Source organism: Ziziphus jujuba, chromosome 2, assembly GCF_031755915.1.
Source record: "Ziziphus jujuba cultivar Dongzao chromosome 2, ASM3175591v1".
Classification (NCBI taxonomy): domain Eukaryota; kingdom Viridiplantae; phylum Streptophyta; class Magnoliopsida; order Rosales; family Rhamnaceae; genus Ziziphus; species Ziziphus jujuba.
Genome location: NC_083380.1, coordinates 32,329,803 through 32,390,129, shown reverse-complemented (window position 1 = coordinate 32,390,129; position 60,327 = coordinate 32,329,803). Strand labels below are relative to the sequence as shown.

The window sequence follows — 60,327 nt, the reverse complement described above, 5'->3', positions numbered from 1 at the left end:
AAAACTTTTTTCAAATAATGCTACATGAATTGTATATGGTTAATTTCATCAATTTCTCTATCTAAAATGCTTTTTTTTTTTTTGGGGGGTAAATTTCTCTATCTAAAATGCTTGATTGGAGTAAAGTAATATAAAAACAATTGTTAGGTGGCAATATATTTTGAGAGATAAAATGATATAAACCTTGAGGATATATTTGATATGTAGAATAAATGTAGGAATAAAATTAAGCCTAGGAAAATATCACACGACATAATAATATGATATGAATCCGCATGATAATTTATATGTTTAATTGATGATATTATGTCGAATCCATATCAATATTATTCAATAAGATCTAATAAATTAATAACTCTTAATCGATGAAACACAATAAATTCATTAAGGAAGGGTATTTTTATAATTATGCAAGCTTTTATACTATTAAAAAAACAAACTTATTATTTTAAAAATGCATCAATATGTTATTTTTTAATTTAATTTTTTGAAAATCTAAAAACAAACAAATATATTTTTAAGATTTAAAAAATATATATATTTGATTATTGAAACCTAAATCAACTATGAATTTTTAAATCTAGATAACAGATAATATGATAATTTAATGAATGGGTTCAACTTATCTATGTCCATATGAAAGCTTAATAGGTCATATTCGGATTGACTAAATTTTATACAAACATAATACAACATGATATCAACACAATTCAACACAATATGTTTCTAGGTTCAAATAAAATAGCTATTCTATAAAATTTAATATTGCCATGCTTGGTAGATATTAAATTTTAGAAATATTTATTTGTGACGACCCGTCCTAGAATTAAAAATTATAATTTGAATTTTATTTAATTTGACCGATTAGATTGTGAATGGACACTAAGTTTTAATTTTTTATTAGTCAATAATATAATTTTGGTTTGCTCGATACAACATATTATAAAGTTCGTCAATATGAGTTCGTAAACTAACGGCACGTTTAATTCTAAGTTACGATTATAAAGTTATAATTTTGATTTGTGTCTAAATCAGTTTTGGATTTTGTCATTTAGTTGATCTTAGGCCTATATATATTCATGGGGATGTGTATCATCATTAAATAATTAAAAAAATACACATTTTGTCTCCAAAACATTTGAAAGGCTGCATGAACACACACCCAGACTTGTGAAACCCAGTTGGATCCACAACCCATTTCCACGGCCAATCTAGACAACATTTTAAGTCTTATCCAGCCAAACAATTGAACACGCACCATACCACTAGAATGCCCATCATCTAGCCTGCAAAATCTTAAATTTTCATGGCCTAACTCCATCGAACATGCCTGGATTGGGTTGACGAAGGTGAAGTGACACTGTCGTGGGTCTCCAACGGATTGGCCAAGTTTTTGCCCATTCCATGCTGACTCATACATCCTCCCCTCTATTTGAGATTGTTTAAGCTCAAATTCGATCTTCATTTGTCAAAATTCTTCACGGTTTGAGAGATCCATCAACATTAAATTTGACTGAGACTTAGAGGAGCTTTTTCGACTACTGATGAGATTTTTAGACCAAGAAAAGTATACCATCGTATTCCTCATCTTTTTGACATTTCGTTGATATAAAAAATTGTAAATTTTGGATATCATTTGATAACTTTTTCATTTTGCGGTAAATTATTTTAATAAGAAATAAATTTGGACTGTGTTTGAATACAATTGGACAAACTGGATAAAATTAAAATTGGATTAGTATATTTAGATGTTAATGAGATCCAATAGGAAGTTTAATTTCAATAAATTGACCTCCAAGTGAAAAATTTCAATTTTGAGTATCGGATATTTAGGACTTACAGTATAATTGGACTATTTGGTGTCCAATTTTAAAACTTTTAAAATTATTAAAGTTATTTTGGGAAACATCCATCGTTTTTTGATTTAATTTTTGGAGTATAGAAAATATTTTGTTATTATTTTAAGTATCGGGATTGATATTGAAGGCGATTTGGTAGAGTAGCTAGTTTGAATTATGTTCTATTAGTAAATTTTATTTTTTGAAATGGTTTTAAAAATTATGTGTTAGATTATATGTGTATATAAATTACCTTATTATTATTATTATTATTATTATTATCATTATTATTATTTCTGAAATTATTTGAATTATATGCTTCATCATATGCTATGAAATAATCATATAATTTATCATATTATGGTATATAAAAGAAATGATTTGACATAAATAGATTTTGGTTTATAATTATATAAGTATATGTATACATGTTTATTATGGTATATATGGAGATATTTTAACATGATGATTATGGATTATTTAAATAGTTATATAAATATATTAAGTTATAAGTTGATTATTATGTACTATATTGTACCATAGACATGAATTTTTTGAATAATAATTACGCTAACTTATTTGATCATTCTTTATTTGATAACATGATTCTTGATGTTGGATTGGAGTTCCCAGTCTGTGATGCCTCTAGGATGATGAGGGTTGCATTGACAGTTTCTCCCTTTCCCGGTAGTCGATAACACATTGGAATGCTAGTGTGTTATTCGACAAGTTATAGTAATAAATATGATACATTGAGTTATTGTTGTTACACTACAAATACAGTATGTAGTTATATATATATATATATTTTATTATCTATATTTATAAATTATAACTTGTAAAAATATTATTTTTATTATAATGTGATGGATATTATCTGGTCATAATTTTTTTATTTTATGATTTATGAAATTTTTATATTATGAATAATTATGAGTTTTGTGAAAATTGCTTGTTAAAATAGAAGAATTTTTAAAAAGTGACAGTAAATGATTTTTAGGGATAATCTTTATTTTTGAAATATTTTACTTGTTCATTTACTTAATGTGTCTCATTATTTTATATTATTAAATTATTCTCTTAGGTATTGGCTAACAGTTGATGCATACTATGTCTGGCATCATATCATCATCATCTTCATATATTTTGTTATTATCACATTTTTACCTTCACCCCATTTTTGTTGCTAATGTATTCTCTCTTTTCTATTCCTTATGAGATTACTATTTATTTTATTTTATTTATCTTTAAACTCATTTACTTCTTTTAGTATGCTCTAATAGTTTAACTTGATATGTACACTTATTTTTATTTTTCTTTTTTGTTTTTTGAGTTGATGTACGTCTAAGCACCATCTCATCATCATATTCATGTATTTCATCATTACTGATTGTCTCTTTTCTGTTCCTTATCGGACTACTATTTATTTTATTTTATTTATTTTTAAACTCATTTACTTCTTTTAGTATGCTCTAATGGATTAACTTGATATGTACACTTATTTTTATTTTTTTTCTTTTAAGTTGTAACCTTTGATGGTATGACTATGATTTCAAACTTTTTTTTATAATGTGTTTATTATTCTCTTCTGTGTTATTAGGCTGTATATAATTTATGAAAAAATCTCACTGAACTTTCGGTACCTGTTCAATGGGGTTTTCCTTTGTTGGGCCATTTTAGATGTCTGAAAAAGACCCTAAGGACAGTTTTGTTACTATTCCATAGCAGTACTTATTCTTTCATTTCAATGAATAACTATTCTTTCTAAAAAGTTCAGAATTGTTATTTTTTAATTTGAGTGATAAATGTTCTTATAATATTTAAAATATATTCAAATCAATATTAATTATTCTAAACTAAAAATACATAAATAACTATAAAATTTGATTTTTAATTAATTTTTTCAGAATTTGATATTTTTGAAAAAAAAAATATTCATAAAAATTAAACATTGAATCTAAAACAAAATAATAACCAAACATATTAATAAAAACATCTATTGTTTTTTTTCCTTTTTTAATTTCTCTAAATAGACATTTTTATTTTATTAAAAATAACCTTTATATATTATCAAATGTGACCTAAATTATTTATTTCAAAATAAAAATTGAAGTTAGTATTTATGCATCATATACTTTTGTAAAAATATTGTCAAATCAAACTAGTTATTGGGAATGAGGATCCATTTGGAATACTAAATTGGATTGTACATGTAAATTTTTCATTTCATCGAAGTAAAATAATTCAATCTAATTCAATATAAAAATAATATATCAAACCATTCATGAGAGTATAGGAATATGATTAGAATAATTTCCTTTTTTTTTTTTCCTCTGGTAACTTGTTTAGGATATATCATACCCTTTATTTTTTTTATTTTTTTTTATTTTTGGCAATAGGATAAATCACAGAAGTTTTTTTAAATTTCATAATAGATCCTCCATGTGACAAGACACATATACACATATGTATCACGAGCACTCTTACTAGTTTCAATTTAAAAGATTAAAAGCTAAAGGTCTGTTATAAAATATGAGCAAAATATAAGTCCCACAAAGTACAGTTAGTCTAATATTATTTACACATTTTCATTCCTCATGAATTTATTCAATTACTATACCAAACTTTGAAACATTTTCACTTCATGAGAGCTCTAGGTCACAATTATATTTGTAGTTCATGTTTTATTAATAGTCAACCGTAATTAAATGAATTGGTTAACTTGTAATATATTTTTCAACAGTAATTAAATGAATTGGTTAAATTGTAATTAAATGAATTGGTTAACTTGTTATATATTTTTCAATTTTATAAACTTTTAGTTAGTATCTTTCTGTCCCAGATAATAATGATTATTAGTGTACGCCGAGGTTTTTAAGATGGATCAGCCTTAGGAGAAAGATCTATAATCCTCCACCTAATAACAAAAAATAAAATAGAGTAAATGGATTTATTTATTAATATATAATAAATTAAAGAAAAGAAAAGGAAATAAAATACTATTTTTTTGGGTAGTTTGATATAAACTTTTAAAAAATATATGACTAATATTTTCTATTAATAATTGTATAATGTCAGAAATAAAATAAAATAGAGTAAATGGGTTTATTTATTAATATATAATAAATTGAAGAAAAGAAAAGAAAATAAATTACTATTTTTGGTAGTTTGGTATAAACTTTTAAAAGATATAAATTAATATATTCAATTAATAATTGTATAATTATTCCATGTTTCTTTCAAAACAAAAAATAAAAATAAAAATAAAAAAAAGGCACATAGTATAATTTATCTAATTTGTTTCCCTAAAATATTATTACAAAAAACTAAATAAGCACTAAAAAAAATAAGGGACTGTTTGGTATAAGTAATAAAAACAAAACTTTCCTTGTAAAGCCTTTTTAATATGTGTTTAAATTTTAAATAAAAATAATTGTATTAAATAATTATTAGATTTTCACAAAAGTTAAAAAAAAAACCTATTTTTTTTAGAACAATCCAAAATTTAAACTTCTTAAGAGAGCTTAAAGGAATTTTTTTTAACAAGTATATATAAATTTGTAACTAAATATCTATTTTTAAGTAAAAAAAAAATTATAACAATCAAATAAAGTTTTTTGTTTTTTTTTTTTTAAAAAAAATATGCAAAGGAGGCTAAATTATAATTGAAATATAATTAGTTTTTCAATGCTGTCAGGTGGACAGAAATTTGGAGGGAGAGAGAGAGAGAGAGAGAGACAGACAGAAACAGAGATAAGACAGACTGGGCCATTCCTTTGTTTGTGAGAATTGGGAGAAGATAGTGGCTGCTGCTTTCACGACCTTGACCCGATAAACCTACTCATAACATGAACGGTTCAGATTCAATCTTTGCTAAATGACGGTCGATGATATTAGACAGCCGTGCCCACTTTTCGGCCTGCAACCAAACAACTCCTAAATCCATTGAACAACTCCTAAATCTATTGAACATTGAAAATCTGGAAGGATCATTTACGACGGCTATGTTTGTGTGGACTTCTATTTTTTGAACATGTACATTTCATTTTTTTTTTTCTTTCTTAAATTTAGATCCTTCAGAAATAATTAAATTCTTATGATTAATATATTCAATTCAATTATTATAATCAATTTTCAATCAATTCAAATGAAACATGTAAACATAAAATTTAGTTTTTCCCTAAGTAAAAAAAAAAAAAAAAAAAAGAGAGAAAAGGTATATGTTGGTCTGTTTTTCCTTGTCCTTTTAACATATGATTTTTAATAAAAAGGAGATATAAAACTATCCTTCATTATGTAATCCAAAATATGCATAATTTTGTTGAAAATAGATGTTACATGTGAACTTAATTACATGGTAAGGTGGTCACATGACAACACATGTAGATGTAATCATTGTTTTCTATATCCAATTTTATTTAGATTCATTTTAAAGTATATTTAGAATATAATGTATTTATTTAAAGGCCTAAAGTGTAGCTAAGGTTTTGAATGAAAAAACATATGTATATATATTCTTTTAAACCTTAAAGAATTGCCCAATTTCTTAATTTTTTTAATCTTCTATTATTTATCTTTATTTTATTTCCTTTAAAAACATTGTTAACATACCAAATTTATTTTATAACCTTATAGGAAATTAGTAAGGAAGGTAACTGTTTATATATATATATATATATATATAGGAGGTAATCTGATCTTGATTGTAATATGAAAAAATAATAACTTTTACCATTAAACTATTCGTACACGCATAAAAAAAAAAATAGTTATAAGCCAAAACAAAAACAATATCATTAAAATTTGCTAAATCTAAGTCCTCAAATTTCTTTAAAACAACAAAATCCTTAGGTTCAATTCCTATACCTACTAGTTTTTGGAAATATTACTTCCACTTTGGCGGGCTAAAACCTTGTTTTTGCATCACTATGTGATTCAAAGTAAGTGGTATATGAACAAATAGTATGGACACGTCTTACAAATCAAGACCTAGACCTACAAATGAGGGAAGAATATTAAAGTATATAAAACTCCAACTTGTAAAAGCTTTCTAAATTTGATATTTTGACAAAATTGATCTATATATGAAGGTATTGCTCTTTAAAAATACATATTACAAATTATATAAAAGCTTAAAATTTAAATGAATAGTTTTTTGAAAATCTAATAATGACATAGACAATTGTCAAGGCAGCAACATATAATTCCATACTAAAAAGTTCTTTTTATGGAATGAGATTCATGAATTTTCATAAACTATTATAATTTTAAATTAAATAAATATAAAAAATAAACAAATGAAAGCAATATTACCGCCCAAGAATCCAGGATCACAAATTCCTGAAACAAGCAAGTACCATATAGCCACGTCAGATTCCAAGACCCGAAAACCACAAGTCCATGTGATTGGGTGTAAGAGTTTCTATGGCAACAGATAGGATTAATGAACATTACTAAAACCCACATAAAAGAAACAAACAAACTCACAACCAAACAACAACAACAACCCCAAAAAAAATAAAAATTAATTAATTAAAAAATTAATAAAAAGATAATGATCAACTCTCATGGGCCACGCTGAGCCTCAAACGCGAATATCTTAGAGACATAAAGATGCGCATCTCGTTTTTATTATAATTTTTCTTTGGACTTATTTGATTGGAAGGACACGTGTCGTTAGTATATCTTCCCAAGTTCAGTTCAACCCAACTAGCAAACAATCAAAGTTTCCCGAACTCTGTATAACTTGTGGTCACAAAATTTTCTTCTTTTTTATTTTCTTTTCGAAAAATTTTAATTACAAAAAAAAAAAAATAATAATAATATTTTTTTTGGGCAAAACCAGATCAAGTGGGCTCCACCATTTTTGATTTCGGTTCCGCTTTGGTGCCAGCCCGTGGTACCTACCTAACTTGATCTACGCCGTTCAATTCCATCATAATGGGACCCACTGGATTATATTAATCTGGTTTTAAGTGGTTAAAGCGTGGCGTTTAAGGTGAAAAGAGAGAAAGAAGGGGGAAGCTGAGGTGTCAAAAAGTGCAGAGAAAGTGGTGGTGGGGACCACCTAAGGAGAAGGTAAGCGGTGATGATCGATGTGATTAAGATCACGTAAAAGATATAACACCACTTGGCTAGCCGTCTTTGTCTATGTCCTTTGTTTTTAGTGGCTTAGATTTTTTTCCAAATAAATACTGTGCCCTCTTTTTTATTTTTTATTTTAGTTATTTATTTATTTATTATTATTGGTCCTTACGGCTGTATTCTTGGTCTTGTTTATCCAAAAAATAATAAAAAATAAATCTCACCCTCAACGCTTTTTCTTTCAACCCAAATCACCATCACATTTATTATTATTCAATTAATTTTTTTTTTGTGTTGAAATACAAAATTAAAACAAAATAAAATTAGTTGTGTTCACATTTATCTATCATTATTGGTCCTTACGGCTTTATTTTATTACTGTGACATTATTTGCTTAATAAATTGGTGCCTCTATCATTATTGGATAAAGTCTCATATATTTAAAGAAAAATATTGAAGTGTTAAAGATGATAAATTGATAGATCAATAACAAATCATGGTCGTTTCCATAATAATACAATACATATATATTTTAATATTCACAATACTGTAATACAATATTTATCCATCATAATCACCTTGTTTGGTATTGTCCGTATACTTTGTTGCTATATTCGGTCAAAAAAATATAATACTAATTTAAAGTTTATTTGTTGAAGATATTACTTAACAAATTAGAAGCTATTAAGGAGAAAAAAAAAAAAACATAGTATGGTATTATTTTAATACTTTTACTTTATTTTATAAAAAATAGATAACTAAAATTAGATATAAGTGGAACAGTAAGTACATAAACGAAGATATTTATTTTGTAATATTTATTAGTCAAAATTAAAAAAAAAATAAATTGAGAGGAAAAAGTACATAAAAAATATTCTAAAATAATAATTATCTAGATTATCCAAACTCTTTTTGAGTGCTCAGAAGATTTGTGGCCAAAGAAAGATTTGAAAGCACGTGGAGACCGAAACTTAGAAGATAAATAAAGAGATAAATAACACAAAAAGAAAATAAAAATATCAAAACCCAAAAAAAAAAGTTGATTAAAATAATGATTTATCTCCAAACACCTCATATCTTCCACAAGAATATTCCACGTCAGAAAAACAAAAAATATTTTTAAGTGAAATTGAAAAAAAAGAGGGGAGTGGGAGACAGGCACAGCACAGGAACATGACGCGTGTCATGGGCCTCGCGGCGTTCTCAGCCACAAAATTTTAGTGCCCCTTCTCGAATTTTCCTTGACAATTTATTTTTTTAAAATTAAAATTCTTATTTTCTGACGTGGCGGACCCTGCTTTTTTACTCTCCTCTTTTCTCTTCTTTCTTGTATCTTCTTCTTGTTCTTCTTCTTCCTCTTCCTCTCTTTCTCTCTCTCCTCTGCTCTTCGCATATTTTTGATTCTTTGTTTTCGTTTTTTTTTTTTTCTTTCTTTTTTCCAACAGATAAACTATAACCCCTTTTTTTCTTTTTATCTGTTTTTGTGTTTCCCGGGAATCTGTTTTCTCGGGAAAAAAAAATCTGTTGAATTTGTTCTTGTTCCCTTTACCATAGTCTACCTGCCTTCTACAGCTATTTTGTCTCTTAAGTTTTTTTGGAAATCATTGAGGTGAGTTCATGATTGATCTGGTATCTAAACAAGAAAAGGAAAAAGTTTCAGCTTCTGGATTTTTTTTTTTACTTATTTTTTATAATTTCAACGTCTGTTTTGTAGAAAAAGAGAAACAGTGCTTTTTTTTTTTTTACCCTTTTTCTTTTTCAATGAGAAATTGGCAATATGATTTTTATTTTTAAATTGTTGGAAATGAAATTTTCAGGTCTCTTTGGTGAGCTTAGAGTAAGATTCAAGGATTGTTCTGTTTTAAGCAGCCATGGTTGTTGAGGTATGTTATTTGCCTTATTATATTCATTTTTTGAACCAAAAGGAAAATTTATTTATTTATTTTAGTCAGCTTTGTTGGAAGGATTAGATTTTTTGATTTAGGAAATGGTGGAAAACTGCTATCTTTCTGTTACTTTGCTTTGTTTTATACTACTCCTTATAATGATTTCCGTGGAAAAATCCCTGCAAGTATGTGATATGCTCTTGTTTTGGTCGTCTGACGGCAAAAATAACTCTGGCTAAAAGTGTAATAACTTTATGCTTTAGCAAGTACTAGATCAATGATACTCACTGCTATGATTTCCAAAATCTTAGTTTTGGAAGCTAGTACTTGGGATATTGGTCATTGGGCAAATGCTATTGTTTGATAGTGCATGGAAAGTTACCTTGTGAAGCTAAGAGGAGGATTGGATGGGTTAAGAATCTGTTTGGGTCGTAGGTAGCCATATGTATGCTGTGGCAAGTAGCAAGTGGCAACCCATGCCAAAGGCTAAGGTTGCACAGTGGATGTGGTATTACCAAGTCCTGCCAGTGAAATCTTCAAATTTAATTTTCTGCATTTAAGCTCACTGCGTTCTTATTTACAGGTTTTTGTCCATAATATAGTAGACGAACACACGTTTGTTAAAAATATATTAACCGGGACAATCAATCTTCGGCAATCAATAATTCATATGGCCACTGGAATCATTCTCCATGCCAAATGCACAAAGCCGAGCATTGGTTGTAAAGTGTACACTAATGGTGTGAAAAACTGGAGCATTTATTGGGTGGGTTCATTTCGGTCCATAAGGTTAATCCTTACATGGATCCCATTTTGGATTCCAGATGGACCTTAGGTACGTAATTGTCTCAAATTCTGCAAGTGATGTGCTTTCAGAGTAAAGCCAAATTGAAAAAGTTTTACAGGGTTAAATAGATTGTAGTTGGAATGGATTTTTGAGCAACTGAATCATGCCTTGTTGAATTACAGTACTTTGCTCGAATGCATATTGTTGAGAGAAAGGTTATCTTAACCACAATCTCTGTGATGTTTTGGATACAGGACCAGAGTGAAGGCATGGGGTCAAACACTACTGATGTGGCTGGTAATTTCAATTCGATGGGTGATGCAAATTCTGGATCGGAGATCCTGGTGAAGGAGATGTATTCAATTGGGAATGACCAAGCACCCAAGGTATCATTAAACTCGCAATTTTTCTTTCGTAGAATATTTCAGTTTAGTCAAAAAGCTTTATGTATTTGATTCGAATGATGGATTTAGTCGTCTTTGATTTTGATTCGAATGATGTTCTTTCCTTCTCAGGCCAGGAAGCCTTACACAATAAAAAAACAAAGAGAGAAATGGACAGAGGAAGAGCATCAGAAGTTCCTTGAAGCTTTGAAGTTGTATGGTCGTGGTTGGCGTCAAATAGAAGGTATGCTTAGTGTATTTTAATTTATTTAGAATATTTCCTCTTTTCTTGTCTAGTCATATGAAGTTGCTTTATTTTCATGCAGAACATGTAGGAACCAAAACTGCAGTTCAGATTCGAAGCCATGCTCAAAAGTTCTTTTCTAAGGTCGAATGCTTTGTTTCAGAGCCTTATTCCTCTTATACTTGCATGTTTATTAGAACATTTGAAGTTGATACGTTGGTATTTATATGGAATTAGAACTTAATTTTGGTGGCTGCGTTGTTGTCTACATAGCATGTCTTCCATACTCATGTGGTTTATCTTCATGGTTTTAGGTAGTTCGAGGGTCAACTGGAAGCAGTGAAGACTCCATGAAACCAATTGAGATTCCTCCACCAAGGCCAAAGAGGAAGCCTATGCATCCTTATCCACGGAAATCAGTTGATTTTTTTAAAGGAACATCAGTATCAAATCAAACTGAAAGGTCTTCATCTCCTGAGGAAGGCACAAAATCTCCCACTTCAGTTTTATATACTCCTGGTTCAGAAGCTATGGACTCTCCAGCTTCAGATCAGCTTAGCAAAAGCTCTCCTTCATCAACTTTATGTACTACTGATATGCACTCTGGCAGTTTATCTCCTCTTGAAAAGGAGAATGATTACACTACATCAAACTCTTGTGCAGAAGAAGGGAAAGGATCTTTGCCTATCTTGGAGAATGTATCATGCACGGTATACTGATAATATCCACTCAAGACTCTTTATATATAAAATGAAATGTCATTGTTGCTAAGATTCTGACTGGTTCTTTTGTTTATCTGGACATACAGAAATTCGAACCAGGTTCCAAGGAAACTTTATGTGCTGAAGAAGAAGCTGCTGAGATGTCAGCTTCCACAAGTATCAAGCTTTTTGGAAGGACTGTTTCACTGGTGGACCCTCAGAGAGAATCTCCTCCTGGTGCGGAGGATTGTAAGGTATCAACATCTAAGACTGAACAAGCTGATTCTGACATTGAGGATGAGAAGGTTGTTCAAACATTACCCTCAGATAAATTAGACACATGCCTGTCTCTTAGTGGAGTTGTTGGTAATTGGAATCCATTGCCATGTGGTGCTCCAATTATTCAAATGGAGAACCAGAAAGAGAGCCCCAACTCTGTAGAAGGTGATCCTCCTAGGCTGTGGTGGACTATGTACCAACTACCATTTTATTATCTCCCTGGATATAACCAAACTGCAGTTGAGACAGTCAGTTCTTGTGTGGATGAAAGAATGAAAGACAAGGAAAGATCTTGCTCTGATTCGAATGAGGGATCATTTGGAGTCGAAAATGTAGGAGAGAAGAATATAGAGACTGTTGATTCTTCATGTCCGGAACCCTGTTTTGAGGGAAGAGTTAGCCCCTGTAGTTCTAGGAAGGGGTTTGTGCCATACAAGCGATGTTTAGCAGAAAGAGGCATGGATTCTTCAGTGAGAGTTTCGGAAGAGAGGGATAGACAACGGACTCGGGTTTGCTCGTAGTTCTCACTGCTAAATTTTCTCTTGAACTTGCATCTAGTTATTTGCTTCTTTGCCTCTAATTGTAGAATGTTAGCAGGATTACTAGATGTAAAAGGATGCAAGTAGCACAAACTCATCTTCGTTTTTGATTTGTTAGTATTTTTGCCCCTAGCTCATCATCATCATATGCAGAAGATGGCAGAGACGTTGAGAGTTAATTGGGGTTGTGCATTAATAGTTCTCTATCCATATAGTTTGAATGGTTCAAAATTGACTAGAAGCCCGGAGGAAGAAAAGGTACAAGCGTTTATGGGGCTTTGAAATCTTACATGGTCATTCAAATTGAGCACAAAACTGCAATTGTCCATTTTCCATGTTGTCAATTATGTTTAAAGAGTATTTTTCTGGCTTTGTTGCAAATAGTTGTAACTTTATGGTAGACTAATATTTTTTGGGGTTAAATTAAACTCTTTTGAAGTAATAATGTATGCTGTTATTTATCTTTGCGCTTAGACGAAAAAGAAACAAAAGAAAAATAAAAAGAAAGGGGGGTGAGAATGCAGAGATTGTTCATTGATTTGCAAAATGAAATTGTCTCGGTATAGAAAATAAAAAAAAAAAAGAAAAAAGGAGAAAAGAAAAAGAGAGAGAAGTCTGTTACGTGAGAACAAAGAATTCTTCTGAAATTTGTCATGTCTTTTGTACCCCCAACATATCAATCATTTCTGTCACATGGGACAGTGTACTCATGAAATACTTTATTGTGGAATCTATGCCAGGTATCACCTCCCTTTATTTTTTTTTATTTTTTTTGTGAGAATGCCACGGATCACGTAGCAAAAGAAATCTATTCCATTTACGGTTATTTACCATATCCACAAACTCAGCATAAAATAATACAGCAATTTTACATTGGTTTTGTTGACTTCTGTAATAAGAAATATGTAAAGTGTGCCCAAACAAAGAAAATGGGTAACTCATTACACACCCCACCCCCAACAAAAAAAAAAAAAAAAGGAAGAAAAAAAAAAAAAGAAGGGAAAATGGGTAACTTTTTGTGACAGATCACCTAACTTTGCAATATTTTCACTATTTCTTCATGTCGGTTTTACTCTATAGGGGGTTCGAATAAGCAACAGCCAAATCTAAGTTTCTTTCATATATATATATATATATATATCTATGCATCATAATTTCAACGTGGTACGAAAAATATAAATGCTTTCAGACATTAAATAAATTTTGTTGTTTCTAATAAGTACAAGAAAGAATTATTATTATTATTATTATTTTTATGGAATATGATTGTGGTGTGAGCTAACAATATTTATCTGTTTCTAATGTGTAGGTATCATTATCATTCTTTATATTGAAAATTTTGAGGATCTTCTCTCATTATTCTAATAAACGATATTACCATCCGACAATCAGTTTTCAGATAGTACTGCTTAATGCTGTTCACTAAATATGAGAAATTGATTGATTTATTTATTTATTTATTTTTTTTGCGATGCAAATATGAAAATTGATTCTTGATAGTTTATCTGTTAGAATTCTTTGATATTCTGTAAGATAGCATGCACAAAAAAATAAAATGATTTGTGATCAGGATTTTTTGGGCAATTAATTTATTTACCTTTTTTTTACCATAGGGTCTCTTTGTTCTTGCAGTTCTTCTTAAGATCGAAGTACTCTCTCTTATACATTGGTAAATCGTTAATTTACAATATTTCCCAGCTTTTTGTCTAACATAAGCAATTTGAGAATTCAATTCTGTATATGTAAATACACACAGTACTTGTGTCTATACATGCGGATTTGAATACAAGGTTAATGCTGCAAATGCAAGTAGATTGATGATTTATGTACTTTAACAAGAATTTAGTGGAATTGAAAAGCGTATACATACTAATTAAGTAAAGTAGGTCACACATTTAAAATTTATGTGAACATTAATTAACGATTTCTCTCTCTGTAAGTCAAGTTTTACATATTCTTGTGAACTCTATAAGTTGAAGTTTGGGAGTAATTTTCCACTCACTTTGGTAAATTTACCTGCAGCTTTGCTTCTAGGATGGAAATCCATGCTTGGCATTCCAATTGTAATTGCATTTTTCATCTACAAATGGCGAAGGCCGCATTTATCAATGTACAATATTATTGAAGAATTCTTACAAACTGATTGATGAATTCTTACAAACTAACAATAACCTCATGCCCATAAGGTACTCATATTCTGATACAAGAAAGATGTCTAGGGGTTTCAAGAACAAATTAGGGGAAGGAGGTTGTGGTTCTGTCCATAAAGGAAAGCTTCGTAGTGGAAGTCTAATAGCAATGAAGATGTTAGAAAAATCTAAAGCTAATAGGCAAGATTTCATCAATGAAGTTTCTATTTCTACCATCGAAAGGATTCACCATGTCAATGTGGTGCAACTGGTTGGTTATTGTGTTGAGGGATCAAAGCGTGCTCTTTTGTATAATTTTATGTCTAATGGATTTCTCGATAAATATCTTTTTTCTTCAGAAGGAACTCCTTAGATTGCAAGACAATGTGTGAAATTTCTTGTGGAGTGGCTTGTGGTATTGAATATCTCCATCAAAGATGCAATTTGCAAGTCTTGCATTTTGATGTTAAACGGCATAACATTCTTTGGATGAGAATTTTATTTCAAAGTTTTCTGATTTTGGGCTTGCAAGGTTATGTCTACTAGATAATAGCATGGTCTCTCTAACAGCAGTAAGAGGAACCATGGGATACATAGCTCCGTAGTTGTTTCATAAAAACATTGAAGAAGTTTCTAACAAAGTGGATGTTATAGTTTTGGAATGTTATAATGGAAATGACCAGCGGAAGAAAGAATTTTAATGTGGCTGCAGAGCATACAAGTCAAATTTACTTTCTTTCACGGGTTTATAATCAATTCAAGGAAGGAAAGGACATAGAAATGGGAGATGCAACAGAGGATGAATCAAAAATAAGAAAGAAGATGATTATAGTAGCATTATATGTATACAAATGAATCCAAGTGATCGACCTACAATGAACAGAGTCAAAGAGATGCTTGAGGGAACGGTTGAAAGCCTACAAATGCCTCCCAAGCCTTTTCTATGTCCACAAGAAAAGCCTCTGAATGATGAAAGTGAGAAATCAAATTCAAGCACCTCAACAACAGCTTCAAATGACGACTCCAAAAAGATTAATTAGTCAGATTATAGAATCAAGTTAAGAGATATAGTATAAGAATAGTTGCTTTATTTTTTTCACATTTTCCAGGACAAGTTTGCTTTTATCCTTTTTCTTTACAATTTTTAGAACCATATACTTAGTTTCAAATTAATCTTTTTCGTTTAGGAAACAGAGTAATTTATGTTGGGGGATGATTAGGATTGGATTGGTCCAATATTTGGTTTATTGTTATCCACAATTCACATTAACTTGCTTAATGTTGTGGTAAGCTCACTATATTACACTTTATACAAACACATGTACAGAACTCTTGCTTTTGAGACACCACTCATGCACTTCAGTACTCTGCCTACAATTGCACTTGCTCCCCTCACACTAAACGAGAGCCTGTGAGCTCCATGGAGCCTACTTACTCGAGTAGCTCATCTAACCAAGAGGTAAGCACTTCTATTTATACATGCTTAAGTCGCTGCTGCCAATTCTCTAGAATGTCCGCGCTGTAGATTTTTTCTTCACCACTTTCAAGCCTTTTTTTTCTTCCCAAGTATGTGAAATATCCTAGATATTTTGAGAACCTTTACTCAATTTGTTTGGCTCTAATTGTAGAATTGTTAGAAGGACTACTAGATGTAAAATGATGGAAGTAGCACAAACTCATCTTCCTTTTTGATTTGTTAGTATTTTTGCTCGTAGCGCATCATCATCATATGCAGAATATAGCTGAGAAGTTAAGAGCTTATTGGGTTGTGCATTAATAGTACTCTGTCTTTATAGTTTGAATGGTTCAAAATTGAACTTGAAGGCTAGAGAGGAACAGAGGTACAAACATAGATGGTGCTTTGAAATCCGACGTGGTCATTCAAGTTGAGCGCAAAACTGTGATTGTGCATTTTCCTTGTAGTTTAGTATGTTTAAAGAGTATTTTTCTTGCTTTGTTGCGAATATTAGTAACTTTATCGTAGACTAATGTTATTGGTTATATATATATATATTAAACTCTTTTGAAGTAATAAATATATCTACTTTTATTTAGCTATGCACTTGGCCTAATTAAATTTAAAAAAAAAAAATGTAAATGAAGGGGAATAAGAAAGCAAAGACCATTCATAGATTTGCAAAATGACATTGTCTGGTTATAGAAAAGTGAAAAAAAAAAGAAAAGAAATAATAATGGAGGCGGGGGGTGTGTGGAGAAAATACATAAAAACAAAGGACTGTAGAACAGAGAAAAACAAAACTTTAAAAAAATTGAAATTTAGTGATTGGTAGTTTTTTATGATCTCTCTCAATAGTTCTGTTGACTCCTGAAATAAGAAATATGCAGTGTAAAGTGTGCCCAGACAAAGAAAATGGGCAACTTATTACCCCAAAAAAAAAAAAAAAAAATAAAATAAAATAAAAAAGAAGGGTAACTTCTAGTAACGGATCACCCTTCTTTTGCAATATTTTCAGTATTTCTTAATGTCGGTCTTATTCTATAGGGGGTTCAGATAAGCAACAGCCAAATCTAAGTTTCTTTAATATATATATATATATATATATATATGTATATATATATATATATATATATCATAACTTCAATGTGGGAAGAAAAATATATATGGTTTAAGACATCATATATATAAATATATATATTTTTTTGCTGTTTTAAATTTTGATTAGAGACATTAATTTCTTTTATTATAATAATTTTGACTTTTCAAATATGAATAAATGAGATAGAACGAAGACATTAGGTCCCTACCTTGAAAAATTGATTGATATTGGTAATGACATGTCAACAGAACTTTGTCAACAACGTAAATCAACAATTAACATTTCCCTGACAGACTTGGTATATATGTATGTGGATGATATTAAGAAGAAGAAGATGATAAAGCAGCAATTATATCTGTGATAAGATCATGAAGATTGGAAGACACCCACTTCTTTACCATTCAATATAGGTGGCATCGTCTTCCTCATGATCATGATCATCATAACCCTCCATCTTCATGTGGAAATATAGCTAATATAAGCTACCCTGTTTGACTCCTAATGGATCCTCCAAACTAGTGGGATCTAAGGTACAATCTATCATTTACTTCTTCCTCCTCCCCCATAATGAAGATTGGAAGACCCTCTTCATCATTCATACGCCTAGGCTGCTTCATCTTTCTTGTTTTGATGGTTTTCCATTTTCAAACTAGCTGTGCAAAAGTTTGCCCTGCATCTTCATGTGGAAATATACCCAATATAAGCCACCCTTTTCGACTTCAAACCGATCCACCAAACTGCGGGAAGAAAAGGTATGAACTATCTTGCGAGAATAACAACCGTTCTACTGTCTTATACTTGCATTTAGGAAAATACTATATCCACGCAATCAATTACGAAAACTACACAATCCGACTGGCTGATGTCAATATTGACAAGGCTAATTGCTCCTCGGTACCTCCTTACTCTTTGTCCAATTATAACTTCACTTATGAAGATCCATATTCAATTAGGATAAAGAGAGGCAATGGATCATATTTTGATACGACATATGAGTTACTCTCGGAGGCTATAACTTTCATCAAGTGTGAAAATCAAGTTGAGTCTCCTCTTTACATACCCACTGCTCCGTGCATTATTAATAGTAGTGGTGCTGCTAGCACTACTTTATCCAAAGAGGAATACTACTCTTATGTGAAGGTTGGTAGAACAAATGTGTCGGAGTTAAAAGAATCTTGCCGTGTAGAGCTGATGGTTATGATCACATCACGGCAGCAGAGAATTTGGGAAAACAGCAGCACCAACATTTCCTATGAAGACATACACAATCAACTGGTGTACGGCTTTGAGATTTCATGGTTGCCAAGTTTTGCTCACTTGGGTGAAGCTTGTTATGTCCATGGCTCCAACAACATGGTCCACTGTAAGGATATGTAGAAGCCTACAAATAAACAATTATTTTTTTTTTGTCTTTATAAATTTTGGAATATAGTTTCCACGAGATATATAATATAATGGTGTGAGCTGACAATGTTACTTTCTGTTTCAACTGTAGGCATTGATTTGTTCACCTTCGGTCTTCTCCAAATTTTCTGTGAGGATCCTCTCTCAAGTCTCAACGTTCTAATATACTATTACTATCCTAGAAAGAAACAGTTTCCACAAACACAAACTGTTTGATAAATTTATGAGAAATGCTGGAGTTATCAAATAAGTCTACCAACATATTAAATTAGATGGATCATTATATTATTAGTTAACATATTAATATAACCTTTAATAATATATATATATATATATATATATTAATATTATATAACCAAGTTATAGATAAGTGAATCTTTTTAAAGGATAAGTATAACTAAACATAAACTAATTAAGTATTGAAACATGACATTTGGTATACATGGTAGATTTATTTGATACTCTAGTATTATCCTAATTTGTTAATATTTTAAAATTTTTCATAGTTTAGTTGTCAGAATTTCTTTGATCCAACATATTGGCTAAACTGCACTCACAAAATCATACTTGATTCTAGCGCCCCGCTTGATTTATTATTTATTAACCTCTTTTACTTGGTTCTTTTTTGGTCTTGCAGTATTCGTCTCCATACCAGCATTGATCGGTAAATCCTTAACAACTCCCCTTTTTTCTAACATGAGTAATTTAAGAATTTAACTCTGTATACGCAAATCAAAATCGTACATCTATATGTGTATGAATTGAATTAAAATTCTTTGCTTGTTTATTATGTTTATTTATATTTTTTCAAACTTGTGTATACTTGTTTTTCAATTCAGTGGATGATATCAAGCACTAATAAAGAAAAAAAATGAATGATATCAGACCATTTTATCAATGAAAATAAAAAAATAAAAAAATGGTATACATACCCAAAAAAAAAAAAAAAAAAGAAAAAGAAAAAAATCTAAAAGAGGATCTCGATTTGTAGGGATATTTTTTTTTCCTTGATATTTATATGTAGCAATTTGAATATATGGAATTTATGCAGCAAGTTCAATTAGATTCATGATTTTATCATTTTATTATTATTATTATTATTCTTTGACATTGGCGCTGTCTGAGAGGAGATGATGATTTTATTACTTGAACATAATTTTGATACTAAAAAGCATATATACTAAACAATTGAAATTTGTTACACTAATTAACTATTGCTTCGTATGTTAAAAAATATTTTATGCAATTTTTTTGACCAAAAAATTGAAGGTTTGATGATAATCAAATTCTACTCCTCTGGTAAATTTTTTATGCAGCCTTGTGTTGCGGAGGAAGACTCGTACTTGTGCTTCCATTTATAATTGCATTTCTTATTACCAAATGGCGAAGGAGGCATTTATCAATGTATAGCATGATTGAAGATTTCCTACGAACTAACGATAACCTCATGCCAATAAGGTATTCATATTCCAAGATTCGGAAGATGACTAGGGGTTTCAAAGACAAGTTAGGTGAAGGAGGCTATGGATCTGTCTACAAAGGAAAGCTTCGTAGTGGACGTCTAGTAGCAATCAAGATGTTAGAAAAATCGAAGGCTAATGGACAAGACTTCATCAATGAAGTTTCAACTGTTGGAAGGATTCACCATGTTAATGTGGTGCAACTTGTTGGTTTTTGTGTCGAGGGATCAAAGCGTGCTCTTGTTTATGATTTTATGCCTAATGGATCTCTTGATAAATATCTTTTTTCTCAAGAAGGAATTACCTCCGTAGATTGCAAGACAATGTGTGAAATTTCATATGGAATAGCTTGTGGTATTGAATATCTTCATCGAGGATGCAGCATGCAAATTCTGCATTTTGACATTAAGCCACACAACATTCTTTTGGATGAGAATTTTATTCCAAAGATTTCTGATTTCGGGCTTGCGAGACTATCCCCGTTAGACAATAACATTGTCTCTCTTACTGGAGCAAGAGGAACCATGGGATACATAGCTCCGGAGTTGTTCTACAAAAACATTGGAGGAGTTTCTAACAAAGCTGATGTTTATAGTTTCGGAATGCTATTGATGGAAATGACCAGTAGAAGAAAGAATTTGAATGTAGCTGCAGAGCATACAAGTCAAATTTACTTTCCTTCATGGGTTTATGATCAACTTAAAGATGGAAATGACTTTGAAATGGGAGATGCAACAGAGGAAGAATCAAGAATAAGAAAGAAGATGATTATAGTATCATTGTGGTGTATACAAATGAATCCAAGTGATCGACCAACAATGAACAAAGTCAAAGAGATGCTTGAAGGAGAAGTTGAAAGTTTACAAATGCCTCCAAAGCCTTTTGTGTACCCACAAGTAGAGCCTGTAAATGATGAAGGGCTGAAATCAAATTCAAGGTGCTCAGCACCAGCCTCAAATGATGATTCGGAAGAGATTACTGAGATTATAGAATCATGTTAAGATATTTAGTATAAGAACAGTATGTTTGTTGTTTTCACATTTTCTTCGACAAGCATATGCTTTATCCTTTTACTTGTACCAAATGAATTTTTTCTAATCTGGAAACAGAGTAAAATTTAGATTACCGAATTTTATAGTTATTCCCTCCTTCGCCCTTAAGAAACAATTTGAAATTTTATTTAATCACCGATTTTTATAATTATTCTTAAAGAAATTAAAAAAAAGAAATTGTATTTAAAAAAAAAACTTTTTTTTATTTAACAAACATGTTCTGTGCGCTGAAATTAAACTGGAGCATTGATGAAAGGACTGCATAAAAATTTTGGATTCTTCAAGAAGAGACATTTTGCTGCTTGAGGAAGAAAGATCTGTTTGAGAAACAAAAGTCTGCTTTGACACCATAAAAAGTAAAAAAGGAAATAGAAACAATATTGAATAGAGAAATGCTCTTGTATATTTGGAGACTCCATCTCTTATAAAATGAGTTGATCCTATATTATATCCATAAGTGCTGACGTTTATAAAGTATGTATTTGGAAATATGATACAGAAGGAAACGATTTCATAAGAGAGGAAATTCCTGAAGATATCTTATTTATTATTGATTTATTCTTGCCGACTTGGGTCCTTTAGGAATGGTTGTCTTGAGGTTCACTTGTTCTCTCCAACGGTCTGCCACTGATGGTGGTGTCTTACATATTCTTTCCTTTTGTGGAGTTATGGTCCATGATTGATTAAGTGGGTTCATTAGCATAAAGTTGTAATATACGGTGTTTATAAATATATATATATATATATATATATATTTCTCTTTTAAAGTTTTATAACTATATTTTCTAAAAAAAACAATAAGAGAGTTTTATGCTAATATGTTTGGTTTATAAGGGTTATTTCAACTTTATTAGAAAATTGAAAAAAAAAAGGGATTATGTATATAATTATCTTTTAAAGTTTTATAACTATATTTTCTTTTTTAAAAAAAAAAAAAAGAAGAGTTTTTTTATCCTAATAGGTTTGTTTTATAAGTATTATTTCAATTTTATTAGGAAATTGAAAAAAAAAAGTTTTTATCCTATTTTTACTTTTATGAAAAGAGGGAAAAAAAAAAAACACGTTTATTTTATTTTACCTTTGTTTCCAACTTTATGATGATAGGGTATCGAATTGTTAAGTACCATGCTGCTATCCGCCGCCGAAGCGCTCAAGGGATTCATGCTTGGATGTCAAGATCAGGGGACTCTATCCAATCCATGTGGCGAAATCCATTTGTGGTGGAAAAACTCAATCTATTTTTCTATATATATATATATATATAGATATAGATATAGATACAAGAAATCGGAAATCCTTGGAGATTTTAGTCTTCTAAACAAGCTTTGAAGCATAGAAAGGAAAATCATAAATTTTTGAAGTTGATCAAGGTTGATTTTTCTAGTCTTTCTTATGTTATAATTATATGAGATGTTTTAGGGTTATAGAAGTAATGAATAAGGCTAAATTGAAGAATTTGTGTTAAAACACTAATCTGGAATTATATGGGAATCTATATAGAGTTATTGTTTGAATTTATTTGAAATATTTAAAAATTTCATTTAGCACTAAACTTTTTGTAGATGAAAATAAACATATTTATGAATTTGTAGAAATTTATTTAGGTTGATTTGGATATGTTTTCAATTTATTATGAAAATTTGAATTTATACCTTTTATTTGATTTTTTTGTGTGATTGCAGTATGATCCATTTGTAAAATTTTAAAATAGATCCAAATGAAATTATTTTGACCTAATTTTTTATTTTTTGCCTCTACTATTATTATAATTGTTTTTAAATTCCTTATGTTTTGGTCGTGGTGATTTTCTAAGTCACCTATACTTAGCTGTCTGAATTTTTTTCTGGTCAATTAAGCAAAGGACAAAATTTAATTTAAAATATTTTTGAGTTTTTATTTGACCAAATAATTTTTATATAGCCTTTATACTGCATATAGTAAAACTTTGTAAAATTACTTCTTTTAGACTTGTATTTTATTTTTAGTGGATTTTTATTTAAATTGAACTCCTTCTTAAATATTGATTTTCAATTTTTGTCAATAAGTTAGCGAATTCAATTTGACCATTTTTTGACCTTTTTTTGGCTTTTAAAATTTTAAAGGAATATATATAAGTATGTAGTATTAATATACAAAATTTCAAATGAATACAAAATTTTAAAAAAGAGAAATAGATCGAACATTAAGTGAAAGTTTCTGAAAATCTAATTGTTTTAGTATTTTCTTTATTAATATTTCAATGAGTTTTGAATGGTTTTTTAGTATTATTTTTTCTATGAAATTTTTACCATGATTACTTATGCATGTGTACAGTATCCTCGTAAATTTTTTAGATTTAGATGATATTGTTTGTATAAAAAATTGAATTCTTGTTTAGGGATTGTTTATGAATCAACAGGTTCTTTGTTTGGTTTTTCGTGATTTGATCATGTTGTGGGCTTAAGATTTTAAGATTTGCGAATTAGGCTATGATAATCTTATGATATAAGTAGCAACTCTTATTCATTTAGCTTAAATTTGAGAGTTTGATTTTAGGATTTATATCTAAAATAATTGTGGTATATGATAGTTTTACTTTATACTTATGAGAGGCTATTGATGGAAATGGCCAGTAGAAGAAAGAATTTGAATGCAGCTGCAGAGCATACGGGTCAGATTTACTTTCCTTCATGGTTTATGATTAATTCAATGAAAGAAATGACTTAGAAATGGAAGATAAACAGAGGATGAATCAAAACTAAGAAAGAAAATGATTATAGTAGCGTTGTGGTGTATACAGATGAAACCAAGTGATTGACCAACAATGAATAGAGAGATGCTTGAAGGAGAAGCTGAAGGCCTACAATTGCCTCCAAAACCTTTTCTTTATCCATGACAACAGCCTCCAAAAGATGACAGACTGAAATCAAATTCAAGATGCTCAACAACAGCTTCAGATTATGATGACTCCGAAGTGATTAATCAGATTGCAGAATTAAGTTAATAGATTTAGTATAAAAATAGTCCATTTGTTGTTTCACATTTTCTAAGATAGATGAGCTTTATCTATTATAATTGTTTTAGAACAAAATTCTCATTTATGGTGTGATAAAACTTTGTATCAAATTATTCTTTCCTTTCTAGAAACAGAGTAATTTATGTTTGGGTATGAGTAAGATTTATCCAATAAAAACTGGCCAGGAATATATAATTAATAGGAAATATTTTATTTTTATTATTATTATTTTTTTAAATTTCAAAGATGACAACAAGTACTATGAATTTGCTTAGTTGTCCTTCTCAATTCAAATTGGAAAAGTAATTGTCCAATTGGATTGGAGTTTAGTAATCTTCATGGGCCGAAAGTTTTCAGCTAAAATTCTGTTCTTCTAATTTTCACATGTTCTTCTTCTTATTTTTTGGTTGTTTTACTATCTTCAAAATTATCGTTACAATATGTTTTTACCGGAACCATCATTTCCATGTTTCAAACTGCACTTGTTGCTTGCAACTCAAGAAAGCTCATGATTCTCCTCATACAACGTAAAACAGAGGAACCCAATTAAAATATTTATGTTTGCAATTAGTAATTGTTTGTTTTTCCTTTTTTCTTTATTTTTATTGTTAAGGAAACAATGCAAGATTGTATTTTAATCAGGGATTGATAGAAGGAGTGGAACTACTATTGCTTTTAATTGTTTCAAGGAAAAAGTTGGTAGTAACACGGCCGTTAGCCAGATTGAGAGGGTTAGGAGATTGTGTTAATACATTGAGGTTGGAGGTATCTGTGAAAATGGAGTCTTCTGAATAGTAAAGCTTTCATTAATGGTCTGAAAGATTTGAATATTGAAATCAAAGTGGGGTTTGAATCCATCCTTGATCGATTAGGTAATTTCTGGCTTTTTTCTCTTTCTGTAATTTGAATGAATTGATTATTGGCGTGCCATGTTTAACGATTTACATGGCAGTTTCCTTTTGATTATTTGAACGAAAAGAATTGTCTTATTGCTAAGACTTGGACTGGTTCGTTGTTTTTCTAATGACGGTTTTGCTGCTGTTGGACCCACAGACTTAGAGCAAGCAAATTTTGACTTTGAGAATGAGAAGGTTGTTCAAAGATTAACCTTGGATTTGGATAAATTAGACACATGTTTTATCTCGTAGTGGGAGTTGTTGATAATTGGAATCCACTGGCATGTGGTGCTTCTGCTAACCAAATGTAGAAGGTGATCCTCCTCTGCTTTGGTGGACTCAGTACCAAGTACCATTTTATTATTACCTCTATTTATGGCTTTTTTAGAAGGTAATCCTCCTTTGCTATATTTTCTCTTAAACCTGCTTCTTCTTATGGCTTCTTTGGCTTTAATTGTAGAATGGTTGCAAGGACTACCAGATGTAAAACGACAGACGTAGCAAACTCATCTCCATTTTTTGTTTGGCCCCATCTCAAATTATCATACTTTTTAAAAGTCTTTCCTATTATCTTTCTCATTGGTTTTATTGAATCTTCAATAAGAATATGTGGTGGAAAATATGTATATGGTTTTTTTTTTATTTCTTTCTTTGTTTTTTCTTTTTTTTTTTTTTTTTTTTTTTTTCCCCTAAGTTAAGTCCTTCTTACCGGAGTTATTGAAGTTTTTCTGCATCAATGTGGTTGGAAAAATATGGCTAAGATGTCACATAATATTGATGGTTCTATGTTTAACTAGAGATAGTGTTTTTATTTTTGTTTTGTTTTTGTTTCTGTTTTTGTTTTTTTGTTTTTTTTCCTGGTCTTTGAGACTGACCAATTATGAACGAGCTATTATAAAGACCTGACCAATTAAAAGCTGACAACATGGAACTCAAAGTTTTGGTTTATTGCTATCTACAAGTAGCACGAACTTCCTTAATTTCCTTTCTCAAAACAACTTGGAAAGTGGAATAATAATAATCCAAAATGTATTCCTTTCTTATTGCAAGTCAAGAAGCTCATGATTCTTTCTTCTCATTTTCTCTTGCAATGTAATAACAGAGGAACCCAATTAAAAATATTTATATATGTAATTATAATTTATTATTCTTTGTTTTCCCAATTGTCTCATTTCGAGTGATAATATTGGAGCTGCATATTTGGCTGCAAATCAACTACAACATGCAAGGATAAAACATAGAGAAATTAATTATCAAATCCACTACTAATGAACCTGAAGTGAGATGTGTGCCTTCTAAACAGCAGATCGCAGAGGAGGCTGTTATAGACAGTGGCAAGTGGAGACTTCAAGCTCAGCTTTCAAATTTAGTTGTCCGTTTATAGCTGACCAATGACTTTAATACAACTATGAGTCTGTTAAAGTTTGTTAAGTGTGTTAGTCAGTGTTTGTTGCTTGAGTGAGATTAGTTTAGCATCCTAATTCACTTTCTTGTTTTCTTGCTATTCTTTCTTGTTTTGTTAGGTGTGTCAGCTTGCTTTTTAATTTAATATGGAAATAAAAATAAGTGTAGCGCACATCATGCTAGAGAAACAGAGAAAGAATGAGGAACCACTTCATTGTTCACCACCACCAATATGTGAACTATATGTAATAATAACATTTGCCAAGTCATATTCGCCTTTGAATGAATATATCCAGGGTGAATAAGCATTGAGAAGTTATGATCACGATTTATACACCGTTACATCAATTCATTTTAATCGACAAAATGCTATTTGTGAAAATAATTAGTTGAATAGCTTAGCACATAGAACTCGCCCCTTAATCTCACCATGAGATTCTTTAAAAAGTGCTAAATAAACAAAGCTAAAATCAAAAGAAGGAATGCAACTAATGAGAGGAAAAGAAAGAGTGAACAAAATAGCTGATGCAAAGTTTAATTAATTATTGGATAAATCTCCTCTAATAACAATGATAATGATTTTAAATAATATATTTGTGAAAGTTTAATGCAATTTCCTTACCACCAAAGAGGAATACAATAGGTTCTTGCACTCGTAAGTTCTTATCATCCTCTGTGATCCTCTTACCACCAATAAAAAAATTGCTTCAGGAGACATTTAACTGTTTTTTTTTTTTTTGGTGAATCAGGAGACATTTTACTCAAAAGTGAAGTAAACATTATCCATTAGTTGTATTGTATATCCATGCTTATTTATTATTATTATTTTTTAAAGAATTGTTTGTTTGAGGGTACGTATACAACAAAGAAGAGAGTATATCTCTTGCCCAGGGAAAATGGTGCACATTGATAGTGACAGTAAACCATCTTTTTCCACTGTCATTAAATAACATGGTCACCCACTCTGTATACTTCATATATGTGGATGATATGTATGAAGAAGATGGTATACATAGATTATAGGTCGTTTATGACAAATGCCAAATGCAAAATATTAGAAGACCCTCTTCATCATTCACAGGCCTAGGCCTCCTCTTTCTTGTTTTAAACAGGAGCATTGATGAAAGGACTATATAGAAAGTTTGGGTTCTTCAAAAAGAGGCATTTTGCTGCTTGAGAAAGAAAGATCTGGTTGAGAAACAAAGCTTTGCTTTGATACCATAAAGAAATAAAAGGAATAGAAATTATATTGAATAGATAAATGCTCTTGCATATTATATTCGTATATTGCTAATGGATAATGATTCTCTCATTCAAGAAATTTTTGTTCAATTTGTCATGAGACACATCCCACCAATGTCGCCATACGATTTTAGAAGTTCTTTTGTTGGATAAGAGAATTTTAGGTAATTTAGATATTATATAATGGAAGCTTTTCTATGTTTGACTAAAATATTTTATTTTTCTAGTTTTGACTTTTCAATTATGAATAGGGAAGAAGACCTGACTCCTGTGGTCCTAACCTTGGAAAAATCACCCATATGGATGGCGATAGTCAACAAACTTAATTGCCACATATATTGATCAATGATAAACATCCTCTTATGCGGTAGACTTCATATATATATATATATATATGTGTGTGTGTGTGTGTGTGTGTGTGTGTGTGTGTGTGGATGATATAAGAAGAAAGCAGAGTAGGAAATACCCCAGCTGAAATCCTTCCTCCTCCCCCATAATATGGAGATTGGAAGACCCTCTTCTTCACCATTCATAAGCCTAGGCAGCTTCATCGTTCTAGTTTTGATGGTTTTCCATCTTCAAACTAGCTATGCAAAACATCACAATCATCATCTTTGCCCTGCATCTTCATGTGGAAATATACCCAATATAAGCTACCCTTTTCGGCTCCTAACCGATCCACCAGAATGCGGGAAGAGAAGGTATGAACTATCTTGCGAGAATAACAACGGTTCTACTATCTTATACTTGTATTCAGGAAAATACTATGTCCAGGAAATCAATTACGATAACTACACAATTCGACTGGCGGATTTCAATATTGACAAGGCTAATTGCTCCTCGGTACCTCCTTACTCTTTGTTCAAGTATAACTTCAGTTACGGAGATCCATATTTAATTACGATGGATACAGACAGTGAATCATATTCACTCTCAGAAGCTATAACATTCGTCAAGTGTGAACATCCAGTTGAGTCTCCTCTATACATACCCACTGATCCATGCATTAATAGTACTGTTGCTGCTAGTACTACCTTATCCAAAGAGGAATATTACTCTTATGTGAAGGTTGGGGGAACAAATACGTCCGAGTTAGAAGATTCTTGCCGTATAGACCTGATGGTTATGATCACATCACGACCGCAGAGAATTATTTGGGAAAACAGCAGCACCGACATTTCCTACAGAGACGTACACAATCAACTTGTATACGGCTTTGAGCTTTCATGGTTGCCAAGTTCCTACAGAGACGTACACAATCAACTTGTATACAGTCACCATCTCTATAACGATGGCTCCAACAAGGTGGTCCATTGTAAGGATGTTTAGATGCCCAAATTTTTCTTTTTATTAAATTGTGGAATTAGTATAGTTTCCACTGCCTTTAAAATATGTAATAAAATAATGGTGTGAGCTGACAATGTTAATTTTGGTTTCTTACAGTAGGCGATGAATGGAATCCTCCGACCATTGTTCAAATTTGCTGTGAGGATCCTCTCTCATGTCTCAACTTCCTAATATACTATTACTATCCTAGAAAGAAACAGTTTCACAAACTGCTTGATATATATGAAAAATCTAATTTTTGATTTTTTTGGTGAAAATTTTCTATGATCCTATATATCGGCTAATATTTAAATCTACACATACAAAGTCTTTTTACTTGATTAATTTACTTAGGATCAATTTTTTTTTTTTTTTTGTTTTTGACATCTAATTTATTAACCTCTTTTACTTGGTTCTTTTCTGGTCTTGTAGTGCTCGTCCTAGGCATGCTCCTATGGATCGGTAAATCCTTAATTTACAACTCCCATATTTGTCTAACATGATTACTTTAACAATTTAGCTCCCTATATGCAAATCAGTGTCGTAATTTATCTACTTTATGTATAAATTGAATTAGAATCCTTTGTTCCTTTTTTTCTGTCCTTATCCTAAACTTGTTTTTCAATTCTGATTTGTCAATTCAATGAAAGAAATAAAATCATTTTATCATCAAAAATATAAAATAAAAAATCGGAAAGATAAATAAGTTCAAATTAAATATGTATGGATATATATTTCAAGTGTTATAAAAAACAAGCATAGATGAAAAACAAGTAGAGGATCTCAAATATGTAAGAATATGAGAGTAAGGAATTAATATAGCAAGATCAATTACATTAATGATTTTATCGTTTTATCATTATTATTCTTTGACATTAGGGCTGTCTGAGAAGTGACGGTGATTTTATTACTTGAACATAATTTTGAAGTGAAAAGCAAATATACTAAACACTTCAAATTTGTAACATCTATTGACTATTACTCTATGTGTTAAGAAAATTTTTTATACATGCAGTTTCAAAACTATACATTGATAATTATCAAATAACTCCTTTGGTATGTATTTTCCTACAGCTTTGTTCATCGGAACTTCATCAGTAATTACATTTATCTGCACTTGGAGAAGGCAACATTTATCAATGTATGACATTATCGAAGAATTCTTACAAACTAACAAAGATCTTATGCCTGTAAGGTATTCGTACTCTGATATTAGAAAGATGACTAAGGGTTTCAAGGACAAACTTGGTGAAGGAGGTTATGGTTCTGTCTATAAAGGAAAGCTTCGTAGTGGACGTTTTGTAGCAATCAAGATGTTAGAGAAATCGAAGGCTAATGGGCAAGATTTCATCAATGAAGTTTCTACCATTGGAAGGATTCACCATGTCAATGTCGTGCAGCTCGTTGGTTTTTGTGTTAAAGGATCAAAACGTGCTCTTGTATACCGTTTTATGCCTAATGGATCTCTTGACAAATATCTTTTTTCTCAAGAAGTCAGCCCCTTAGATTGCAAGAGAATGTGTGAAATCTCATGTGGAGTGGCTCGTGGTATTGAATATCTTCATCGAGGATGCAACATGCAAATTCTACATTTTGATATTAAGCCGCACAACATTCTTTTGGATGAGAATTTTATTCCAAAGGTTTCTGATTTTGGGCTTGCAAGATTATCCCCATTAGGCAATAGCATTGTCTCTCTTACCGCAGCAAGAGGAACCATGGGATAAATAGCTCCAGAGTTGGTTTACAAGAATATTGGCGCAGTTTCAAATAAAGCAGATGTTTATAGTTTCGGAATGCTATTGATGGAAATGGCTAGTAGAAGAAAGAATTTGAATGCAGGTGCAGATCATACAAGTCAAATTTACTTTCCTTCATGGATTTATGATCAATTCAAGGAAGGAAATGAGGTTGAAATGGGAGATGCAACAAAAGATGAATCAAAAATAAGAAAGAAGATGATTATAGTTGCATTTTGGTGTATACAGATGAATCCAAATGATCGACCAACAATGAGCAGAGTCAAAAAGATGCTTGAAGGAGATGTTGATAGCCTGCAAATGCCTCCAAAGCCTTTTGTATGTCCACAAGAAAAGCCTATACAACCTGTAAATGATGAAGTGGAAAAATCAGATTCAAGATACTCAACAATGGCTTCATATCATGAGGACTCCGAAGAGATTAGTCAAATTATACAATCTAGTTAACGTCCAATAATGGTAGGTTTGTTGTTTTCACATTTACTAAGACAAATATATGCTTTTATGCCCTTGTTTTAGAAACAAATTCTCATTTACGATGCCATGAGAATCTATATTAAGTTAGTCTTTTCCTTTCTAGAAGCAAAGTAATTTGTATGTTGGGGGATGATTCTGATTGGTCTAATAAAAATAGACCACGAACATAAGACAACAAGAATGATCATAAAAATTGCACTTATTGTTTATAAAGATCATTATTTTAATGTTTCAATATGTACTTCAAAATTAAAAAAAGTAAAAAATTCTGTACTTCTTTGTTTGCAAGTCATCAAGTTCTTGATTCTTCTCATTATCTTATACGATGTAAAATGGAGAAAAAATTAAAAATTAATAGTGTTATAGGTATTACAAAATTTATGTGGTAAAAATGATGTATTATTATTCTATTAGTGAACTAATGTATATATATAAATAACTTACATATAGATGAGTAAATTTTTGTATCATTTATTTAGTTTTTAAATAAATAAATGTAATTAAATATCAAAATCAATAAAATGATGCCATATTATTTGATAAATTTTTTTTATATCTTATAGCATTATTAATTAAAAATATTATGTATGAATGTAATTAGTAATCATTATTTTTCCCTCAAAAGGGAAAAAAAAGAAAAAAAAGAAATCAAAATTTGTATTTTAATAAGGAATTTTGTAATTAATCTTCAAAAAAATATATAAATAAACAAATTGCATTTAGGCCAAAAAAAGGGGGGAAAAAAAAAACTTTTTATTGTAAATAGTTTGAACCGGCATGTTCTGAGTTCAGACGTCGCTTTGATAGTTTTCCCCAATTCGAAGTCTATGACTCTGTTTATAACAAGAAGCTCAGGTTCCCAAAATACAAAAATACAGTTTTCAAAGCCCAAAAATCTAATTCTCGAACTTCCTTTTTCTCTTAAATTAATAGATCTTTTCCACTAAAGCTACCAGAGCAACTAAACATGGTGTTGAACGCTCTTGAAGGTTTGGGTTTAGCCAAGCCCATAACCACTATGATTACGATGATGATGCAGAAGAAACCTACGGTTCCATACCACTATCCATGCCCAGACGGAGCTTTTGCAGCTTTAGCAGCTCACCTCTTCTTCTCTGCTGCTTGTCCTCTGGTGATGTTCTTCCCCAATACCGTCTACAACCCCATCGTTTCCAATCAGATCCCTCTGGCCCTAATCAGCGATATTTACCTTCTAGACTTCGTGGATGCATCTGGGTTTGTTCAGGAAATCTCTTCAAAGGTTAGCAGAGTGGTGGTTTCGAATCACCACAAAACCACAGTGGAGGGGTCTTTGCGGTGAGAGTTCTTGTTCAGTTGGTGAGAATGTGGAGAAGGTTTTGATATCTGGAGGAGTGGAGCTACTATTGCTTTTGATTATTTCGAGGAAAGAGCTGGTAGTTGTCTAAAAGATTTGAATGTTGTTCGATGTGGGTTTGAACTTTGAATCCATCTTTGTTCAAGCAGGTAATTTGTCTTTATGGGTTTATTGGTTTTTTATTTTATTTTATTTTATTTTTTAAAGCTGTAAAGCTAAAAAACTCTCTCTTTATTTGGGTGTATAAGGCTCTTGCATTTGCTTTTTTTGAATTTGGAGGATATAATTAGTCAGGGATTGACCAGCTTATCCTAAAAGCAGGAATGATTCTCTCGGTCAATCATATGAGATTGCTCTTGTGGGTGGAGCATTTGGAGATTGCCTGGTATAGTCAATGTATCCTTCTCTATCTCCAAACATGGGCCATTGTAGCATTTTTATATATGTTCTTGTACTTATTTGCTTCAGCGTGTAGAGGTATTGTGTTAGATAGTAGTGAATTGATGACTGAATTCTTAGTGTACAGTCATGTCAAGTTTATACATTTGTTTATGTTAAGACTTGTCATTCTATGCATAGGCTGTGAAAGCTCATTCTGTGTCGGAGTTAAGGAGTGAACTTGGACATCAATTAGCCAAAAAAAGCCGTAGTCTAAAGTTGAGGTATGCCGCTATCTACCAACAAATATGATTGTCAATGTATTTGTAGCATATTTTTCTTTCTTTTTTTTAACATTCATTGATTAGACTGTTCGGTTTTTTTATGTTATTAGTTGACTGCAATTATCCATAGAAAATAAGTACGCTTGGAGTGTACGTTGGTTTCAATCTAGTCTAAAGTTGTTATTTTGCTAGCTGCATTAATAGTTGTTGACTTGTTGTGGGCCTGAAGCAACTTAAGGATTTAAATGACTTAGATGACTACAAAAGCTTGAAACCTTTCATCGGAGAGATTTCTTTTCTTGAAGAATTTCTGTTCTTTCCTCCTTTGAATGCTTTGAATATTTTCTCATCACATTTAAGCATATACATGCCACTATTCTCGGAGTTATAATTCCTATGGAAAAGCAATGTTGAGGACTAAAACTGGTACGTGTGGCGTTAATTGCTTAGAGCTATTCTTTCTAGAGTTATAATGTGGTAGACTGTTCTTTTCTCCAGTATTATATATTCATGCAACAGAGAAATCATACCGTAGTTGTTTCTGATAAATTGGATAAGCCCCTTTGTCAGAGTAAATAACAGTCAGTCACTTGGACATTGGAGATCACTTCAACTCTACAATTATGTGGTTCAAATAATACACCTAATCTTTTCCTTGGTTAAGGATTTAATGCCAATACTTCCTTAGATTTATATGCCTACTTTCTTACAATTATCTTTGAAGTGTCACAACTAAAAATGCCTTTAGTAACTGAAAAGGCCTCTCGTGTCACAACTAAAGGACTAACTAAAGGACTATAGGGGGTTGCGGAATAATATAAGAATCGCTACCAACCAAAGAAGTCTTGTGAACAAGCCACTAAAGAAGTGAATTGAACAGCTCTTATGAAAGCTCCAATTTTTAACTATTACACTGTCAGAACGTCCCATGTAGAAGAATTCTAGCATCATCTCACCATTAAAGGATACAGAACAATTCTAGCATAGTCTCACCATTAAAGGATACACAACACGCTTCCATCTTACAAAACAGAGTTTAAAAGAGCAGTGGCCGACCTGGTGAAGACGCAGATGGTGATCATTGAGGATTTATTCATGGGTCAGCCATGAGTCCGATGACCACTTTTGCTTGTTGATACCTATTGGCACTTGTTTGGTATTCAGTTGCAGTTAATGGACTCGAACAAATTGCTGGAGAAGCCTCGCAGTTTGTCTTGGTCATTTCCTATTCTGAATGTATTTTATTTATTTGTTTATTTTTTGCTGATACTTTAGTGTCTTGCTTTGTGTCTATTTAATTGGCTTAATATGCAGAGTTAGGTCCACTTTCTAATAGCTTAAAAGTTTTTGAAACTAATGATAAGGCTACCTTAGTCTAACAACAATGTTAGACCAGAGAGTTGATAGAGAGGGGGGTGAGTTTTAAGTATTATGTGTGAAAAAAAAGGATAATGCAAAGGCTAACTAATCATGGGATGGCTATGCTTTAATAACAATGATGATGAGTTTTAAATAATATGTGTGAAAATTTAATGGAAATTTGGCAGAGGAGCACTATGATATGTAATTTCCTTCATTAATTTATTTCTCTTTATATGGTTTAGAGAATCAACCAACCAACAAATTGATGGCCCAGGTGACTCATAGCTCCTCTATCGCCCATACCAATACTCTTCAAATTCGATATCCTTTTGGAGTGACCCTGTGATAAGGGCTTTACAAGTCATCGTTGACCACCCTTGTCGCAATGACTGGAGTATATTTAATGTAGACTTTTGAATATTTTTATGAAATTTTTTTAAGTGATTACTTTTGCAAAGTTAATGAAATTCTATTAAATTTTATAGAGTTGCAGAATTAAGAAAGATTGTCAAACTTTTCAATACTTTCATTTTGAAAGATTTCTATAGGTATGGATAGGTTTTCATTGACATTTTTTTTTTTAGCTGAAAAAAAAAAAAAAAGATGTCTACTGGTAGTATCAAAGGTATTAGGCCGTAGTCCTGCGCCATGCAGCATTGTGGCATGGGACCATTCGAGGCAATAACAGGGCTTGCCAAGATTCGAATCTTACCTCCCGGATTGCTGGTGTGAAATTGGTGTGAAAGTTGATGGCAGGTTTTCATTGACATTGATAAACATTCGTTGACTACTAAATAGAGTATATAAGTTGTATTAACAAAATTATACATATACCTCATGTGAATAAAAATATTTTATTTTGTTTTATAATTTTTTTTTCAACATTTAAAAATAAAAGGGGCATTTAACTTTATTTTTTATTTTTTTTTATTTATTTCAAAGAAACAAATGAAATTATGTTAAAGAAAAGTATCATAAACATTTAAAAAGATAAAAACAAAATAATAAGAAAATAAATAAAATAAACAAGAAGAATAAGCTACTAGGGCCCTTACTAAATTAAACTTTGCTAACCCATGTGCTGCAACATTATCGTCCTCTGTGATTCCTCTTACCACCAATAATGAAATGCTTCATGAGACATTTGACTTAAAAGTGAAGTTAACATCAATTAATTTTAAGTGTATATCCATTTTTTTTTTCAGTTTAAACAAGAATTGTTTGTTTGAGGGTGTACAATGAAGAAGAGAGAAAATTTCTTGGCATTTTACTTTTTGTTGGGCTTTGGTTTTCTGCGGTTGGAGTAGAGACAGAAAGAGGAAGAACGGGAATGCCACAAAAATGGTGTGCAAAGTAAATTAAGTTGGAGATTTGCGGCCCCCCCCCAAAAAAAAGAAAAAAGAAAAAAAAGGAGGTAAACAATTCAAATTTGTGACATCGATTAACTATTGGTATGTGTTAAAGAAAATTTTTATACATGCAGTTTTAAAACGATACATTGATGATTATCAAATAACTCCTTTGGTATATAATTTCTTACAGTTTCGTGGAGCGGATTAAAACTCATTCTTGGAATTCCATTTGTAATTGCATTTCTTATCTGCAAATGGCGAACGCGACATTTTTCAATGTATAACATTATCGAAGAATTCTTACAAACTAACAATGATCTTATGCCTATAAGTCTAAGAATGGTAGGTTTGTTATTTTCACATTTACTAAGACAAATATACACTTTTATCCCCTTACTTGTTTTAGAAACAAATTCTCATTTACGATGCCATGAGATTCTGTAAGTGACGTGCTTTCAGAGAAAAGCCAAATTGAAAAAGTTTTACGGGTTTAAATAGATTGTAGATGCAATGGATTTTTGAGCAATTGAATTATGCCTTTTTGAATAACAGTACTTCACTCGAATGCATATTGTTGAGAGAAAGGTTATCTTAATCTCAATCTCTGTAATGTTTTGGACACAGGACCAGAGCGAAGGCATGGGGTCAAACACTAACGTTGTGGTTGGTAATTTCAATTCGATGGGCCATGCAAAATCTGGATCGGAGATCCTGGTGAAGGAGATGTAATCAATTGGGAATTACCATGAACCCAAGGTACCATTGAACTTGTAACTTTTCTTGTGGAGAATATTTCAGTTTAGTCTAAAACTTTATGTATTTGATTCGAATGATGGTTCTAGTCGTCTTTGATTTGATTCGAATGGTGTTCTTTTCTTCTCAGGCCAGGAAGCCTTGCATAATCAAAAAACAAAGAGAAAAATGGACAGAGGAAGAACATCAGAAGTTCCTTGAAGCCTTGAAATTGTATGGTCATGGTTGGCGTCAAATAGAAGGTATGCTTAGTGTATTTTAAATCTATTTAGAAAATTTTCTCTTTCCTAGTCCAGTCATATGAAGTTACTTTATTTTCATGCAGAACATGTAGGAACCAAAACTGCAGTTCAGATTCGAAGTCATGCTTAAAAGTTCTTTCCTAAGGTCGAATGCTTTGTTTCAGAGCCTAATTCCTCTTATACTTGCATGTTTATTGAACATTTGAAGTTGATACATTGATATTTATATGGAATTAAAACTTAATATTGGTGGCTGGGTTGTCGTGTGCATAGCATGTCTTCCATACTCTTGTGGTTTATCTTCATGGTTTAAGGTAGTTCGAGGGTCAACTGGAAGCAATGAAGACTCCATGAAACCAATTGAGATTCCTCCACCAAGGCCAAAGAGGAAGCCTATGCTCTCCTTATCCTCGAAAATCAGTTGATTTTCTTAAAGGAATGTCAGTATCAAATCGAACTGAAAGGTTTTCATCTCCTAAGGAAGGCACAAAATCTCCCATTTCAGTTTTATCTACTCTTGGTTCAGAAGCTATGGAGGCTCCAGCTTCAGATTAGCATAGCAAAAGCTCTCCTTCATCAACTTTATGTACTACTGATATGCATTCTCGCAGTTTGTCTCCTCTTGAAAAGGAGAATGATTACACGACATCAAACTCTTCTGCAGAAGAAGGGAAAGGATCTTTGCCTATCTTGGAGAATGTATTGTGCATGGTATACTGATAATATCCACTCAAGACTCTTTATATATAAAATGAAAAGAAATGTCTTTGTAGCTAAGATTCTGATTGGTTCCTTTATTTGACTAGTTCCTTTGTTTATCTGGATATAGATAAATTCAAACTAGGTTCCAAGGATACTGTGTGCTAAAGAAGAAGCTCTTGAGATGTGAGCTTCCACAAGTATCAAGCTTTTTGGAAGGACTGTTTCACAGTTGGATCCTTAGAAAGAATCTCCTCCTGGTGCGGAGTATTGTAAGGTATCAACATCTAATACTGAACCAGCCGATTCTGACGTTGAGGATGAGAAGGTTGTTCAAACATTACTCTCAGATAAATTAGACACATGTTTGTCTCTTAGTGGAGTTAATCCATTGCCATGTGGTGCTTTGATTATTCAAATGGAGAACCAGAAAGAGAGCCCGAAGTCTGTAATGCTGTGGTGGACTATGTACCAAGTACCATTTTATTATCTCCCTGGATATAACCAAACTGCAGTTGAGACAGTAAATTCTTGTGTGGATGAAAGAATGAAACACAAGGAAAGATCTTGCTCTGATTCGAATGAGGGATGATTTGGAGTCGAAAATGTAGGAGAGAAGAATATAGAGACTGTTGATTCTTCATGTCCCGAACCTCGTTTTGAGGAAAGAGTTAGCCTTTGTAGTTTTAGGAAGGGGTTTGTGCCATACAAGCGATGTTTAGCAGAAAGAGGTATGGATTCTTCAGTGAGAGTTTCGAAAGAGAGGGAGAGACAACGGACTTTGGTTTGCTCATAATTCTCACTGCTAAATTTTCTCTTGAACTTGCATCTAGTTATTTGCTTCTTTGCCTCTAATTGTAGAATGTTAGCAGGACTACTAGATGTAAAAGGATGTAGATGTAAAAGGATGCAAGTAGCACAAACTCATCTTCGTTTTTGATTTGTTAGTATTTTTGCCTCTAGCTCATCATCATCATATGCAGAAGATGGCAAAGACGTTGAGAGCTAATTGGGGTTGTGCATTAATAGTACTCTATCCTTATAGTTTGCATGGTTCAAGATTGACTAGAAGCCCAGAGGAAGAAAAGGTACAAGCGTTTATGGGGCTTTGAAATCTTTCATGGTCATTCAAGTTGAGCACAAAACTGTAATTGTCAATTTTCCATGTTGTCTAGTATGTTTAAAAGGTATTTTACTGGCTTTGTTGCAAATAGTTATAATTTTATGGTAGACTAATTTTTTTGGGGTTAAATTAAACTCTTTTGAAGTAATAATGTATGCTGTTATTTATCTTTGTGCTTAAATGAAAAAGAAACAAAAGAAAAATAAAAAGAAAGGGGGATCAAAATGTAACAGTCTAGACCATTTGCATGCGATATTGTTCGCTTTGGGTCCAGCCCGTACGGTTTTATCAAAATGCATCGCAGTGGTTAGGGTCCCACCCCTTCACCTGCCAGTCCCATTGACTCGGGTCTCCTAGGCCCAACCGAGATATTGTCCTCTTTGGAAGTTCGGTGGTGAGTCCAATCCTACTTTTCCTCATGGGAACGTATCGCAAGGGAAAGGTATCCACACCATCTTATAAGGCGTGCTTCGTTCCTCTTTTCCAACCGATATGGGACTTCGCAATCCTCCTCCCTTGGGGCCCAGCGTCCTCGTTGGCACATCGATCTGGGTATTGGTTTTGATACCAACTGTAACAGATCAATCCACCCGCATGAGATATTGTCCGTTTTGGGCCCAGTCCGCACGGCTTTGTCAAAACGCGTTTCAAGGGAAAGGTATCCACAGTCCCTTATAAGGTTTGCTTCGTTTTCCTTTCCAACCGATTTGGGACTTCACAAGAATGCAGAGACTGTTCGTTGATTTGCAAAATGAAATTTTCTGGGTATAGAAAATGAAAAAAAGAAAAGAAAATGAAAAGCAGAAGAATAGAGAGAAGAAGTCTGTTACGTAAGAACAAAGAATTCTTCTGAAATTTGTCATGTCTTTTGTTCCCCCCGCATTTCAATCATTTCTGTCACATGGGACAATGTACTCATTAAATACTTTATCATGGAATATATGCCAGGTATCACCTCCCTTTATTTATTTATTTATTTTAATTTTTTGTGAGAATGCCACGGATCACCTAGCAAAAGAAATCTATTCCATTTACGGTTATTTACCGAACTCAGTTAACAATAATACAGCAATTTTACAACAAAGACAGAAAAAAAAAACATTTAAACAAAATTAAATAAAGTGATTGGTAGTTTTTTGTGATTTCTCTCATTGGTTTTGTTGACTTCTATAATAAGAAATATGTAAAGTGTGCCCACACAAAGAAAATGGGTAACTCATTACCCCAAACAAAAAAAAAAAAAAAAAAGAAAAAAAAGGGAAAAAGGAAAAATGGGTAACTTTTGTGACAGATCACCTAACTTTTGCAATATTTTCACTATTTCTTCATGTCGGTTTTACTCTAATGGGGTACGCATAAGCAACAGCCAAATCTAAGTTTCTTTCATATAGATATATCATCATAATTTCAATGTGGTAAGAAAAAGTATAAATGCTTTTAGACATTAATAAATTTTGGTGTTTCTAATTTTGATTAGAGACATTCCTTTTTTTTTTATTTTAAAAATTATAACTTTGACTTTCCAATTATGAAGATGAATGAGCTAGAACGAAGACATAAGTCCCTGCCTTGGAAAAGTGATATTCATAATGACATGTGAACAGAACTTTGTCTACAATGCACATCAATAATTAACATTTCCCTGATAGGCTTGGTATATATATGTGGATGACATGAAGAAGAAGAAGAAGAAGAAGAAGAAAGATGATAGAGCAGTACCTGCACTTGTGATAAGATCATGGTGATTGGAAGACCCTCTTCTCCACCATTCATAGGTAGCATCTTCTTCCTCATTTTGCTGGTGTTTCACCAAACTAGCAATGCAAAGAATAATCATGATCATGATCATCATTGCCCTCCATCTTCATGTGGAAAAATCGCCAATATAAGCTACCATTTTCATCTCGGAACAGATCCACCAAACTGTGGGGATCTAAGGTACAATCTTTCTTGTGAAAACAACAATCATTCCACTATCTTATACCTGTATTCAGGAAAATACTACGTCGAGGCAACCAATTACAATAACTACACAATCCTAGTGGTGGATTAAAATGTTGTTGGAAATGATACTCCTCCATCCCTTGTTACTCTTTGTTCGATCATAACTTCGGTGGCGGCGATCCATTTTTTTTTTGGATGGATAGTCAAAATGGAAATTATTGGTATAGGAAATTAGATTCCGAGGTTATGACTTTCTTGAAGTGTGAAATTCCGGTGGAGTCTCCTCTTTATAAAGCCATTACTACTCCTCCATGCACTAATAGTAGTGGAGCTACTACTACTTTATAAAAAAAATGAATGTGCTTATGTGAAGGTTGGTCAAACATATCCATCTGAGTTACATGATTCTTGCCTTATAGAGCACATGGCTATGATCACATCTCGGAAGCAGAGAATTTAGGAAAACAGTAACAACATTTCCTACAAAGACCTACATAAGCAATTTGTATATGGCTTTGAGCTTTCTTGGTTGCCAAGTTTTGCTCTCAAAGGCCAATTGGGTGAGCATTGCTACGTCCATGAATCCAACAACAAGGTCCAGTGTGGTAAGGATATATAAGTAGAAGAAAGAATTATTATTATTATTATTATTATTTTTATGGAATATGCTTATGGTGTAGGTATCAGTATCATTCTTTATATTGAAAATTGTGAGGATCTTCTCTCATTATCCTAATATACTATATTACCATCCTACAATCAGTTTTCAGATAGTACTGCTTAATGTTGTTTACTAAATATGAAAAACTATTTTTTTTTTTTTTGGGGATGAAAATATGAAAATTGATTCTTGATAGTTTATTTGTGAGAATTCTTTGATAGTCTATCAGATGGCATGCACAAAAAAATTAAATGATTTGTCATCAGGATTTTTTGGGCATCTAATTTATTTAACTTTTTTTTTTACTATAAGGTCTACTTTGTTCTTGCAGTTCTTAGCATCGAAGTACTCTGTCTTATACATTGGTAAATCCTTTATTTACATTTCCCAGCTTTTTTTCTACAATAAGCAATTTAAGAATTCAATTATGTTATATGCAAATACATATAGTACGTGTGTTTATATATGGGGATTTGAATATGTTGCAAAAAGTAGAACAAAAACAATAGCAATAAAATAAAATAAAGCACACACAGATTTACATGGAAAATCCTTTATAGAAAAAAAAACCACGGGCAAAGAGAGGCAAAGATTTTATTGATGAAGATTGGTACAAAAGGTGAGCAAAAATAGAGCTGTAAAACTACTATTTCCAAAAAAAAAAAAAATCCCCAAAAATATATATATGTTATACGGACGAAATAGACTTAAAAATTGGAAAGGTCCGTATCGCGGGGGCACTGCCTTACCACCACAGAGCACATTTTTTTTTCTCAGAATAAATTCACCAAACGGATCGCATCGAGAGCTTTTCGGGTCGGGTCAACAAAAATTTGGGTCACCAACTCTAACAATCTCCACCTTGACACGAATTCCATCCAAGAACTGAAAAATACAAAACTCCAATCTTCGATAAAAGTTGCCGTCCTTTTCCACAAAAGCCAAAGCTTAGCAATGAACACCAACCAAGACCATCTGTGGGCCATCTTGTGGTATATCTAATCTAGACTTTTAAATATTATTATGGACTTTTTTTAAGTGACTACTTTTGCAAAGTTACAGAAATTCTATTAACTTGTATAGAGTTGCAAAATTATAAAAGATTTTTATAGACTTCCATTTTAAAATATTTCCTTAGGTATTGAATGAAAATAAACTTTCAGTATTGACTAATACATGTAATATATATTTTCCATCAACAAAAATATATATATTCCTCACATGAATAAAAATATTTTATTTAGTTTTATATTTTTTCCACTATTTAATAATAAAGGAGACAATTTACTTTTATTTATTTATTTTTTAAAGAAGCAAATGTAATTGTATTGAAGAAAAACTGCATAAACATAAAAAAAAAAAAATGAATGAATAAAAGAAGAAGAGGAATAAGGAAGATAGGTACTAATGCCCTTACTCTATCTAAATCATATATGCATGTTTTTTTGCATTAAACTTTTGCTAATTCATGCTACAACATTATTGACTTTATAAGTGAAAGTAAACAAAAATTTCAAAAAAGAACCAGTAAAGAGTGTTGAGATTCAACCTATGTACAGCAAGCAATATATATATATATATATATATCCACAAACAGCAGACAACCCATAAAAGTCCACAAACAAGCAAATATAGATGAAATAGAACATTTTAGAACAATCCCATGAAAAATCTAGAGAGAGAAAGAGACAAGCATATAAATATAAGAGGAGAGAGAGAGAAAAACACACAAAAGTTTTTACGTGGTTCGATCAAGGTGATCTACGTTCACAGGCAAGCAAGGAGATGATGATTTGCATTATCTTGAAGAGATTACAAGCTTAATCACCAATAACATGGCACCATTGATGGGATTTTGAAGAACCCACTGTTTCTCTCTTTAGAACCAGTAGGAAACTCTCTTCTTGCTTTCTGGCATGAATTCCTAGGTAAAAACACCTTTTTTTCTATTTTTTTTTCTCTTCTCTTGCTTTCTTCCTCTTCACTTCATCACCAAACATCATCCATCAACTCCTCCTGTTTATCATTAATTTAGAGTCACAAAAAATGACATTTCTTCACCTTGACTCTAAATTCACAAACTCTTCAAATCACTTCCCATCACTCCTTGCTTGCACACACATCCTCATCACTTGCTTTGCACATTGCTTAGACTCATACAAAGCCTAAGCTTCTCTGTTGACACTACCTTGGTCAACATATCCGCCAGATTCTTGTCACCTGCAATCTTCACCAAATCCACTTCACCTTTGTTGATCAATTCTTGAACAAAGTGGTACTTCTTCTCGATATGCTTTGTACGGTCTAAGAAGGCTTGATTCTTTGCCAAGAAGATTGCACTTTGGTTGTCACAATGCACAATGACTTGGTTTTGGGGAACACCAAGCTCATTTACCAACCATTTTAACCATAATGCCTCCCTTATCGCTTTCGTGGCCGCCATATATTCGGTTTCGCTACTTGAGAGTGTAACCACCGGTTGTAACGATGCTTTCCAACTAATTGTATTACCCCAAGCTGAAAATATATAACCTATCAAGGACTTTCTCTTATCCCAATCACCACCAAGGTCCGCATCACAATATCCGATAATACAATCACCATTACCATTGTTCTCTTTCCGATACAATAAGCCAACATCCATGGATTCCTTCAAATACCTTAGAGTCCATCGCAAAGCCTCCCAATGTGGTTTGCCCGGATTACTCATAAATCTACTCACCATACTAACCGCATGAGTGATGTCCGGTCTAGTACACACCATCAAATACATGATGCAACCTATGGCATTTGCATATGGCGTCTTAGCCATGCTCTCCCTCTTTTGTTCATTTTTTGGGCATTGCTTGGATGACAATTTGAAGTGGGGTGCTAAAGGCGTGATCATGGGATTTGCACTGCCCATGTTGAACCTCTCCAAGACCTTCTCAATATACTTCCTTTGAGAGACAAATATCTCCCTATTCTCCTTATCCCAAAATATATCGATCCCCAAAATTTTCTTGGTTTCTCCAAGGTCTTTCATCTCAAACTTAGAACTCATCAACTTCTTCAAATTATCAATCTCATCCATATGTTTGCACGCAATCAACATATCATCAACATACAACAAGAGATAAATGAACTCCCCATTCAACAACTCTTTGTAATACACACAAATATCAAATGTGCTCCTCTTGAAGCCAATACCAAGCATAAACTTGTCGAATTTCTTATACCATTGCCTAGGAGATTGTCTCAAGCCATAAAGGGATTTTTGAAGCAAGCATAACTTGGCACCCTTTGCATATCCTTCGGGTTGAGCCATGTAAATCTCTTCCTTAAGGTCTCCATGTAAGAATGCTGTCTTGATGTCCAATTGATGCAACTCAAGACCCTTGTGAACCACGAGTGATAACAAGAACTGAATAGAAGTGTGTCTCACCACCGAAGAGAATATTTCATTGAAATCCACTCCTTCTTTTTAAGTATAACCCTTGGCAACCAATCGAGCTTTGAACCTTGATGCCTCAACTCTGGGTACACCTTCCTTCTTCTTGAACACCCACTCGCAACCTATAACCCTTCCACCTTTAGGCTTATCTACTAACTTCCAAGTTTGATTCCTATACAAGGATTCCATCTCCTCATCCATGGCCACCTTCCACTTTACCGAATCTTTTGAAACTAAAGCTTCCTCAAAAGTGTTAGGCTCCGAGTCCATTTCTTCCACAACTTCGAGAGCATATGCAATACAATCCGTAAAACCATATCTCACAGGTGCCTTGGATTGTCTCCATTCTCTATCACGAGCCAAATTGTAATTATGGAGGTTATCAACATCAACCACCTCCTCATCGGTACAATCAACTACCTCATCAACTTGTTCTTAAGCCACTTATGTATCATGGTGCTCCTCATGAGTCACTTTCTTTCTTGGATTATCCTCAATCCCAAGATCAAATATCTCCTTGACAACTTCACCTCCACTAGAAGATTCTCCTTCCTTTGCCAACCCAAGCATCTCACTTTCTTTGAACACTACATCCTACTAATTACACACTTCTTTGTATCCGGATTCCAAGGTCTATAGCCTTTGACACCCTCCGGGTACCCCAAGAAAATGCATTTCATAGATCTTGGATGTAACTTGCCTTCGTTTACATGAACATACGAAGTGCAACCAAAGACTTTGAGATTACTTAAATCTGGTGCATGCTTGGACCACTTCTCCATTGGAGTCTTGAACTTAATAGCACTCAACGGACACCGATTGATAAAGTACACCGTGGTATTCACCGCCTTCGCCCAAAAACTTATAAGCAGCTTAGCACTGGAAAGCATACTTCTCACTCTTTCCAAAATGGTCTTATTCATACGTTCAGCAAGACCATTTTGTTGAGGAGTCATCCGCACAGTCTTGTGTCTCACAATTCCAAGCTCATTGTAATAGGAATTGAACTCCTCATTGCAATATTCAAGTCTGTTATCCGTTCGGAGTATCTTCATCTTCTTTTCGGTTTGGTTCTCAATCATAACCTTCCATTCCTTGAACTTAATGAAGGCCTCATCCTTGGTTTTCAACATGTAAACCCATACTCTCCTTGAGTAATCATCAATGAGGGTCATGAAGCACCTATGACCACCCGTTGAATTCGTTCTCGTGGGGCCCCATACATAAGAATGAATATAATCCAAGATCCTCTTAGTTCGATGCACCATGATGTTGAACTTCACCCTAGTTTGCTTGCCACAGATACAATGCTCACAATAGTCAAGTTTCTCCACCTTGTGTCCACACAAAAGCCCTTGTTTACTAAGCTCAATTAGCCCTTTCTCGCTAATATGGCCTAGCCTTCTATGCCAAAGTGTGGTGTCGCTCATTTTCTCATTCACCGAGATCGAAGCTTCACCTTGAACCACACTTCCATCTAGCACATACAAGCCATTCTTCTTAGAAGCCTTCATCGCCACCATTGAACCCTTCAAGACCTTCAAAATGCCTTTCTCGGCCTTATAACTATATCCATGCTCATCTAATGTACCAAGAGAAATCAAATTCCTCTTAAACTTGGGAATATACCGCACATCCGACAAAGTTCTCACAACTCCATCTGAAGCTTCAACTTTATCATACCAATCCCCTCAACATTGCAAACCGCATTGTTCCCCATGAGAACTCATCCTCCATCTAGTTCCTCAATTGTATCAAAATAACTCCTAATCGGACTCATATGGAAAGACCAACCCGAGTTAAGAATCCACTCAACACCGCTGTCTCGGTTGGTTACAAGCAATACTTCGGAGCTTTCATAACCTTTCGAGGCAACACTTGCATCTCCATCGGATTGCTTCTCCTTCCCCTTTCCAAGCCTCTCCAGACAATCCTTCTTGAAAGGCCCTAATTGATTACAACGGAAACATCTCATTTTGTCCATTGATTTCGATCTACCCCGACTTTTACCTCGTCAATTTCTACCACTAGGCCGATCCGAGGTTCTACCTCTCACCGTGTGTCCCAATCCATCACTACTCTTGCCACTCAAGCTTTTCTTTGCATCCTTAGCAACTATCGTCGTTATAACTTCCTTCACATCCAAGGTTTATCTTCCATACTTGAGAGTATCCACAAAGTGCTCATTTCCTCGAGGCAAAGAATTAAGCAAAATCACCGCTTGGTCCTCACCCTCAATTGAGATTTGCATACTCTCCATATCTTGAATCAAATTAGTGAAGTCATCAAGATTATCACTCAAAAACCTTCCCTCTTTCATTTTGGAGCCATATAGCTGTTGCTTCAAATTGATGAGGTTTGGTATCAATTTAGCCATGTACCTTTCTTCCAAAACTCTCCAAACATCTGCTGCCATTGTTTTCTTTGAGACCTCTCTCAACACCTTGTCTCTAAGACCAAGAATTATTGAACTATATGCCTTTTTCAATAATTCCCTCTTCTCTTTAACATCCATTGTTTCCGGTAAGTTCTCCTCACCTTCTAAAGCCACATCTAACCCTTCCTTGACTAATATCGCCTTCATTTTCATCTTCCAAAAGCCAAAATCATTTGAGTCCATGAATTTCTCCACCTCAAACTTAGTAGACATGGTCAAGTTTGCTTGGGTACACTATAATCAACCTAGCTTCAACTAAGGGAACCTCCAATTCCACTACAAGAAGCTAATAACAACAAGCTACACAAAAGCCCCAAATCTCCAATCTCCAATCCCTAGATTTTCACCAACCTAGGCTCTCATACCAATTTGTAAAGATTCAACTTATGTATAGCAAGCAATATATATATATATATATATATATCCACAAGTAGCACATAACCCACAAAAGTCCACAAACAAGCTAATATAGATGAAATAGAAGATTTTAGAACAAACCCATGAAAAATCTAGAGAGAGAAAGAGACAAGCACATAAATATAAGAGGAAAGAGAGAGAAAAACACACAAAAGTTTTTACGTGGTTCGATCAAGGTGATCTATGTCCAAGGGCAAGCAAGGAGATGGTGATTTTCATTATCTTGAAGAGATTACAAGCTTAATCACCAATAGCATGGCACCATTGATGGGATTTTGAAGAACCCACTATTTCTCTCACTAAAACCAGTAGAAAACTCTCTTCTTGCTGTCTGGCACGAATTCCTAGGCTAACATATCACTAAAGAGGGGCAAAAGAGTAATTTCATAAAAAACAACTTTTTTTTTTTTTTTCTCTTCTCTTGCTTTCTTCCTCTTCACTTCATCACCAAACATCATCCATCAACTCCGCATGTTTATCATTAATTTAGAGTCACAAAAAGCAACAAAGAGGAATATATTAAGTCCTTGCACTCGAAAATTCTTATCATCCTCTATGTTCCTCTTACCACCAATAAAAAAAAAATTGCTTCAGGAAAAATTTAACTTTTTTTTTTTTTGGGTGAATCAGGAGACATTTTACTTAAAAAGTGAAGTTAACATATCCATTAATTGTATTGTATATCCATGTTTATTTTTTACTTTTTCACTTTTTTTCAAGAATTGTTTGTTTGAGGGTACGTATACAACAAAGAGGAGAGAATATTTCTTGGAAATTTATTTTTTGTTAGGCTTTGGTTCAACGTTCATAATTTTCATGAACCAAGGCTTTCTGCTAAAGTACTTCCCACATCTTTAGCTTCCCAGAATAAGGAAATGTTTCCAACATATCAAAATCCATATATATATATATATATATATATTTTTAAGATATTAATAATATTCAGTTTTTCAATGTTTGACCAGATAAAACAGAGTTTTTTCGAGTTTTGAATTTTCAATTACAAACGAGCTAGGAAGAAGTCCTTGCCTTGGAAAAATCTTACATATGGATAGTGACAGCCAACAAGATTTTTCTACACATAAAATGGTCACCCAGTATAGATAACCTTCATATATATGGATGATATGATATAAGACTATAGTTTGTTTGTGTTAAAGAACTCGTATATCATGTATATTTCCTCTTTCTTCAAATGGAAATTATTTGAAGATCTTCTTCACCCATCATAGGACTTGGCCTTGCTTTTCTTGTTGTAAAGTGGAGCATTGATTAAATGACTGCATGGAAAGTTTAAGTTCTTCAAAAAGAGGCATTTTGCTGCCTGAGAACGAACTAGTTGAGAAACAAAACTCTGCTTTCATACCATAAATAAATAAAGGGAATAGCAATGATATTGAATAGGGAAATGCTTTTGCATATTTACAGACTTATCTATTACAAAATTAATGAATCATATATTATATCTGTATAGAGCTAATGGATAATGATTCTCTCATTCAAGAAAATTTTGATCAAATTGTCAGGAAACACATCCCACCAATGTTGCCATACGATTTTAGAAGTTATTTTGTTGGATAAGAGAATTTTAGATAGTTTAGATATTATATAATGGAACTGTTTCTATGTTTGACTAAAAGAGCTTATTTTTCTGGTTTTGACTTTTCAATTCTGAATGGGGAAGAAGACATGACTCCTAGGGTCCGAACCTTGGAAAAATCATCCATATGGATAGTGATAGTCAATAAACTTAATTGCTACATATATTGATAATAATCAACATCCCCCTATATGGTAGACTTCATGTATCTGTATATCTATATATATATATATGGATGATATAAGAAGGCAATAGAATAGGATAGACCCTAACTGATATCATTCCTCTTCCACCAAAATGGAGATTGGAAGACCCTCATCTTCACCATTCATAGGCCTAGGTGACTTCATCTTTCTTATTTTGATGGTTTTCTATCAGGACCCGTCCAAGATTCCTCCCCGGAACCCTAGACAAGCCCTGATCCCAGGGAAATACCACCGAACCTTCCAACGGAAAATCCGGCAGCACCTCCCCTAAGGGTAGGACCAACCAAAAATTTCCTGCACTGAAAACGCACTTCTATAATCGTCCCCTTATTCCTCCCACATTACTACAAATTGATTCCACAAATTTACAGCACTTCAAAGAATAACAGCAACTCAGTGAATAAATAATAACTACATGTCCAATACAGTATACAGAGCATCTTACAAATAAATATAGAATTAATACAATGACAGATACGGAAACAATACAAGATGAAGAGGAAAAAGGGAAGAAATACTTCTTGGACTTTCCGCAACAAACTGAGACATTGGGCTCGTCCAGGACAATCAACGTCTCCCAACTTGGACCTAGGGGAACGGAATTTAAAAACGTGAGATGCTAATTATCTCAGTGAGTGACCCTATCTACTGAACACTTTTAATAATAATACTATAACGAATAAGGGAATTTAATTAATACCAACAATTAAATAAATTAATAATAAACATTTGAAGGTAATACTTTCTCTCAAAACCCTCACTATTCACTCCGTTGGAAATGCTCCCCTTTTTAAAACATTTTCACTAAACCCGATGTTCGTACTTCCCGAAAATCAAGGGATCAATCAATGTAATAAACAATAGATAAATACCCCAAATATAAATAAAATCTAATAAATTATAATAAATAATTTTTGTACTCTTTGGGGTTTGAAATTTCTATCCGAAAGATTTGTACTTGATGCACCACACCATATACCAGTAATGCCCTCCGATACCCAGCGTCCCGAGCACCGACTGGCGGGGAGATTAAAGAGAGAAACTTGCAAACGGCACTTTGGCGTCCCGACAGTACCGCTGCTGAAACCGTCATCCTGGCCAAGGAGGGGGGCGGCTGATGCGCAATATATAAGACTTGCCTGCCCTCGGTCCAATGGCAACTCACGGGAGACATAATAACTTGAGCGCTAAACCACATATACACCAGAATACCAATACTGTATGAGTGCGTCTAAAATAATTACTAAATTAATTATAACCGTATTGTTTTTCCAGAATCACCGTGGGAAATATACCAATTTTCACATTTACCATCCCACATATTTTCTTTTAACAAACCCGGTACGAAAACGTCGATAACAATAAAATAATAATTTTTCTCGTAACACGAGGTTCAACAAATAATATACCACGGGCATAATTATAAAATTCGAAACTACCAATTTAAACAAATAATTTTCTTAAAATATTCAAACCAATTATGCCCAAAAATAATATAAAATCCAGACACAATTAATTACTGAAAATACTTGCTCATGTGTAATAAATACCATTTAATCACAATAAAATAATAATCGAGAATTTCTTAATGACCCTAAATTTCCGTTTAGCACCAATAAACATACACATACTTATAAAATAATATTTTTTCTCGATTATATTTAAAATACACCACATGAGCATAAATTCCAGGTATCAAATTAACACAACATAAATATAATTAATTGCCCAAAATAGTTTTCAAGGTGGGTCACTCACCTGGAGCACGCAATTAACCTAAGATCCTCCATGGGATCAATTTCACGACTCACCCGTGTTCCTAGAACACAATTCACACACAATCAAATAAATTAATATTTTATTCGGGTAAATAATACGCCCTACCGGGGGGGTTAAACACAAACGTTATTCAAAATTGACAAATTATATGTCTATGGAAAGCTTGTGAGATGAGGATCACATTACCGACCTCCATTGGGCTCAATTCGACCGGCGGTGGCCGGAAAGCTTCGACTGGTCTTGATTCCTTCGCATCTCACAAACCACTTCGAATTTAAATGATTGGAGACCATAATTGAACTCAGAGGACCCAAAATAGGGGGAAAGGAGGTTTAATTTGGACTGGGTTGGCCGGAATACGGCGGAATCGCCGGAAAATTTCAAGCCGCCGCCGCTGACTTCACCGGCCTAATCTGGGTGCGTCGCCGGCCAGCCGGTCGCCAAATTTGGCTGGTGAGCTCGCCGGCCTGTGGTCTTGGACGGTGGCCGGCGCATGTAGCTTGTGGTGGCCGGAGAAAGATAAACACAGGAGGGAGAGAGAGACAGCTGGAGGGAGAAAAATGAAGGAGAAGGAAGAAGAAGAAGAAGAAGAACAGGCCCCGTGGCCTTTTTTTCCACGTGGGGGAAAAGAAGAAAAAAAAGAAAAAAGAAAAGAAAAAGAAATAAAAGAAAATAAAATAATATTAAAAATAATATTATTATAACAAATAACAATAATAAAATAATATGATATTAAACATGGTTGACATGTGGCATCTCAACATGGTGACACATGGTCACATTTATTAAGTCACACGTGGCATATCATTACGCGTTTAAAAATAATATTAAAATAATACAGTATTTGAAAAACTCTACAGGTCCATAACTTCCAAACCACATGTCCAAATTAAGCATGCCGCTAGTCTACGGACTCGTATCGACAAGTGCTTCACAACCATGCATGAGTCAAAGCTCAACTTTGCATGAATAAAAAGTCAACGCTGGCATCCCTTGGACAGTTTGGACCTCAACTTGTTTTGCTCATATCTTTCAAACCGTAGCTCCGTTTTTCACGTGCTACTAGTCTACGAACTCGTGCCAACGTGTACTTCGTAACGGTACCTCAGTCAACCTGGAATTCCAACCGGAACAAAAAGTTAACTTTTGGCCCCTTTCGGTCAACGGTCAAAGTCAAAGCCAACGGTCAACGGTCGACCTTAGTCAAAGTTGGAAAATTTCCGTTGTACTTTGGGACGGTGTGTTACATTTTCCATCTTCAAACTAGCTATGCAAAACATCATAATCATCATCTTTGCCTTGCATCTTCATGTGGAAATATACCCAATGAAAGCTACCCATTTCGGCTCCAAACTGATCCACCAAATTGCGGGAAGAAAAATTATGAACTATCTTGTGAGAATGACAATCGTTCTACTATCTTAAACTTGTATTCAGGAAAATACCATGTCCATGCAATCAATTACAATAACTGCACAATCTGACTAGCGGACGTCAATATTGACAAGGCTAATTGCTCCTCGGTACCTCCTTACTCTTTGTTCAAGTATAACTTCAGTGACGAAGATCCATACTTAATTATGATGGATACAGACAGTGAATCATGTTCACTCTCAGAAGCTATAACATTCGTCAAGTGTGAAAATCCAGTTGAGTCTCCTCTTTACATACCCATTGATCCATGGATTAATAGTAGTGGTGTTGCTAGTACTCCTTTATCCAAGGGGGAATACTACTCTTATGTGAAGGTTAGTGGAACAAATACATCGGAGTTAGAGGATTCTTGCCATATAAAGCTGATGGTTATGATCACATCACAACTGCATAGAATTTGAGAAATAGCAGCACCAACATTACCTACAAAGACATACACAATCAACTTGTATACGGCTTTGAGCTTTCATGGTTGCCAAGTTTTGCTAAAAATGATAATCGGGGTTACACTTGCTATGTCAATGCCTCCAACAACGTGGTCCGGTGTAAGGATATTTTGAAGCCGAAATTTTTTTTATTAAATTGTGGAATTAATTAATATAGTTTTCCACTAGATTTAAGATATATAATATAGTAATGGTGTGAGTTAACAATGTTAATTTTTGCTTCTTACTATAGGCGATGATTAGAGTATTTTGACCATTCTTGACAATTTTTATACATGCAGTTTTAAAACTATACATTGATAATCATCAAATAACTTCTATGGTATATATTTTCCTACAGTTCGTTTGTGGAGCGGAGTAAAACTTGTACTTGGGATTCCATTAGTAATTGTATTTCTTATCCATAAATGGGGAAGGCTACATTTATCAATGTATAACATTATCGAAGAATTCTTACAAACTAACAATGATCTTATGCTTGTAAGGTATTCATACTCTGAAATTAGAAAGATGACTAAGGGATTCAAGGACAAACTAGGTGAAGGAGGTTATGGCTCTGTCTATAAAGGAAAGCTTCGTAGTGGATGTTTTGTTGCAATTAAGATGTTAGAGAAATCCAAGGCTAATGGGCAAGAATTTATCAATGAAGTTTCAACCATTGGAAGGATTCACCATGTCAACGTCGTGCAACTTATTGGTTTTTGTGCTAAAGGATCAAAATGTGCTCTTGTATATGATTTTATGCCTAATGGATCTCTTGACAAATATCTTTTTTCTCAAGAAGGAATTAGCTCCTTAGATTGCAAGACAATGTGTGAAATCTCATGAGGAGTGGCTCGTGGTATTGAATATCTTCATCGAGAATATTACATATAGATGAGATAGGAAGGAGTCCTTGCCTTGGAAAAATCTTACATATAGATGGTGACAGTCAACAAAATTTTTCTACACGTAACATGGTCCCCAATATAGATAAACGTCATATATGTAGAAGATATGAAGTTTGATATACATAGACTGTAGTTTGTTTATGTTAAAGAACTCATAATTCATATATTCTTCCTCCTTCCTCAAATGGAAATTATTGGAAGACCTTCTTCACCCTTCACAGGTCTAGGCCTAGTTTTTTCTTTTTTTAAACTGGAGCATTGATAAAAGGACTATATGAAAAGTTTGAGTTCTTCAAAAAGTGGCATTTTACTGCTTGAGAAACAAAGATCTGGTTGAGAAACATAACTCTGCTTTCATACCATAAATAAAGAAAAGGAATAGAAATGATATTGAATAGAGAAATGCTCTTGCATATTTACAGATTTATCTCTTACAAAAGGAATGGATCCTAATTATATCCGTACAGTGCTAGTGGATAATGATTCTCTCATTCAAAAAATTTTTAATCAGATCGTCAGGAAACACATCTCACCAATGTTGCCATACGATTTTACAAGTTCTTTTGTTGGATAAGAGAGTTTTAGATAGTTTAGATATCATACAATGGAAGTTTTTCTACGTTTGACTAAAAGAGTTTATTCTTCTAGTTTTGACATTTCAATTCGGAATAGGGAAGAAGACCTGACTCCTGGGGTCCTTACCTTGGAAAAATCATCCATATGGAGAGTGATAGTCAACAAATTTAATTGCCACATATATTGATCAATAATAAAGATCCCTTTATATGGTAGACTTCATCATATATATATATGTGTGTGTGTGTGTGTGTGTGTGTGTGTGGATGATATAAGTCGAAAATAAAGTAGGATAGACCCCAACTGATACCATTCCTCCTCCACCAAAATGGAGATTGGAAAACCCTCTTCTTCACCATTCCTAGGCCCAAGCAGCTTCATCGTTCTAGTTTTGATGGTTTTTCATATTCAAACTAGCTATACAAAACATCATGATCATCATCTTTGCCCTGCATCTTCATGTGGAAATATACCCAATATAAACTACCCTTTTCGGCTCCAAACCAGTCCACCAAACTGCGGGAAGAAAAGATATGAACTATCTTGTGAGAATAACAACCGCTATACTGTCTTAAACTTGTATTCAGGAAAATACCATGTCCATGCAATCAATTACAATAACTACACGATTCGACTGGCGGATTTCAATATTGACAAGGCTAATTGCTACTCAATTCCTTCTTACTTTTTCTTCAATTATAATTTCAGTTATGGAGATCCCTATTTAATTAATATGCATACAGACAGTATACCATATTCATATTCACTCTTAGAAGTTATAACATTTGTCAAGTGTGAAAATCCAGTTGAGTCTCCTCTTTACATACCCACTGATCCATGCATTAACAATAGTGGTGCTGCTAGTACTACTTTATCCAAAGAGGAGTACTACTCTTATGTGAAGGTTGGTGGAACATATACATCAGAGGTAGAGAGGATTCTTGCCGTATAGAGCTGATGGTTATGATCACATCAGGACTGCACAGAATTTGGGAAAACAGCAGCACCAACATTTCCTACAGAGACATACGCAATCAACTTGTATATGCCTTTGAGCTTTCATGGTTTCCAAGTTTTGCTAAGAATGATAAATGGAGTTGTTATGTCAAGGGCTCCGACAACATGGTCGATTGTAAGGAACTAAGGATATAAGCCTGAAATGTTTTTTTTTTAAAATTAAATTGTGGAATTAATATAGTTTCCATTGCTTTTAAGATATACAATATAATAATTTTCTGAGCTGATAGTGTTAATTTTTGTTTCTTACTATAGGCCATGAATGGATTCAGACCACTTTTTCAATTGACCATGAGGATCCTCTCTCAAGTCTTAACCTTATAATATGCTATTACAATCCCAAAAAGAAACAGTTTGCACAAACTTCTGGATAAAAATGAAAAATCTGATTTTTGATAGTTTATTTGTGAGAATTTCTATGATCATATATATTGGCAAATATTTAAAGCTGCACACACAAAGTCTTTTTACTGGATTGATTTATTCAGGATCATTTTCTTGGACATCTAATTTATTTACCTCTTTTACTTGGTTCTTTTTAGGTCTTCTAGTGATCGTCCTCAAGATACTCCCATTGATCGGTAAATCCTTAATTTACAATTCCCACTTTTGTCTAACATGAGTAATTTAACAATTTAACTCTCTATATGCAAATCAGTGTCATACATCTATCTACTTTATGTATAAATTGAATTAGAATCCTTTGTTTGTTTTTTTTTCTATCCTTATCCTATACATGTCTTTTGAACCTAATTTGTCAATTCAATGAACGAAATAAAACCATTTTGTGAACACAAATAAAAAATAAAAAATCAGAAAGATAAAAAAAATTCAAATTAAATATGTATAGATATATATTTCAAGTGTTAAAAAACAAGCATAGATGAAAAACAAATAGAGGATCTCAAATATGTAACGATATGGGAACAAGGAATTAATAAAACAAGATCAATTATATTCATGATTTTATCATTTTATCATTATTATTCTTTGACATTGAGGCTGTATGAGAAGGGACAATGATGTTATTAGCTTGATCATATTTTTGAGATTGAAAATGATACATACTAAACAATTGATATTTGTTACATTGATTAACTATTGCTACATGTTAAGAAAATTTTTATACATGCAGTTTTAAAACTATTCATTGATAATTATCAAATAACTTCTTTAGTATATATTTTCCTACAGTACTTTTGTGAAGCGGAGTAAAACTCGTACTTGGGATTCCATTAGTAATTGCATTTCTTATATGCAAATGGTGAAGGCGACATTTATCAATGTATAACATTATCGAAGAATTCTTGCAAACTAACAATGATCTTATGCCTATAAGGTATTCGTACTCCGAAATTAGAAAGATGACCAAGGGTTTCAAGGACAAACTAGGTGAAGGAGGTTATGGTTCTGTCTATAAAGGAAAGCTTCGTAGTGGACGTTTTGTAGCAATCAAATATTAGAGAAATCCAAGGCTAATGGGTAAGAATTCATCAATGATGTTTCTACCATTGGAAGGATCCACCACATCAATATTGTGCAGCTTGTTGGTTTCTGTGCTAAGGGATCAAAACGTGCTCTTGTATACGATTTTATGCCTAATGGATCTCTTGACAAATATCTTTTTTCTCAAGAAGGAATTAACCCCTTAGATTGCAAGAGAATGTGTGAAATCTCATGTGGAGTGGCTCGTGGTATTGAATATCTTCATCGAGGATGCAACATGCAAATGCTGCATTTTGATATCAAGCCGCACAATATTCTTTTGGATGAGAATTTTATTCCAAAGGTTTCTGATTTCGGACTTGCAAGATTATCCCCATTAGGCAATTGCATTGTCTCTTTTACCGCAGCAAGAGGAACCATGGGATACATAGCTCCAGAGTTGTTTTACAAGAATATTGGAGCAATTTCTAACAACGCGGATGTTTATAGTTTCGGAATGGTATTGATGGAAATGGCTAGTAGAAGAAAGAATTTGAATGTAGTTGCAGATCATACAAGTCAAATTTACTTTCCTTCGTGGATCTATGATCAATTCAAGGAAGGAAACAATGTTGAAATGGGTGATGGAACAGAGGATGGATCAAAAATAAGAAAGAAGATGATTGTAGTTGCATTATGGTGTATACAGATGAATCCAAATAATCGACCAACAATGAATAGAGTCAAAGAGATGCTTGAAGGAGATATTGAAATCCTGCAAATGCCTCCAAAGCCTTTTCTATGTTCACAAGAAATGCCTCTAAATGATGAAGGATTGAAATCAAATTCAAGATACTCAACACCAGCTTCGGATGGTGAATCCGAAGAGATTAGTGAGGTTGTAGAATTACGTTAAGAAATGTAGAGTAATAATAGTTGGTTTGTTGTTTTCACATTTTCTATGAGAAATGTGCTTTCTATGAGAAATTCGAAGAGATTAGTGAGATTGTAGAATTATGCTAAGAGATTTAGCTTAATAATAGTTGGTTTGTTGTCTTTACATTTTCTATGAGAAGTGTGCTTTCTATGAGAAATGTGCTTTATATATCGTTTAATTTAATTACTATTTGAGAATTAGATTCTCATCTACGGTGTAATAAAACTTTATATTAAATTAATCTTTCCTTTCTAGATATAGAGTAAATTTATGTTCGCAGATGATTCGGATTGGTCCAATAAAAATTTGCTAGGAATACAGAGTAATGAAAACTGATTATTTATTTATTTTTATTTTATTTTATTTTTAAGTTCCAGAATAAAAAATCAAACTCTTATACAAAACGGTAAAATGTTGAAGCAAACGAAGAAATGCATCTTGCTAATGATTTTTCAGTGGATCCATCATCAAATTTGCTGTTTTGTCATCGCAAACAAAATGTTGAAGCAAATGAAGAAAGCAACTTGAAGACAAATGTTGCAACAGCAAGCTAATTTTGGTGGATTCATTATCAAATTTACAATTTTATCATTGCAAGCAAAATGATGTTGAAGCGTACAAGGAAAATCCTAAGTCGAAGACCTTTTTCAGAGACTTTAAAATAAAGGATGCCCTGAAGTTAAAGTTAATATTGCAATGTAATAGTCCTGGCTCTTGAATGAGCCGTCAGCTTTGAGCTATATCTCTCTGTGCTCTATATCTTTGCCTGCCTTTATTATATATTATTACGTGTAAATAGTTCCCAGCATACCCAAATGGATCATTAAATTTTGATCACTTTGATTACATATTTTAATTAGAGTTTTTATAAATGATTGTTGTAGAGTAGGACAAGTGACAGATAGCACATAATTTTATCTGTTCAAAACTTTTATAAAAAGAAAGCCTATGTTTATTAATGTTCCAAAATGTTCAAAACGAAATATGGGAAGATTTGCCCATTTTGTATTTTGCTGGCACAACAACAAAGATGGATCAAATACCACATCAGGTTTTGCGTGTCGTACATGGGGTTTCTTAGAGCTGTGTGGGCTAATAAATCTCAGCTTAGAAGACCCAAAAAAAAATTGATGTTTAAGAGGTTTTCTACTCAAAAGTCTTAAGACTTAATCAAACCATACAAAATTTATTAAATTTATTTTGTATTTATATTTTACTTTAATTTATCTAAAACAACAAGTTATTCAAGTTAACTATCTATAACGATTAACTTTATCAAATATATATATATATATATATATATGAGAACTAACAATTTATTTTATATAAATTATTGATCTGTATAGGTTGTATAACTTTTCATTAATAAATCAAAATTAATTATTTTAATAAATTTCTTATGAATTAACAGGTGGCCCAATCGAGATACAAAATTTAGACCAGAAATTTAAGGCCTAAAAGTTTTGACAAGGTCTGGTCCAAGTCTAATCCATAAATGGTCTGGAACTTTAAAGTTCGGGCTTGGACTTTGGACCAAGTGGAAGTAATTGGTGTGATCTAAACGAGTTTTCATCATAAATCCCAAGCCACATGTGCACTTTACTGAGATTAAAATACTGCTGAGCCCAAATATAAGTCATTCATTGCCAATTTAACCATTTTGCATCGAAGTATTTAAATGTAGAAAAATGGTCCAACTTTGCTATATTTATTTATTGGGGATAGCGCCGATCTCAAATTATATTACTTGTACACACAACTAAATGCATAGCTGTAACAACCCGTATAAAAAATACATATGTTTTAATAAGTTAGACCAAGTTGATTAAGTTTCATCAAGTTTGACCAAGTGAATAATATATGGGTCCAAGTTGACTTTTTCAATAGTCAATATTTTTGATTTGACTGAGGTATCATTGTATAGATCTTGTCGATACGAATTCATAGACTGGCGAAACGCCAAATTTCGAGTTACGAATAAAAAATTATGGTTTTAAGAAGTTTTAAGCATAAATTTTATATCAGTGTCCAAACCAGTCTTCCTTTTTTGTCTATTAGTGATCCGGGGCTCTATATAAGCCTTGATAAGCATGCCAAACAAAAAACCAATTTTCAGAATACCCATTTCATCCCCAAAATCTGAGAAATTCTC

The 60,327-nt window shown here is 32.7% G+C and overlaps 5 protein-coding genes and 1 pseudogene across 7 annotated transcripts; all 6 read left to right on the top strand.

Moving 5' to 3' along the window:
- Positions 1-9,262: 9,262 nt before the first annotated feature.
- On the top strand, positions 9,263-13,186 carry LOC107417866 (protein REVEILLE 7). Of its 2 annotated transcripts, XM_048474046.2 has the most exons (8): positions 9,263-9,531; positions 9,740-9,805; positions 10,392-10,643; positions 10,850-10,981; positions 11,111-11,222; positions 11,305-11,366; positions 11,537-11,932; positions 12,031-13,186. In XM_048474046.2, exons 4-8 carry the CDS (start codon positions 10,865-10,867, stop codon positions 12,721-12,723), a joined length of 1,380 nt encoding a protein of 459 aa, XP_048330003.2. In that variant the 5' UTR covers positions 9,263-9,531; positions 9,740-9,805; positions 10,392-10,643; positions 10,850-10,864; the 3' UTR covers positions 12,724-13,186. The 2 variants fall into 2 exon arrangements, with proteins under 2 accessions (XP_048330003.2, XP_048330002.2); XM_048474045.2 differs by lacking the exon at positions 10,392-10,643 and having other exon boundaries at positions 9,264-9,531.
- Positions 13,187-17,733: 4,547 nt separating this feature from the next.
- LOC107417849 (rust resistance kinase Lr10-like) lies at positions 17,734-21,433 on the top strand. Of its 2 annotated transcripts, XM_048474044.2 has the most exons (5): positions 17,734-18,180; positions 18,382-18,791; positions 18,924-18,962; positions 19,470-19,496; positions 20,149-21,433. In XM_048474044.2, the coding sequence occupies exons 1-5, from the start codon at positions 17,996-17,998 to the stop codon at positions 21,291-21,293; spliced, it is 1,806 nt and encodes a 601-aa protein (XP_048330001.1). In that variant the 5' UTR covers positions 17,734-17,995; the 3' UTR covers positions 21,294-21,433. The 2 variants fall into 2 exon arrangements, with proteins under 2 accessions (XP_048330001.1, XP_048330000.1); XM_048474043.2 differs by having other exon boundaries at positions 17,734-18,791.
- A 7,036-nt stretch (positions 21,434-28,469) lies between these two features.
- Positions 28,470-31,717, top strand: LOC112488827 (rust resistance kinase Lr10-like; annotated as a pseudogene).
- Positions 31,718-32,183: 466 nt separating this feature from the next.
- Positions 32,184-32,933, top strand: LOC107417855 (uncharacterized). Its single transcript, XM_060814353.1, has one exon. The coding sequence runs from the start codon at positions 32,412-32,414 to the stop codon at positions 32,763-32,765; it is 354 nt and encodes a 117-aa protein (XP_060670336.1). The 5' UTR covers positions 32,184-32,411; the 3' UTR covers positions 32,766-32,933.
- Positions 32,934-36,432: 3,499 nt separating this feature from the next.
- On the top strand, positions 36,433-39,140 carry LOC107435620 (protein REVEILLE 7). The gene is given in 7 exon segments (XM_016047251.4): positions 36,433-36,498; positions 36,781-36,912; positions 37,040-37,151; positions 37,235-37,296; positions 37,466-37,549; positions 37,551-37,862; positions 37,981-39,140. Coding segments are annotated over 7 exon segments (783 nt in total). The 3' UTR covers positions 37,996-39,140.
- A 13,893-nt stretch (positions 39,141-53,033) lies between these two features.
- LOC107419391 (rust resistance kinase Lr10) lies at positions 53,034-58,154 on the top strand. Its single transcript, XM_048474874.1, has 4 exons — positions 53,034-53,198; positions 53,279-53,429; positions 53,671-54,132; positions 57,466-58,154. Exons 1-4 carry the CDS (start codon positions 53,034-53,036, stop codon positions 58,152-58,154), a joined length of 1,467 nt encoding a protein of 488 aa, XP_048330831.1.
- Positions 58,155-60,327: the final 2,173 nt, after the last annotated feature.

Coding starts and splice junctions, on each gene's coding strand:
- LOC107417849 (XM_048474043.2), top strand. CDS start 17,996: ATGAAGATTGGAAGACCCTCTTCATCATTCATACGCCTAGGCTGCTTC. Junction 18,792..18,923: donor CTCCAACAACATGGTCCACT/GTAAGGATATGT, acceptor TTTCAACTGTAG/GCATTGATTTGTTCACCTTC. Junction 19,497..20,148: donor CTCCATACCAGCATTGATCG/GTAAATCCTTAA, acceptor TTTTTTATGCAG/CCTTGTGTTGCGGAGGAAGA.
- LOC107419391 (XM_048474874.1), top strand. CDS start 53,034: ATGGATACAGACAGTGAATCATGTTCACTCTCAGAAGCTATAACATTC. Junction 53,430..53,670: donor CTCCAACAACGTGGTCCGGT/GTAAGGATATTT, acceptor ATTTTCCTACAG/TTCGTTTGTGGAGCGGAGTA. Junction 54,133..57,465: donor AGGAATTAGCTCCTTAGATT/GCAAGACAATGT, acceptor TTAACCCCTTAG/ATTGCAAGAGAATGTGTGAA.
- LOC107417866 (XM_048474045.2), top strand. Junction 11,223..11,304: donor TGGTTGGCGTCAAATAGAAG/GTATGCTTAGTG, acceptor ATTTTCATGCAG/AACATGTAGGAACCAAAACT. Junction 11,933..12,030: donor TGGAGAATGTATCATGCACG/GTATACTGATAA, acceptor CTGGACATACAG/AAATTCGAACCAGGTTCCAA.
- LOC107417855 (XM_060814353.1), top strand. CDS start 32,412: ATGGTGTTGAACGCTCTTGAAGGTTTGGGTTTAGCCAAGCCCATAACC.